General features: G+C 41.6%; 4 protein-coding genes and 1 long non-coding RNA gene across 6 annotated transcripts in view; 1 reads left to right on the top strand and 4 right to left on the bottom strand.

The window, feature by feature from the left end:
- Window positions 1-1,631: 1,631 nt before the first annotated feature.
- lypc (ly6 domain containing, pigment cell) lies at window positions 1,632-9,406 on the top strand. The gene is made up of 3 exons (XM_012870422.3): window positions 1,632-1,935; window positions 6,280-6,399; window positions 9,088-9,406. Exons 1-3 carry the CDS (start codon window positions 1,884-1,886, stop codon window positions 9,297-9,299), a joined length of 384 nt encoding a protein of 127 aa, XP_012725876.1. The 5' UTR covers window positions 1,632-1,883; the 3' UTR covers window positions 9,300-9,406.
- A 6,237-nt stretch (window positions 9,407-15,643) lies between these two features.
- On the bottom strand, window positions 15,644-21,525 carry clic1 (chloride intracellular channel 1). The gene is made up of 7 exons (XM_012870420.3): window positions 21,428-21,525; window positions 21,086-21,135; window positions 18,191-18,300; window positions 17,850-17,975; window positions 16,360-16,466; window positions 15,940-16,121; window positions 15,644-15,843 (listed from the first exon to the last, which is right to left on the bottom strand). The coding sequence occupies exons 2-7, from the start codon at window positions 21,125-21,127 to the stop codon at window positions 15,682-15,684; spliced, it is 729 nt and encodes a 242-aa protein (XP_012725874.1). The 5' UTR covers window positions 21,128-21,135; window positions 21,428-21,525; the 3' UTR covers window positions 15,644-15,681.
- A 4,114-nt stretch (window positions 21,526-25,639) lies between these two features.
- On the bottom strand, window positions 25,640-27,613 carry LOC105931640 (sperm acrosome membrane-associated protein 4). The gene is made up of 3 exons (XM_012870395.3): window positions 27,438-27,613; window positions 26,804-26,914; window positions 25,640-25,996 (listed from the first exon to the last, which is right to left on the bottom strand). The coding sequence occupies exons 1-3, from the start codon at window positions 27,487-27,489 to the stop codon at window positions 25,773-25,775; spliced, it is 387 nt and encodes a 128-aa protein (XP_012725849.2). The 5' UTR covers window positions 27,490-27,613; the 3' UTR covers window positions 25,640-25,772.
- A 34,577-nt stretch (window positions 27,614-62,190) lies between these two features.
- LOC118565150 lies at window positions 62,191-62,837 on the bottom strand. The gene is made up of 4 exons (XR_004932212.1): window positions 62,778-62,837; window positions 62,570-62,632; window positions 62,410-62,493; window positions 62,191-62,315 (listed from the first exon to the last, which is right to left on the bottom strand). It is a non-coding gene; the product is annotated as an uncharacterized LOC118565150 (long non-coding RNA).
- A 6,236-nt stretch (window positions 62,838-69,073) lies between these two features.
- LOC110366379 overlaps window positions 69,074-71,277 on the bottom strand; it is a 9,442-nt gene continuing 7,238 nt past the window's right edge. For both annotated transcript variants that reach the window (XM_036145350.1, XM_012870434.3), the window contains exons 2-3: window positions 69,710-69,820; window positions 69,074-69,611 (exon numbers count right to left, since the gene is read on the bottom strand). In XM_036145350.1, the coding sequence (XP_036001243.1) occupies window positions 69,376-69,611; window positions 69,710-69,820 (347 nt within the window). In that variant the 3' untranslated portion in view covers window positions 69,074-69,375. The remainder of the gene's footprint in view (window positions 69,612-69,709; window positions 69,821-71,277) is intronic.

Consider the following 71,277-nt stretch of genomic DNA (forward strand, 5'->3'; position numbering starts at 1 on the left):
ATTTTATCTTATAAATCAACATAAAGTAAGTACATAATGGTAAACACAAGGAATATATATATATATATATATATATATATATATATATATATATATATATATATATATATATATATATATATATATATATATATATATATATATATATATAAAAAGAAGAAATGGATGGATGGATATGTGTATATCTGCAGAGATCCACAGCTCAGGTAACCTGACTCTTACCAGGTGGATTTCGTCCTGCGGAGCTCCTCACATCCACATGTGTGGAGCCGTGTGGAGCTACATCCATCTGGTGAGAGTCAGGTTACAGCTCAGGTGGGAGAATCTGTAGACGTCGCTGCTAGTTGTGCAGGCATCAAATATTGCCTTTTATGAAGAGTGGTAGTAAGTAAACACTGAGCGCACCATATCCATGCTGAAACATGGGAGTGGCAGCATCATGCTGTGGGCATGCGCTTCTTCAGCAGGGAAATGGTCAGGCTTCACTGAGGGGTGGATGTGGCTCAATCCAGGACGATCCTGGAATATAACCTGAAGAGTGTGCCAGAGGTTTCCCCTCCAGCAGGACCACAAACCTAAACAAATGATGTAAATCAACATCAATGTGAAGATACGTCATTATTCTGAGATTTTTTTTTTGTATGAAATTAAAATAAAGTCTGAAGATTTTTCCTTTTTCTTAACACCTATACTTTGGTAGTAAGTAATAAAAAAATGTCTTTCATGCTTTTTAAAACCTGACAGAAACGACGGTTTAAGAAACAGGAAGAAATCCTGACAGCAGCATCAACCTTCAGCTGATCATCTGCTGTACACAAAGTTTTCAGCCAACTGCTGCATGCAAATAACTTTGTTGGTGCTAAAATACAATTTTATGTTGGTATCTCTCTGTTACCTTTTTGTATTTTTCAGGAGTAAACAAAATAAAAAAGAACAAATAGTGTCTTTACGACCATTTGCTTGTAACAAAGAGTCTAAAGATCCAGTTGAAGTTGATTCTTCATTAAGTTCTCAAAAGTGACTCATCCCTTGAGTGTAAAAGCCTTACATGCTTGGATGTTTTAAGGTACCTGGCTTAAAAAGAACAAATGAATAAATCTGAGCCCAATGACAACCCTTCAGAAAGGTCAAGTGATCCCATAGGGAGTCTGGCTCCTTGGAAGCAAATTATCAAGAAATGGAGACTGTGCAATGATTTCCTGTCATTTCTGAGACGTTTTTTTTTTTTTTTCATTTTGGCTTTAAATCTGGGGAGGACTAGTTTAGAAATAAATGTTCCTGACTTTGCTACAAAAACTTCTGACAGCAGCCCTTTCTACTTTTTTTTTTTTTATCACAAATTGCTTCCTTTTTCTACTTTAGTCACACTTGATGATCTTGTTGACATTGTTTTGGTTTTAGTTTACATGCCTTGCCACACCCTTCCATTCTTAGGACCTTATCTGTTAATTTAATCACTGTGATAAGGCTGTTGCTGTTACGGCCATCTGAGCTTCATTTGAGCATGAAGACGATTCTCCTATGTGACATAAATATAAGTTTTTAGATGTGTCTTTCAGCGTGTCAGCTGTTTACAATTACCGCTCCAAATTAAATTTGAATCGCCCAGGAGGAGACGCTCACTGCCAAAGTGTCCCAACTAGACAAAGAGGACGAGAGCGAGGAAAAGCTCAGGTGATCTGAAGACAGAAATGCCGAAGAAACAACCTTTTATCAGATTAATGAGAATATAAAAAGAAGTCAGCAAAAGTAGAGCAGAAATCTAATTAGAGAATGATCTAGAGGACGTATCAGATCACGTTAGAGGTGCAGCATCCTGGGAAGGGGTTCCTTTAGTGCCGCTCCTGCTGGAAAACTGAGCAGACGGATTTTAAGGAAGGACCATGACTCGTTTACAGCTTCTAATTGGACTCCTGAGTTGTCTTCATTTGGCAGGTATGACTTTTACCTTCAGCAGGGTAGCATCTTGCACTTTATAGCAGAGACAACAATTCATTTTCTCATTTAACTCAAGGGAGCCTCAAGTATGGTGGTGAAAATCAACCTCCTCTGTAGACATGTAAAAATACATAATTTTTGTGTCAGAAGGGGAGACAAAAAAGCACAGAACAACTCAGCTTTCAGACAAATAACATCTATTTTACAATAAACTGGTAGAGGTTTAACGCACAAGGACTGAATTTGTTTCTCTAAGTTTAGGGGTTAATCTTTGCTCACATGATAGATTGTGAAATTTCTGCCTCTCAGTTAGTTGGAAATTCATCTGAAAATTAAATAAATATAATCTGTTGTAGTGTAAATATCTGGAGACATTTGTGCATGTGTCCATATCCAGAACATTTACTATATGGGGTAATGAAGAGACAATATCTTCCACACTCCTCTGCTGATTGGTTTCATGTTAGCGTCCGAAGAAAGTTTTGAGGAAAAAGGTTTCCAATCGCACTCTAATACAGGCAACAGATTTTCTTTGTCTTATTAATTCATTTAGATTTGGCTGAAAATGAACTTAATTAAGGCTGAAATGTCTGCTGTTGTCTTTCTTGATGAATTTAATGCAACACTGTGTGAAAACTTTGGTAAAAGATGATCAAATGGCATTTTTTCCAATCCATATAAAAGTTAGAAGGATGAATTGAGCATGAGATTAAAGCATCAGGATGTGGTTAGACTGGATATGATTAGATTAAATAATTATACTATTAACTTTTAAATAATTATACATTCATCACTTGACTGCTTTATTCAGGCTTCACTCAGTGAGAAATAATTGTACACACATTCCTGTTAAAAGACCAACTTTCTATGAAGTTAAAAGGGGAGACCATGATAAAGCATTTAAAACCTTTCCTCCCTTTACTTGGAGCAATATCCTGCACAGATCAACTAAAATAAAATAAAAACAGTTACAAATATTGACAACCTTTGAAAAACTGTTGACACTTTTAAACTATATTTTTGTTGTAGCAACTTTTGATGTAATTCAGGACCCTAGCTCCTTTGCATCATGTTAATCCTTGTTGGGTGACAGTGGTGCAAGAGTCAGGGGGTTTGCTCTGTAACTGGGGGGTTGCCAGTTCGATTACCTGCTCCGACCGTCTCAGTTGTTGTGTCCTTGGGCAAGACACTTCACCCGCTTTGCCTGCAGCCTCGCTTCTGTCAGTCTGCTGCAGGTCAGGGTAGCTGTGGCTACTAACATAGCTCACCACCGTATGGGTGAATGACCGACTGTAGCGTCAAACGCTTTGGGGTCTTTGGACTTGATAAAGAGCTATACAAGTACAAGCCATTTTCCATTTGTGTTGTTACCACTTGCCATCGTGTCTTTGTCCAATTGTCCACAGCCCACCTTAGGGCCAATAATTGGAGAAAACAACCCCACAGCACGATGGTACCACCACAATGGGCATTGTGATCTTTTGGAGTGTTAAGAGCTACCGCACCCTGTTGGCGGTGAAACACCCTTGGTGGACTCAGCTCGTTTATACCCTCCAGGCGACCCACACTTAAATATTACCTTGGATGCAAGACGCATGAAACAGAAAGGTATACTTCAAGTTATATTTTATCTACTTAAGACAGAAAAACGGTTACAGACACATCAGCGCTGATGGGCTCTTGATTGGCAAGAAGCCCCGATTTGCTCATCACACAAACATTATAAGGGAGTTTAGGTTCACACCCATGCAGGGGCCGTACACATCCAAACTGTGTCATCAGTAGAGAAACTGTGTCACACACTTTGTGACGCTATGTGGTACATAGCGTCACAAATATTGTGACACAGTACATTGTACATACCTTTGTACAATGTGACCCTTCTGATTCTTTGTAATGTCTATGCCTTTAAATGAAAGAATGCAAATGAGCAAATGCTGGGAAAATCAAACTAGGACAGAGTATTAGTTTAAGAAAGTGAAACTGGGTTGGGTTTTTTGGTCTGAATTATTCTCCTACAATGCATATTTTATTCAGTTGATCCAGATTTTGTTACTAGGGCATTGTAAATATAAAAATCATAATTTCATATGAATGAAGTTGGCCACTGTCTTCTCAATTTTTATACTTCACTTTGAATAATAATAATAATACATGTATTTATAATGCAGTTTACATTTCAAAGAAATCTCAACAAGCAGAGGGCTAAAAACAACCCACAGGATAATACAAAAATTAAAATCACCATTAACCGAATACAAATAAAATCATATTTGGTCAGAACAAACACTGTCCCCATTAACAGTTTGAAAGGCTACACTTTGAAGACGAATATTAAACCCTATGCAATGATTTGTTGTGTTTCCATATAAAAATAGATCTATTAAAAAACGTTATACCCATTATTAGTTCATGATCAAATGGTATTCTGACCCTTCCCCATTCCCCCAACTTAGTGAAAATTAAAAATTGCTTAATTTAAATTTCCTCACTGTTTCAGGCCTTTTGGTAACTGCTGGTCCCATATAGCTTTAGCTGCTGCTGCATAAAAAGCTAGCAGCATCAGGTTTATGGTCAACTGCTTCACAGAAAATTTTCCACTGGTCCTTCAAGAAGTTGCTATTTTGGAGCTCATAATCAGCTTCAGCCACACCTCTTACTGTCAGTCTCTGACCTTTAGCTTTACATCACACTTCAGCTCAGTCTTGTTAACACCCATAGTAAATACTTGTAACATGCTTTTTTCTGAATTTCCTCAAATGTACCCTGAGTACCACCAGTTTTATAAAGTTTATGGAGGTCCAGTGCAAACTCACCTGAAAAAAATGCTTTTCAAATTCTGTAGTAATGTATTGTTTATGGTTGAAATCCCTTCCTTTGTTCAATTCTCTGCTTTCCTTACTTTATGCAGTAAAAAGTTTGCCGTTAACAACACGCAATGCAATTACATTTTACGTGATATTTCAGAATTTTATGGCCATTCATATCCAGAATATATATTTAAATACTTAATTTCAATAACAATCTTATTTTCTGTGTACATGGGTATGACATGTTTTTATTTTGCGGGTAGGAAATAAATGAAAGAAAGAAGGGACGTAACGGCATTGTTAATGTACGAAATGCATGTATGAATTGATGAAGGGGGGAATTAACTCAGTGAAGAAGAACTGTGAAAAAGGAATAAAAATGCTGTTTATCAAAACCACTTTGATCTTTAGAAACTTTTACAGAATACAGCTGATGTAATCATGAAGGCCCATTAGTCATAAATTTATGTGATTTCTTTTGTCTAATAATGTATTCAGTAATACCTCCCCCTAGAAGTCTAATAATGTAATTCCAACAAATCAAAAACATTTTTAAAATGATGTTGAAATTATTAACAACAAAACCTTTTTTGTGTGTAAGAACAAAGAAAAAGACATGAAACACATACTGAAGTCATAGCTACATGACAGATCTCTCTTTGTCACATTAATCATTTATATAATTTATATATCAATAAAATAGCAGCAACTGGGATTGGGTGCTTTTTAAAACTTTAATGTTATACACATTTTTAAAATTTTATTGTTTAATCATTTATATGATGGTGACATTTCTTCAGAAACCAACTCCTTTGGGTTCTGAAGAAATGTTATAAATATAAACTGTAAAAATATAAACTGTAAAAATATATATTGTGTTTATTGCATATCACTTTGGTCGGCCTGGTTGTTGTTTATAAAGTGCTATTAAATAAAAACAAGCAGGTAAACTTAAAAACTAAACTGACTTTTCAAGTACAACATTTTGTCCACTAGGGGGAACAGTGATTTCACTTATTACAACATGTCAATAGAAATTCAAAGAATCTACAATAACTCTTTGAAGAAACTTGTGTAATATAAGTCACAACATTTAATCTCTTAAAAATAATGAAAATATCTTAACTGAATTTGTTTCTTTTGAAATGTATTTCTCTACTGATCGAATATGGCCCAGATGGCTGAACTTTGATTAATATCTGCTCAATTCAATTTTATTTATATAGCACCAATTCATAAAACATGTCATCTCGAGGCACTTTACAAAGTCAAATTCAATCAGATTATACAGATTGGGTCAGATTATACAGATTGGTCAAAAAAATTCCTATATAAGGGAACCAGTTGATTGCATCAAAGTCCATTAAGCAGCATTCACTCCTGGAGAAGCGTAGAGCCACAGAGAGAGTCGTCTGCATTGTCCATGGCTTTGCAGCAATCCCTCATACTGACCAAACAAGAGTTACACCCACATGGTTCTGTTGCAAAAATGACAGATAGTTAATCTTAGTCTGTCTTTCTCCCCCTTCAGGGTCCTTGATGTGCTACACCTGTGTGTTTCCAGCCATTTCTCCCATGGACTGCTTGAAGTTTCCCCTGGAGTGTCCTGCAGGCCAGCGCTGCCTCTCCAGTGTGGCCACTGGAAGGCGAGGTCAGATCCAAATGTTTGTGTTTCTGCTTCTGCTAATTTTTAATCATCTAAACCCTGAGGTCCACAACCCGTCAAAATAAAAGTCCTATAGGTCCAGGAGTTGTGCCGCTCTTTGGTTTATTAGGACAGCATAAGAGCTTTGAAATCCTTTGTGGATCACAGTTGATGTTTGATGAAAATTCACGTCTTCTTCACTGCACAGCTGGAAAGTGAAGACTGTAACTGGTTTTCTCTGTTGCGGCTCTGAACAAAACAGTAATTCAACATATTAAAACTCAGCACCGTTTCCCATGAGGCCTACTGACAGCTCGCTGACAGATGTAATGCCCTTATTTTGTCTAAAAATAACCCTGAGTTGTCTGGGAGTGGCAAAGCTTTCACTCTGTCTCATTGAAGGTAAAAGGTCTCACAGTTTATATAACAGAGCCAGACCAAAAACTAATAACTCATCCACAAGCATGACTTCCAAGTTTAAAACATCAACAAAGGTTGTATGTTTTGCAATTTAATTCAGTTTTTCCCTTCCTTTTGGGACACAAGGGCCATGTGCCGTAAATAAACAACAAATAGACCAAAATTGGTAATTTAATGCGCTTACACAGGACATGACCCAGATAAATAAGAAGAAAAGTTCAAGAGAACGAATTAAACTTGAATGTAAGGTTGTGAAGTATTTATAAAGTTAAATATAATCCTACTAAATGCCTTAAAGTGTACTCTAACAGCTATTTAAGATCACAAATAAGACATTGAAATAATTCGGGTGTTAAAAAATGGTTTTCCCTCAGTGGGAAAAGGGTCAGAAAGATCACTTCTCTGCCTGCAGTGCAAATGTCTCAGTGCCATGCAAAAGTCTTCACACCCCTTGAACTTTTGCACATTTTGCCAAATTAGAAACACAAACTTCAATATAATTTATCAAGATTTTACGTCATGGACCAACGTAGTGTGGAATTATGCCATGGCAGGAAAACAATATGTTTTGCAAAAATATTTTACAATAAAAATCCAAATCCGGGACTTGCATTAAATTGAGTAGCCATTACTAATTCAGTGCAGCCAGATTCCTTCAGAAGTCCCTTAATTGTTTTACCTGAGAGTTACTTAGTCTCAGTATATGTCCAGGTGCTCTGTGAAGACCTCAGAGGTCTCTTGGAGCATATTAGTGAACAGACGGCATCATGAAGACCAAGGAACACAGCAGACAGCCCAGTGATTTTTTTTTTTGTTATTGTTAAAAAGATCCCCATTAGCTGTCACCAAAAGTGGGACGAGCTGGTCTTCCTGGGGTCCACAAGACAAAACAAAAATCACTTAATCAAACATCGTAGACCTTATTGTAGATATCATCAGAAATCCTTCAAAATAAGTTATCACATTCATAATTATTACATTAATTCTCACTTTTATACAGTAAATATCTTAATTCACCACTCACAAATTTAAATAGTGCTTTCTCAAGTAATAATTAAAAGATACTATACTATTCAGTTCACGTATATTCAGTGGACAATTATTCCAAAAGCTGATGGCACGATAAAAATCTGTTCTCTTTAAGGCATTTGATGTTGGACATGGTAACATCATCTGACCACCATTAGCTGACCTTGTCACATAAGAATAAACCTGATCACCTGTGATGAAGATGTGGAGGATATTAAAGCCGTAAAACGAGCTTTCAGCATCTCCTAGAGCTCTGATCAATCCATCACCTGAAAACAGACAAAGTAAGGCACAGCTACAAACCTACCAAGACATGGCCGTCCATGGAAAATGGCACGAGAGGCAAGGAGAGCGTAAAATCAGCGAAACAGGCAAGAGGTCCACGTTAAGTGGAGAAGCTGCAGAAATCCACAGCTCAGGGGGGAGAAGGAAATTAACCCTCGTTATGCGACTCTACAAATATGAAAAGCCATTGTTGAAATAAACCCATGAAGTTTTGTAAATAAATGTGTCGGCCAACATGTAAAACAACTATATCTGTGTTGGAACCCGCAAAATGGAACAAGCCATCCATAGGGATACAATTCAATTCAATTCAATTTTATTTATATTGCGCCAAATCATGAAACATGTCATCTCAAGGCACTTTACAAAGTCAAATTCAATCAGATTATACAGATTGGTCAAAAATGTCCTATATAAGGAAACCAGTTGATTGCATCAAAGTCCCGACAAGCAGCATTCACTCGTAGGGAAGCGTAGAGCCACAGGGAGAGTCGTCTGCATTGTCCATGGCTTTGCAGCAATCCCTCATACTGAGCAAGCATGAAGCGACAGTGGGAAGAAAAACTCCCTATTAACGGGAAGGAAAATCCTCCATGTATCCTTTAATGGATACATGGTGGTGGCAGCGTCATGCTCTGGGAATGCCTTTCTTTAACTGGGAGACACTTTTTCTTTTGCCCTCCATCTGTCCGCTTCATTTAAAGCACAAACCTAACATTAACAACAGTGATGAGGTATAAGGAAGACAGGACTGAGAATGAGGGAGAAAGCAGCAGAAAAACTTCATTAAGTCTGAAGTACTGTTGATCAAGAGCGTTGCAAACTGATACAGGAAATTCTGTCTGCTTGGAAGAAAACCTGGTTAGCAAGGAGTCTGTAGCTGGAAATTAACTATAACCCATCGGCAGCAGCGTTTTCTCTACTAAACGCACCATCTGGCCTGTTTTTTTGCTCCAACAGGCGCTGTACAGCTGACGATATATGAGAAGAGCTGTGCTGTACCCACGCAGTGTGGCCGGGCCGGACAGAAGTACACCTCTGGGGTTTACTTTAACTACTCCAACGACTGCTGCGACACGGACCTTTGCAACGGAGCCGGGTCTGTTGGTGCGCTCAGCTGGGGGGGAGCGGTGCTCTGCCTGCTGCCTGCAGTCGCCCTCCTGCTGGCCTGAGCAGCTGAGGTTAAGTCAGAACCATCAGAGCCACGGACCCTCTCTGTCTTTATGAATCCATTTCAGAAGAGAGCGGCTGAGGCTTGAAAGGAAGAGGGGGGTTTCTTCCATCATGGTGATATTAAGTCATTTCATGTGTTGCCACAGTTTGTTATTGTGCAGCTCCTTAGAGGACATTCACATTTGATGAAAGTGGAAAATATTTGCCCTGAATGAGATTAATTTGAAAATATATATAAAAAATTATGAAAATGTAATCGTTTTTAACCTTCCCACAGAAATTGTCTTCTTTCTGAACTCAGCATTTTCAGTTTTATGCTTGTAGTGATGCTGCTATGTAGTGTAGCATCAGTTGTTTTTGGCACTAAAGTATTTTTAAGAATTATGGAGAAAAATAACAATAAATCATCAAATGATACATAGTTTAACTTGAATGTATAAATAATTTTTACAATAAATGATTTTATAATGCATCATATTTACATGGATTATGGTTTCTGTTCTCTACTTGGACCATAGCACTACTATTAAATCTCAGATTATAACCCCTGATCGAACCAAAATAAGTTCAACTGACCTTTTCCTCAGTTATTAGTTATTGGAAACACATTACCACATTTCCCTTTGGTAGACTAAAACTATTGAAAATTACTTTCAGTAGACAAAGAATAATGAAAATTATGTTAAACCTTTTTTAAAAGTCTGTCTGAAATATGCACTAAATAGAAACAAATTAGGGCCCGGTAAGTAGAACCTTCCTCTGGCAGATAGCTTCTGGAAAGCGAAGAAAAAAAGGGGAAAAACAAATATTGGTTTCTTTGAGAAAACCTAGTCATTTGAGATCATTAAAGTTAGTAAAATTTAATAAAAACCTGCTTTGACGCTAATCAACTTTAGAGAAAATGAATAAATCGCTGTGGAACGACCAGCATAACTTATCTTTCAACTACAAAAAAATTAAAGACGCACTAAATTAATTGAGCGGAGATCAGAATATAAAAATATATAAAAACATCAATGTTTACACTGTAAAATACGTTTTTGAGTATAACAAAATCAGCAAAAGGTTAGAGACACATGCATTGATGCATAAATTATCATAGTCTTGTAGTTGTTTATTTTCTGTTTGATTCAAAAATATTACCTATATATTAAAAAAATAACATGCAGCAATGTTTTCCTTTTTAAATGTGTAATATTGCCTAGAAATAAAAAGAAAAAAATGGAATTGATCAAAACTGGCATCAGGATGTCAGACCTCAAAGAAAACTTGAAATTGATATTGACCCAGAAAAGCCAGATTGGTGCATCTCCACAGAAAAGTAGAGAGAAAACCCAACGACTACATGGCCTAATTTTTATTAAGAACTACCCCTACACCAATGTGGTGTTTAAAAAACTGTCAACTATGACAAAAAGTCTCCCCGAAATTTGCAATGTGCTTATTCCACATTTGATGTAACCTAAATGTATGATTCATTAATGGCCAATAGTCGATTATTTAGGACAACAGGTTGAAGAACTGCAGCAGCACCACAGCAGAGACCGTGTGACAATTTCTATGGCCAGGCAAGGCACGACAAATGTATTTATATAGCAGTAACAAGACGATTCAAAATGCTGTGAAGCATTCAGTGGGTTGCTCCTTAGAGCTTCTTGAATAAACAAATCTGTTTTATTTTCCATCTTCCTCGATGGTTTTATAGACAAAATGTTAGCAAGAGTGCTATAAAACTGACCGATCGTCAAATTAAACTGATTTCATTAAATGACAATTGTACTTAAATTGCACAAACCAATTAAAATCTCTTGATACTTTGTTTTTAACGGTTAAGTGTTTTAATAAAACTCTTGATTGTTGTAACCGTAAAAAAAACAGAACAATCGTGATATTTTTAACTGTATTGCAGACTGAGCGACGTGATTTTGCAATAACGTCCGTATTATTGTCCCGATGTTACCTTGAATACTCCTTTCACCTTGTGCTGTGTTCATGTCAATTTCTTGTCTTACCATTTTCTGCCAATACCAAGTGTCCATTGTACACGTTTATATCTTAAAGTGGTCAAAAAAAGAACTCTGTAGGTTAACATAGATATGATTAAAAAATAAAAGATTTGAATCTGATTTTAAAATGATTTTATTTCCTACCAAATTATGACACATTTTACAGCAAATTAGTATCAGCAACCTCCTGCAGGTCAGATATTTATTGTAGTCACATATCTTGTATAGTAGGTTACTTTAAATCACCAGCTGTCAAAGTTTGTACAAAACTCCTTAAGGAATGTAAAAAACCAACAACCTCATAGCAAATTAAAAAACAACCGCTGTGTGTAGACACCGAAGTTGCCTCAAATTAGCAAAGATTCGCTAAACTAAAACATTTTTTCCAAACAGCCTGTTTATATTTTTCTCTGGCCGTTTACCAGTCTCTGTGTTCTTCTTATGTGGACATTTCAATAAAACGATCCCCGAAACAAGCCAAAAAGGGTCACATGTTTATGAAGATATCTTTATTGTAACATTTATAGAAGTAAAAAATACATTTCAGCTGTGAGTTTAATTGCCTTCACTGGTTTAGTGCACAGGGTGTTGGTTTGATCCTGTGGACTTTTAAGTGCAGATGCTTTTTTACTTCATGATGCCAATAGCATTAAGACAAAGTGAAAATCCCAAAACTAATAACAAAACATGTGAAACGGAAAGCATTGAAATAATCTAACACATTTGTTTGTCCCTGAATTTGTTTAAAATATATATCAAAAAGTGAGTATTCCATACTTCCTACTTGGAGAAAAACACTTAAAAAGTGAACCTTATTCAGACTTAATCCCTTTAAACATTAGTCCATGTTAAAAAGTAGTTTAAATCCACATCAGTTCAGTCAAGTAAAATATATTCTGTAATCAAACACACATTTTTAATAAAAGAAGGGGCTATTGGTCTGAATATTAATCCAAAATAAATGTCCTACTTATTTCTATCACAATCCAACTATGTGTATATGATTTTCTAATTGCACTTCGGTTCTTTCTTTTTTTTTTTTTTGCAACACTTTAAAAAGGGGCTTCGCATCTATACAGCCCCTGGAAATGTGAATTTGTATGATGCGTTGAAATTAACTGGACCCTTTAGCACTCAACCAGATGTGATATTAGTTCTAGCTCCTTCTATTTCAATTTAACTCAAGATTGTTTAATAGGTTAAAAGACTTCCAGGAGTGAAATAAACCGACAGATAATAGTTAGTATTGCATCGCTTTGGATGAGAATAAGGTTAGCAATGGCATGTTGATGTGCTACCAAAAAAACTGTTGAGATGCAACAAGGGTAGATATTTGGTATAATTGTGTAAATAAAACCAATCACAAGTGTTTGCTGTAAACAGATATTTTTGGAGCCTAACTTCAAACAAACAATACAGAAAAATCTACCCCATTTCCAATTGTCATCCTTTTTATTAGATTTAGTGGCTCATTTCTGGTAAGTATATCTAGCAACTTGACGAAGTCCTATTGACCTGCAGAAATGTGGAGAGACAACTAATTTTTCAAATTCATTGAAATCAACAAGGTCAGGGCCAGCTCACGGTAAATGCAAACTATGCAGCCGTCTGCGGCTCCACACTAATAGGTGACTCCCCAGAGAACTTACATGGAAAAAGGTTTTTATTGCTTTCCAAATAGGAATATTATTAGGCTTGACTAATTACTTCTGAGCTTTAAAATGTGCAGCAAAGCTGGAAACAAAAACATTTGTAAATAGGCATGAACCAGTATAAGATTCTGACATAAAGATAACCTTGAGAATAAAAAAAACCGCACCAATATTTCACTGTATTTTTTTAAACGCAATATATTACATAACATCACTGGTTTTACTTTACTCATTTTACTGTTCAACAAATCATACTATTACTGCTAAAGCTATTTTGAATATTGCTCTAGCATTGATTTAGTTAGTTTGAAACAGCAAAAAACTATCTCTCTTTTTTGTTTCCCTGAAACCGAGCTAAAACTTCAGATACAATACATTTTAGAGATTTTCAAGCTGAAATTTCAAAATTTATAAATCTTGAATGCTTTTAAATGTGTTCTTTTATTCCAACAAGCAAACTGTGACTGTGCTACATAATAAGCAAATAATCAAGGTTTGATAATATGATAGAATTTATTGTCCGCATTAAAAAATAAAGAATATCTAGCATATGGAAAACTGTTACAGTTTTTCATGAAGTACAAACAAATTTGGCTGGACAAAATAAAAACTACAGCAGTTTTTGTGAGAGGGCAAATAGAGTGTTATATGTGGGAGTGGGGACAACATGTAACAGTCACAATGTCTAGTCTGCATGAAGTCATTTTAAAAATACTATATATTTTATTCTGATTCATACAGGTTAATGCCCTCAAAAAGTATTTTAAAAAACAGTGACGATGTTTTAAGTTTACAGGCTTTAACATGCTCACAGCCTCACTTCCATTGATGTAATGATTAATAAGAGGCCTTCAAAGAGGATCACAAACAAGCTCGCTAATCTAGAATAATCCGTCACGCTTTGCTGTGGGAGCGCAGAAAGGGGAAGCCCGCATCTATTGAAACAGTTTCCTGTGCAACTGTTTTCAGCGCTGCCTCAGTCTGTACTGCTTTCCTTTCTGGCGAGCACTGTGATGAATGCAAACTTTTTCTAAAAACACACTGTTACTGTGAAACTCTGCTTCCTCTGTGATAAATAAACATCTGTGATTAAACCACAAAATGACTGTTTGGCAGGTGAGCCTTGAATGGCATGGAAATATCACTTCCTTAACTGTGAAAAAAATAAAAGAGGTCATTCTGGATGCGAGACGCTAACAACGTTTAATCAGCAAAGCAGGTTTTTGTCTGTTGAAAGAATTGGCCTCGAGAATATAGGCTACAAAAACAAAAATAAAGACTGTGGAATGATGAAATGTTGGCATGTAGGCTACATGTTGAAGCTGTAATCAAACACTAGAAAAGCTGTGGTATTGTTTTTCTTCTTTAGTACTCAAATAAGACTATTTACCAAGGTAAGTATTGCCTTTATGTTGACGACTAGGGGTCTGGAAAACTGACGCTAGCTAGCTAGCTGATTAAATATGCATCAGTTGCTAGCCTGCAGTTTACTATAAATGTCACCAATGTCCGGTGACATTCATAATGGACACTGTCACTCATTGTAACTCATTACAATACAAATTGTTTCAAAATAGCAACCAAAACAGTCTTTTTTAAGTTGGAAGTCTTGCAGCTGATATTGGGTAGCTAATTAGGCATGCTAGCTGCTCGAGTAGCTAACCTCCAGTTGAGTATCACAGTGTGCCCCTAAAGTCGGTCTTACGAGTTGGAAAGTTGGTGCTCTCTTGTAGCAGCTCTCTATTATTTATGTAACATTTAGTCAGTCGTACAGGCGCTACCTTTCAGTGTTCATCAGACGGAACGAACAGAGTAACTGGAGTTTTCTACGATTGTATGGATTAGAACAGAACTTCCCAGCTCCCATTTAAGTCAGCTAGCTGAAAGGTTCCTAAAAAATAAACTCGGCTGTTTGGAAATATTTTTGGTCAGAAAAACACGGACAGTCATGTAGTGGAAACGAAAAGAGTACCCCTCTTAACTCTTACTTTGGTAAAAGCTCCTTCAAAACTAGAGTTAATCTATGAGCATGATGGTTGTTACGCATCTTATTTCAGCTCGTTGTACTTGCATTATTCCATTTTTGCTGCAGTAGAAATAATTGTTGCTATTCCATTTTGAATGAAAGTAATTACATCGTGTTAAACATTTTTTGTTTTGAATTCTTGCCTTAAAACCATAACACGTGTTTACTCAAGGTTATCATACAGTGAGAATCTCATACCAGCTTATGGTTTAAAGAAAATATTGTTCTGCTGAGACCAGCAATAGACTGTGGTTTTAGGTGAGAGGAGTGGGGCCCCATATTGTAATCAGCCCCATAATCCCATGAAAACTTGAACTAGTTCTGAATTGAGATTCAAGTCAGATGAAGTAGGTGAATAAAGGTAATCAACAAAGGCTTTAGAATATATATAAAAAAGAAGTTTGTAAAAATAAAAATTATTTAAAAAAAATTATTATCTAAAGTGGATTTCTTCCTGGACTGTCTAGAATCTCTCCACATTTCTCTGTAGATGTAAACCAATCCTGTTTGAAGTAAAGAAGAAGACGTAATCTGTGAATGCTGTGCCACTTCTAATGGTATTAAAAGGTGAACAAAGCTTAAAGGAAACACCCATCAGTAGGGAAACAGATCCAGGTTGTTTGCTGAGTGAATATTTGCTTTACTGATGTCTGTGTGGATTTTTTTTTTTTTTACTTTCACATGGTGTATTCGCTTCCTACTTGAGAGCTTTAGCTACAGATGAATAGGCCATGTGGATCTCGTCGTCAATCGGGCAGGTTGAGCTAAATTCCTCCCTTGCGTAGGCTGAGTTCAGGTACCTCCAGAGGTTTGTCAGAGACTCAGGGATGGTGAACTTTCTGTATTTTAAACACACAACCTGTGGCATAAGAGGGGTTAAAAAAAAGGAGTCATTTGAGTGGCATGGATCAGGAAAACCGCGGTGAGGATAAACCATGCACACTGAGAAGATTACCTTCACAATGTGCAGCTTTGGCAGCAAGTTGCAGTCCGCCAGAGTCAGCTCTTGGCCGTCCAGGAAGGGGCGTGATGAGGAAGTGACCTCTTCGGCGCTATTCTCGTCGATCTCGTCAGGAAGTGGGGAGCCGAGGTAGTCGTCCAGCTTCTTCAAAGCCTTCAGCAGGCCTTTCTCTAGATCTGAACGAAGACACAGAAAATCAAAGCTACCTAGATTGTTTTTTTTTAACAAAGAATAAACGAGATTAAGAGCGGGGAGCACCACGTGCCCTGTTCACACTGACGCAGAGCACTTAAGACTGTAATGTTATTAACAGACACTCCCTGCTGGGTTTTTTCTTGAGATTAACACAGTGACTTCAGCATGTTTTGCTGTTCTGTAACAACGTCGTCATCATTTTAAGCAGAAGATGCTTACTGTCATTAGTCTGAGGGTTTGAGTTCTTGACGTAAGCAGAGAACTTGGAGAAGACGTCCACTCCTGCTGTGTTAGACTCTGGATTACGAGCAGCCAGACGGGGATATCTGTGAGACAGACAGATGATTAATTACAAACAAAAAAGAAACAAAAGGCTAAAAAAAGGATTTATAGTAGATCAAAACTAAGCTCCACCTAACTATGCTATAACAAATCTTTTAATTATTGATGTATAGAGATAACAGCAACAGTCTTAAACAAGCCTTGATTTTTTTTTTTAGATTTTGTTTTCAAAAGTGTTAAACTTCCTTCTAACATTTTAAATGTGGATCAATAGTTTTCTGGGCTTCCTGATGATGTTTTAATGTTTTTACTTATTTTCAGTCCAGTTCCTGTGGCTGACAATGAAAGCATAAAAATTAACGGTTCCAAGGCTAAACCAGTGTGCTTGCTTGGTACCAGTTCTTTATGTTTCCATCACCAGAAGCTCCAACTCTAGCACTAACAAACGGATTCCCTACGAGCTACAAAAACAACATAGGAGCTCCTCTTCCACTGAGAATACCCGGGTAAAAGGAATAACGGATAATATGTCTATTTTCTGCAGCCATTGCTCTAAAACACTGTGGAAATTTTATATGGGGAAGTTGTGAAGAAAACCGCACTACACCTCCAGTCCAGTGGGTGACACTAATAAAAAGCCAAAGGCATCACCAGCTGTTCCCACCCTTTCCTCAGTGAAACCTTTGTCGTCTAGTACAAAGCTGTACAAATGGAGGCCAAACTTTTGTCCCAGACTGTTATTCTTTTGGTCTCCGGGACGAAATTAAAGTTAAATAAAATAATCCTGTGTTGAATCTTAACTTTAATCTCAGCCAACCCAATTTGTTCCGTGACAGATGAAACACTAAACTGTAATAAAATGTATATATTAAAATAAAAGGGAGATTTGAACATTTATCAACAATTTATTACCATAGTTAAAATAATGAACCCCAAGAGAAATAAATTAGCATGAACTGGTTTAGGGTGATAAAACTGAGGTAGATGGGGATAACATCTAAAGGTACAAATTTGAGAAAAAGTGACTTGACCTGAATTTCATCAATGATTCACTGACCAAATTTAAGAAAACCAACAAAAAACACACTCTACTTAAAAATTATCAGATACTGCACAGAGGATTGAAAAAGCAGCAAAAGTCTGAAGAAAACCGCTGAAAGACCTTCAAAAAAGCCTAAAAAACTGTTCATCATTTTTATAAGTCTATAGGAAGCATTACCTAAGGTACAAAGAGTTTACATCTACTGTCATGTGTCAGAAAGCAAACCACGTTGGTTAAAAAGCTTAAACGTTTCCAAAATTCAAATTCAAAGATTTAAAGCTCTTTGAAAATCTCTCTAATATTTAATAATGGCCATTTTGATCATTTCAGCTCAAACAACCAGAACAAAGACGGCTTAAAAAGAACACGTGAAGGGAGTGGTTACTTTGGAGGGCAGAGCGTTTCCTCAAGGAACTCCTCAATTTTGTTGGTGTCAGTTTTCACCTCGCTGCCGTACACCAGGAAAGGAGGCTGAGCTCCAGGAGCCAGGTCCTTCAGGATATCTGGTTTCCTGAGGAGTGGTGCAGAAAGATCAGAAACAAAAAGAGAAAGAGGGCAACAAAGGATACACAGTAATTCCCTAACTGGATGCTTTGCTTTGTTACTGCACGCTTCATTTAGGAACCTTTAACACAAAAGGGACACATTTCTCTGCGGTGCCAGCAGTGGCCTGCAGCGTTGCCTGAGATCAAACCTAAACAAACACAGATGAAGGAGAGTTTTTACCTCTTCATGTCCACTGTGGTGACGTCGAAGGTCACGCCTTTCAGCCACAGGACCATGAAGAGTCGCTGGGAGAAGGGACAGTTGCCGATACACTGACCATCACTTCCTGCCTGTTATACAAAGACGTAGGAAGAACCTTTATTTTGATGTATTAGTTTCTTTTTTACAAGGACAAGTGTTTGGCATTAACAAACATCAAATGGTAAAACATTTACAGGCTTAAGGTCATTTACAGTGTCCGTCCCTGGTGAAGCTTTTGCTTACACAAGATTTTACAAGGTAAAAAAATGCAAATGAAAAATCAAAGTTATAACAAAATAACGAATCCAACATTTTTCATTTTAACAACTTTGTCCTTAGAAATTATGTGGTTTTCTTTATTTTCTATTTTATGTTTGCATAACTTTGCCTGTTTATTCAACCCACATAAAAAATGTTAAGGCCTCGTATTATAGAGGAAATTTATATATATATCTGACTTTAGCAGACATGTCCTGTCGTCTGATTAAACAAAAATCTAAGTGTTTGACTGTAATGACTGTAAAATAAGGCAAACTTGAGTTGTGTTGGGGTATTGATACAGGAAGGAGTGGTGAACTTCCCCAACAACGAAAGCATCACAAACATGGGATATTATTTAGAAATATCAAAGTAACATCCAAAGACTTCAGCCAGGAAGTTCAAACTTGGGCCCAAATAGATATTCCAAAGGACCCCAAGCTTTCTGCCTATTTAGGTACAAAGGGAGCCGACAACAACAAAGTCAATGTTTTGTAGGTGTCACCCAGAAGCCCCAAACTCACAGAAAACCTGTGTGGTTTGTGTGAGAGAAGGGGGGTCTACAAACCTCACTCCTTTAAGCTGGTTCTGTCAGGAGGAAAGGGCCAAAATCCTAGCAGACTACTGAGCCGAGCTGGTGGGAGGATACCCAAAATGTTTGAACCATGGCAGTTTTATCAAATATTAAGGGCATGTAGGTAAACTGCATTAATTTGAAGAAAGTAAACAAGTTATCTCGCTTATGAGTAAACTTCTAAATCTAATGAAAATACAAAAAAAGGCTCATTAGTCAGGCATTTAAAAACAGTAAATTATTGTAGTCCTAAGTGAACTAAAAAAATTATATCTGATTTATTAGATACATACATATTTCCTTTTATAGTCCCACAGAGGGAAATTTGTCTCTGCATTTAACCCATCCCTAAGGGAGCAGAGTGCGGCCACACTGAGAGGCGCCCAGGGAGCAATCTGTGGTCAACAGTCTTGCTCAAGGACCCATGGTAGGAGTCTGTGGGTATCAAACCGGGTTCCCTTGCTGCTCTAAGTCCACCACTCCCCCTTAATATCAGGCAATGGAAAAATGGCTAGGTGCAAGTCTATTTAAATATCTGGTTTTAACTGTATTAGACAAGAATTTAACCTTTTCTCCTTTTAAGTTAATGCGCTAGGAGGGGAAATAAGGCAGAGCAGCAGGACTTGATCCAGCCCAACAAAAGTCTAACTCTGACAGCTAAACAACTGGGTCAGAGCAGTTCTAAAACCGGGGGTTTGGGGTCTTTATAGAGATCAGTATGAATTAAATGTGGTCCAAGAAAACAACAGAGGAGAACTGCCTAATGTCCGAGTTCAGATCCTCATCTTCCGAGAATTCAGTCCAGCAGAGGTCGGTTCTCTGTCTGATACAGGAGAGCTAAATTTGGAAGAAATTTTCCCACTCGGTAAAAGACAGTCACCAACCTTCTGTAAAAGGGGTGGAAATGCATCTAAAAGTTGCATTTAATTAAAAAGTTGTGGCTGTGTCTTGTTATTGTTGATGCATCCATTGTTAATTTAAAGCATCAACAATAAACATATTTTTGAAAAGTGGTGTTTTTATTGTTTTATATCAATGTATTCAACATATTTATGATAGAAACCAAACAAGGATTGTTCTCATTGTTATTGTTTGGATTTTTTTATTTATTTTTTGCCTCTTCCTGCATTGTTATTTTTTCCCCTTAGAAATTACTGATCTCTGCCCAGCCTTTTATGTCAACTCTGCAAATAAACTAATCAAAAAGCCTCTGTGATGTTGGGGACTGAAGGCTGGGCCATCCTCCCAATAAAACAGCACAGCTCCAGGTCAATTTGGTTGTTAAGAGCTGCTTTGGCAACAAAAGGGGAGGCCAAACACTCTCTCTCTGCAGAACGCTGCGCTATTTACAGAAATATTTCATGTTATGCACGAGTAGCTACTTATTCTACAAGAAGAAGAAAATAAAACAGAGAGAGTCTTTTTTTATATAATGCAAAACAATCAGTAAATGTGAAGATTAAACAGGCGCCATAAAACTTCAATAAACTTTTAAATAAACTACTTTAATAGCCACTTCTATAATTGAACTTCCCTTTGAGAGTCCGTGTGAAAGTACAGGTCAGGAGGAGACTTTTGAAAACAGGATTTAGAGAAGTTACAACAGCATCTTTCACGCCTGTAGTGTAAAAAAAAAAAAAAGTGGAGGGTGGCGCGTAAGTTCACACAGAGGAGGCATTATGCGAGAGGAAGAGGAACACACTTTTAATAGATCTCTATAAATCAAATACATGCATATGTGCAATTATCCTCCCTGATCAGCGTACCAAATATAAGTTAAAAAACGTGGCTTGTTGTCTTAATGTCAGTTTAATTAGATTACAGGAGTTTATAAGCCGCGGTGAGTCAGCGGTGCTCATGAGTGCCATGACAACAAACACGGGATCTCGTTTTAACTATCACAGTTAATCCGAGATAAACAGAGATATGTTATCAGGAAGCGTCAGACAGTGATCGTAAATCTTTCCATAAAGTCGTGTCCGTCAGCGTCGCCATCTGCGCGACACTTTCTGGGTGTGACGGCTGTCATTTCCGCCGCTTACCTTCACGAAAAGCTCCAGTCTGGGCTGATTTGCGTCACTCATCTTCACCCCTACACAAATAAAAAAATAAAATAAAAAACACTTTAGTGGAAGCAAGACAACACACAAAAAAAGAGAGGATAAAAGCGAGTCGGGACAATGAGAATGATTAAAGTTTCTGTTTTAAAAACGAGCGTCAGGCGCGGGCGGCTCAGCCCACATCTTCCGCTCCGACAAATCCCAGACTAACAACGCCGTGGCGGCCACACAAACAGCGGAAACGCCTCACAAAAAAAAGCGATCATCCTCCCGCAGAGAGCGCTAAAAGTTACAGCGAGAGTTTATTATTTAAACAAATCTTACGGTGCTGAAAGTTTTCTGTCTGCGCTGCGGCTGGTTTCCTCCTCCCAGTTCAGGGTCTGCGCTGCACAATCATCATCATCATCATCATCATCATCATCATCATCATCATCTCATTGTCGTCATCATCATGAAAGCAAAGACAGCGCCTCGATTTCCTGCACTGCACTTGCAGAAAGTTGCATGAAGAAAACTAATAATGCAACTAAGCAGCGTGGTGCATCGAGTTCAAAAACAAACAAATGAAAATGGCAGATTATTCACAAGGAAGTTTTTTTTCTCCCCAATTAGTTTTTTATAAGGTTAACATCTATGTTGATGTTGGCAAGGAATTAAAGGATTATGTCACACGGAAACAAAAAGGCACAACCTGTAGCCTCTTGTTTTAAACGCTGCCATTTCATTTTAGAGTTACACTCAGGATTTCAAAACATATAAAAGTACATTTGACTTTATTACACGGGCAAACTTTATTACTTTATTACTAGTTTGACATTTTAGTTTGAAAAGTTTTTGGTTTTTCCCTCCTAGTTTTCGAACGCATCTAAATAAATGAGTTCACGTTAAGCATTTCTCTCAGTTTTCTGTCATCAGTCAGGGAGGTAGTGGTTCCCCCTTGTGGTGGCCGAGATCACTGCACTTCCGGTGAGACGTTTTCATACGCGAATAGACAGGATTGGCTCATAACCTTTGGCATTTAAATAATTGACTTTAATTATTTTAATAAGCCAAGGCTGGGCTGAATAAGACAGCACAAAACGTTAAAGATTTTAAGCACAACAACTGGGTACTTAAAGTCAAATTTGGTGTAAATTTTCTCTTACCATATTTTATGGACTGATATGCTGTCAGTTCTCAGTAAAATTGTCAGTATTCTGCCTGGTTTTCAGGTTCTAATTTGGCTTCCCTCCTGCATTTCAGGCATACCATATATTGAGGCTTGTTGCCTACATGTCCTAGGGCAGATTTGCTCTAAAGGGAAATCTCAGGATTGGAATCTTATTTGAGTAACTGACTATTAAACTAAGACTGGCTCCAGCATCAGAGTAGGCAGGCCTTATTCATATTATTGTAATATATATTGGATCGTTTCTATGTCGGTGCCTGTGGAGGTTTGTGACCATTCCAGTGATATTAGCCTGCTGTACCTGTTCCAGAACCAGTTTGAACACTCTTTTAGGGTTATCGCCCTGCTGGGACACCCAATAGTGTCGACTGTTGATTTGCATCAACAGTATACTGCTGCCACCCCCATGCCTGACAGTCAGTACAGTGTTCTTAGGTTTAGAAGCATCACTTTGACTGCTTACAGCATGCCATTATAGCCAAACAGGTTGCCCCAGCTGACCAGAGTCAGTGTTTGGGAAAAAATGATTTTTTATTAAAAAATTTTTGTGTGGCTTCTAGTGGCTTGCTTTTATTGACAGTAGACTGACAGGAAGGGGAGAGACATGAGGCAAAGGACTGTGGGTCGGATTTGAACCCGGGTCGACTGTGCCGAGGACTAAAGGCCTCCAAACATGGGTTGCGCTACCCGCTACGCCACGAGCGCACCCAAATGATTTAAACAAACTCTAATTCTGCCACAAAGAGAGTTAAAATTACTTTGTGTGGATTAGAAAAAAAGTCCACCGTAAATTTTCACTGTTGGTAATAAAACTGCACTGATGGTAATTCACACATTTTCTAGATGTCCCCAAAACATATTTAGACGTTTCTTCTACTGTCCTTGTTGGTCCTTCTCAATTAATCAACATTGTTCTTGAAGTTTCTCTTCCACAGAAGTTGCTTCTTTCCTGGTTCCCTTGGCACAAGCCGCCAATCCAAGCTTCTTTACCTCACTCTACATGCAGATACAGTGACATTTATCTGCTGCCAATGTTTAGCTAGCTCTGCACGGTTGGCAACAGGATTCTGCAATGCACTGGGGGGATGAGACGGTCCTGGTACTTTCTGTTAAGAGCCTGTGCAGGCATGGAACCCAGAATTCGAGCCAGACAAGGAGTTACGTTTAAAAGGTTTTATTTATATTGAGACCTGGACAACAGTCAGAAATCCTCTGCCGGAACAAGCTGGAGACTACTCACCACAGAGGAGATAGGCGGGGTGACTGAGGTTTGGTCAGAATCCGGGGGACAGGCTTAGGTTTTGCAAGGAAGTCCAAACAGGGAAGACAAATCCAGGGGCAAGGCTCGTTGTCGTGGTAGGCCTACAATCCAGGTCGAGGCCCAAAAACAAGAAGCTTGGTGGATGTCCAACAAGGGCAAGGCAGGAAAATCCAGAACCATGATTGTGGTCAAGACAAGGAAATCAGGCACGAAGAACTGCTGGACATCCACTTGCATAAGCTTTCCATAATCTGCTGCTGTCAGGCTGTCTGCAGCAGGCTTAAGAAGGACAGGAAACAGGAGTGTGAGATGAGCTTTATTGCAGAAGCGCGTTGAGGCAGCCTTGCAGGTGCAGGCAGTGCACAAGACTGATTACACAGAGCAGGACAGGTAAAGCTGAATATAGACAGCATACAGGTCAGATCATGACACTTTCTGGACAGTCTTGAACACCCTGAAGCATTTTCTACTGCAACAGAACCTCTCACGTTCCTGATTGTCCGGAAAGCTGCCTGGTTCAATGTTCTTAGGCATCATTTCCCTGCATGCAGAATCTTTGTTTTGCATCTCAATGATAAGCAAAGGTACTGTCTTCAGGTCTGACCACTGCTAACACAACAAGGCTTTTAAACCTTTTTAATTGTGATTAAAAATGATTACCTCATTTGATGATTATACTATACCAAAATCAAGCTGATATTTATTTATTTTGGCTTGGCAATACTAGAGTAAAATTGTTATTTTCCTAGAATTACAATTTTTAAGTAAATATTCATTGATAAATCGGTACAATATTCTGCGGGAGCTGGTACCACAAACACTTGGTCCAAAAATTGCAAAGCAACTCTGTTAATGTAAGAAGAAGAAATATTGGCCACAACTTTTTGTTAAGGTGATAGAAAGCCACTAGAGGACGACACAGAAACTTGTTGTGCTCTCTGGTGGGGATTTGTCACTGTTTTAGTTTTTTTACATAATGAGAGGCTTGACAAAAGGAACCAAATCAATTGAGGTTCTTCATTTGGTGCTGTGTATTTTCCACTATAGTGGCCCAAACTGGGATTCAGTGACCTTCAGTCTAAGCAGAGGTTGGAGTTTGACATTTAATACATTTGAACATGAAGAGTAATCTGGCTTCAATAAAGCAAAGAGTTGAAAGTATGATCTTATTTTACAGAGTAGAAATAAACAAATGCTCAAAGAATATATGCGGATCTGTGGTGTTGCCGCAACCGGTCCGGCCCACTGTGTAAAGCACTAGAGGGCATCATTGGTTTCAGAATAATAAGTCCTAGACAGAGCGGTGCAGCCAGATTTATCAGATGGTCCAGAGGACAATAGACTGTTGCTGGCAGCTGCGAGGAGAACATACCACAAGCTTGGATCATGCTGAAAAGAACAAGCCTCACCCAGTCACAGCACAAAGATGTATTGTCTTTTTTTTTTTAAATTGCCTAATGTTCAGATGTTTTTAGACAAGTCGTTCATCCATATATATATAATCCAAGATTAATATGAGATTAAATAATAAATGTTTAGTCCTTTGCGAAAAGTTTCTGACATCAATTTGCTTTATTCCTATTTTAATTAATTATTTGATTATGGTACCTTAGGGGCTGGGGAGTAATTACAGGCATGGGTGGTTCTAGATGGGGCCAACAGGGGCCAATGCCCCACTAAACCAATTGCTTATGGGGATATGCGGTTATTATTATTATTATTATTATTATTATTATCATTATATCTGATAATTTTATTTCCAAAAAGTTTAATTTCTTTTTAAATTATATGATAGGATGTCTACATCTATATATATTTATAGCTATTTCTGTCCTAAAGTTTCTACGGAAGAGGATTAGGGCCATTCAAAAAACAGAAAAAAAGTCTATTTAATTCTGACTTTTTCTCAGAATTCTGAGATTAAAGTCAGAAGTGAATAGACTTTATTATTATTTTTTGAATGGCTCTAATCCTCTTCCGTAAGTTTCTCTTAATCATTTCCAGCCTAAAAAAGTATCAGATATTAAAAAGTGCAGTTGCTAGATTTCCACACAGACCGTTTAAATGAAGGTGTTTAAGTGTGTCAGAGAGAGAAAATCCAAGAAGGTTAATTTCAGAGCTTTTATTGGTTTTTACAGAAGTAAATGAACCTGTAAGCTTCACATAAAGGAATCATTTGTGTATTGCACGGTTAACATAATCAGAAAAATCAGGTTGGAGCAGTGATTATAACGGTCTGACTACAACTCCCAGAAGCTCCGCAGTGTGGACAGGGCGGCAGTAAAGAGAGCCACAGTCAGAGACAGCTGGGCAGACGTGCCGGCGTTGCACAGGTCTGTGGTGCAGCATTTGAAGGTGCTGGTGTAAGACGCGCCAATGAGGGATCCAGTCAGTGTCACGTTGCACAGGTCTGAGTCCAGGCAACCCCTGGTGTGCAGGGACACCACCTTTGTAGCATTGAACTCTGAAAAAAACATAAACAGAACATAAACATAACTTTGACAGCCACTTCTGGTAAAAATAGTTTTCAAACAAACATATCAGATTTCATTAGTCTGTTTTAAGGTCAGTTCTGGAAAACACAAACTTTCAACCAAATAATAGAAATAAGTATATTTTTGGCAGGTTATTTATGCATGCATAACTTTACAACTTTTTCTGCTTTATTTACATCTGTTTAATTTTAATGCCCACCATATAGATCTATACTTAGCAGTAATAACTTGTAGTAGTCATCTTTTGTATAATTTCCTCAGTCCAAGTTGTTGTTGCTTCAGTGCATTAGGTTTTACAGAAATTCATTTCTGCCCAGCTCTATCAGGAACCCCACAACAGCATCTCAAACTATAAAGTCATGAATCTTAGTGTTCAACGAGCTAACTGAGGCCTGTGAAATGTGGCGTCTATTTTTTTTTTTTTTTTATCTCATTGCGTTTAATAGGATCTTCCCTGATTGGGGAGACTTGCAGTTGCTGGAGATGGTTTTAACTGGAGAGAAATCTTTTTGACTGAAGGACATCAAATTGTGCTTCCCTCATCCTTCCCATGTTGATGGGCAGCAACAACTGCTGTGGCCCACCCAGTCCAACAGTCCAACAGTCCAAAAACATGACCGTTAGGTTAATTACTACTTAATTACTTCTTGACTGTTTCTCTAAATAACTGGTTTGTCCACATAGTTTTGCGGGTAATTTTATTCTTCTCCTCCCAGCTGAGTAATCTTATGATCAATAGATGGTAACATGTTTTTTTTGTTGTTGTTGTTCCTTACGTGCTTCCCCAGTGTAACAGCTCGCTGTTGCGTTATCACATTTGACGTCACTCCCAAAGAAGCAGCTTCCAAACACACCAATGGAGCACTGACGGCAGTCCAGGCAGTTTGCTGTTCAGTGGAAAAAAACAAGCAAGAAAAAAAAGCAAAGTTACTGCATATCTTATAAAGTATTCGTCCAAAATCCATTTCAGATATGATACATTAATTTTTAGTCAAAAAGGTTGCTTGAAACTTGGGAAATTGAATTATTTTTAACCACTTTGTAATATTTCTACCAAAGTAACAATGAATGTCTGCAGTATGGGCATACGAGCCTCTTCTTTCTCCACTAACTAATAACTCATTAACACACCCTGCAAAAGGTCCAAGTGTCTTTTTGATGGTCAAACTGTTTTCAAATTTTAGGCTTTTGCAGACATAAAAGCAGAGGGATCAGAAGTGGACATATTTTCATTGTTATCTGCCAAATAAATTTGTTTCAGTTTATTTTGGAAATAAGCCATTAAATACAAGCAACAAAAGTAGGACAGAGGGAAACTTAACTGGTCATAAAAACATGTACAATATATGATTATTGTGTTAAAAAAGTAGCAGAAAAACTTAAATATGAATGAAATTAGTTTGAACTCACCCGCCACAATCAAGGCACTGAGACCAATTACCGCTTTCCACATGGTATTCATTGTTGGTAGGATTTTTAACCTCTATAAACACAAAGGATCAACAGGTTCAGGTTGTTGTCTGTCTGAGCTCAAATGAAACCAGGAGTAACCGAGGACAAGACAAAACTAAAGTGTGACGGATTTGAAAGAGGCTCATCAGGTTTTGCTTCCTTAACAGGTAAGAGGAGGCTGTTTCTTGAAATTTCTCCGCCCCAAAACGACATGGCTCAAGGAAACATAAGTCTCCCATCCCTTTATTTGGTCAACAAACATTTGTGCAGCCTTAAGTCAATTCAAGCTGAAGTTCAGAATACATTTGTACCGCAACCATCTTGAATATATTTTGTTAAAATTGTAGCGAACACGAAAACTTAATCAAGTTTCACAAAGGAGATAAAAGAAAACCTTGTGTACGGCTTGTTTGATTGTTTTTAAAATCACCGTCCAAACAAGTTTACCCTTCGCTTAATATTAAAGTGGACACCTGTAACAAGAGAAAGAGATGCACAAGTGTTTTCTGAGAAAGTAACGAAGGCCAGACTGAAGCTTACGAGAGAAAACATAGACTAAGACCAGGTTTTCTTAGAAAAAAATGGCTATTTGGACGACTGAGTATAAAATCGAACCAAACATAATACCTGCTGTGATGCATAGAGGTGGAAGTGTCATGGTTTGGGGATGTTTTGCTGAAGCAGCACCCTGGTCAGCTACCCACCAGAAAATCCACCGTGTATCAGAGATGTTTGAGGAAAACGAGAGATCATCTTTAAAAATTAAAGCTGAAGCAGAACTGGATGCTGCAACATGACAATGGCCTGAAACATACCGGTAAATCCACAAAGGAGTGGTTGGGAATTAGGACATGGAGTCCTGGGCCTATTCAAAGCCTACAGGTGACTGGGAAAAGGCGGAACATGAAGGAAACCTGTCAAACATGTAACAGCTGAAAGGGAGGAGTGGGACAAACATTCCTCAGACCAATGTCACAAGCTGGTGGATGAACACAGGAAGCATTTAATTAAAATTATTTCAGCTAAAGGGGATAAGCCCAACTGTTACGGGATGGGTTATCCTAACTCGTACCTCAGCTAGAAAAACAATTAGATAACATTTAATTTAACAAAAAACATAGTCAGTTACAGTCAACATTTGTCAATAAAGGAGCAAATATTTAATAAGGTGTCTTAATTTTTTTACGACGATAAATAACCACACAATCTGGCTTCCCTGAGACTCTTTGATAGGATAAAATAAGAAATAGTAAGATTATAAAGTTGTGCCGTATAATGATTTAAATTTAAGTGGATTGTGTTAATGCCACAAAAAGCTGCAAATTAGACTCATTAGTGCGTTGGCCATTCTTTTATAAGGCTACGTTTGATTTTATTCTAACATGTCATTACAAGAGAGGATTATGTATGAAATCTAAGAAGTACAGATGTATAATGAGTTTAAAAGTTTATATCAGCAAATCTTTCTTCCTCCTGCATTTTGCGGGTTTCCCCCGGGTACTCTGGTTTCCTCTTAATCTTGAAACTAACATCCTTGTTCGATTTATTAAAAAAAAGCTCTTAAAATAGATGCTTATATGGTTGTTTGGCTATTGTTTGTTTGTGTTGTCAGTCCCAGCTCCCCGTGACTCTAAACGAGTCCATCGGCCTCAAATACAAAATTAATGACTAAATTCACTTTAACAATTACCTCTATATTTCAAGAAAGTATTACATTAGACTGCCATTTGTATAAAAATGCACAAGATGTGATTTTGAAATAACCTACAGGTGTGAAATAAATCTGTTAGTGGCATATATATATATATATATATATATATATATATATATATATATATATATATATATATATATATATATATATATATATATATATATATATACATATATATATATATAAAATTTATGGTGAAAGACGGATAACAAAATACATTCTCTACAGTACGGAAGATTCCATTCAAAAAAAGTGCCATGATCCCTGAAAGTTTCGGTTGACTCAACTGTGTTGCGGGTTTTTGTTCCTCTGTTGTTGTGTCGTCCTGTTTCTATGTCTGTGTCTGTTTCTGTGCTCCTGTTTTTGTGCTCTGGTTTGGGTCCCCTTTGTGTATTCAGTGAGTTACCTTTATTAAATAATTATCATTTTCAGCATGCGCTTACCGTTGTCTGGTTGCCGCTCTGGTCTTTCTCCACAAATCATGAGTAAAAGTCTATTCAATTCTGACTTATTCTAGGAATGCTGTTTTCTCAGAATTCTACTTTATTCTCACAATTCTAACTTTTTTCTCAGATTTCTTTTTTTTCTAAGAAAAAAAGTCCAAATTCTGAGAGTAAAGTCATAATTGCATAGCTTTTTTTTTTTTTGGAATGGCCTTATCTCTTCTGTTCTACAGAGTTGGTTAAAGGCGACAAAAATACTTTTGAGGCTAAGATTTTTTTCTATTCAGCATATTAGGTAACTTTAGAGAAAACAGTTTACAAGTTGTGACGACTCTGGATAGGCCAAAAGTTCATGACAGGACCAACACAGAGACAAACAGGACAAATTGCCAAGCATCATGCAATTTCAAGTAACCAGTTAATCTAACATGAATGTTTTTACTGTAGGTAAAACAGATTTTCTAAAGCAAAGCAACGTAAAAATAAAATGAACATGAAATTTAGAAAAAATAAGTTGCAGCCAATTGTTCGCATCTACTGTCTATGCCTGTATATCCGTGCAGGTTTGCACTGGCGGTCAATGGGCTGGTTGCCAGTTCATCACAGGGCAACATAGAGACACACAAGACAAACCACCACAACGTACACTCACACCTAAGGGTAATTTAGAGATACCAACTAATCTCCCATTGGTGCTTTAGGACTGTGAGGAAGCTGGAGTACCCAGAGAGAACCCACACATGCACAGGGAGAACATGCAAACTCCATGCAGCAAGACTTCAGACCTTTGACCAACTGTGCAACTGTGCAGCCCATGTTCACACCATAAATTATTATTATTATTGACAAAAAGTAGCCATGTTTGATCAGATGCAATGCCACCAGAAAAAACAAACATGGACCCCATGTTCTGCTTTGATGCGATTTAAAGCCATTCCACACAAACATTAACATAACAAAGAACTGTAATGCATGAAAAACAAAAAAAAACAAACAGATAAAATTAGATGCAAACAAGCTGACACATACTAGGCAGCAAGTTTTTATATCTGTATAAAAGTATCTGACAAGTGCAGAAAAAATGCACAAAGCCTGGAAACGCCAGAATAAGGATCTTATTCAGAAATGTAACGTCAAAGTTCTATAAAGATTGTTAAAATTATGAAAAACAAAACAAAAAAGTCCAAGTTTTAATGTGGTACAAAGACAAAAGTCTCCATCATTGTTCTGTATGTAGACTTAAACTGCTGGTGATAGTGACTGCTGATTGTGATGTTGGTTTAAAGTGTGAGCAAGGCCACCAGGAGAAAACAGATGGAAAGTGTTTGGGCCAATTAACATGCTGCAAAAACCTTTTCAAAAGTACATTACACAGGATCCAATCTAAGATTGCTGCTGTCAGATTTCAGAGGTGTTGAGTAATATTACTTTATAACATTACTTAAGCATAACTAAGCACATATTGAACACAATTTAGCCCATGACTTCTTTCAAACAATCTTTAATGACTAAGTGTTTACCTAATGACCTGAAGGTTTGCTTGGTTGACATAACTCTGTTTGCCGTTCCTCCCAACCAAGCAAACTACGTCTGCACTCATTTCATTAACTCTCTGCTCTTTTTTCATCAGCTCAGAAATACCTACGCAGATTATGCAGTATTAGGTTTTTGTGTGTCAATGGTTCAAACTGGCTTGTTTCTATATTTATTGTGAAATTATATTTCAGGTGTTCGTCTACATTTCTGTCTGTTTAACCGTGTTTGTTTCAGTGGTGCAGGAAGGCACAATGTCATGGTAAAATAACACAATACCTGTAAATGATGACGCCTTCATCAATAACAGGATGAAGGCGTCCTGTTAATGCCGGTTGATTTCCTATTTAGCTGGAAAAAATGTGTTTACTGCCGCAGTACAAATGGCAGGGATCCCTCCTGGGTCAGGCGGCTGGATGCCACTCAGGGCTATCGGTACCTGGACCCGGGAGTAAAGGATGTGTGTGGTGAGTGTGTTTACAGCGTCCATTTTTCCCCCCATGTGTGGTTATGAGCGTTATGAGCGTTTATGAGCGGCTCCCCTTCGGTGTTTGGCACCTTGGCCCGCTGGTGCGTTGGTGATCCTCGGTGTCGGGGGCTGGGTGCCGACTAGTGTGCTGCTGACTCACTCCTGGTGCCTGCTTCATGGGGCTGCTGGGGGATTTCCTGGGGCTAATCTCTGCTCTTCTCTGGGATGGGGGAGATAGCTTTCCTTGTGTTGGTCCTTCTTGGGCTCCTTTGCTCTGGGGGCCCTTTCGGGCATCTGGGGTTCCGGTCTCCCCCAGTGTCTGCCTTGCCGCACTGGAGCGTGGGTCATTGGCTCCTCACAACCACTACTGAGCAGTTTTCTTATGGATAAAACTTACATATACATGCTGGGTGCAATTTGCTGGGGGAAATGGGGGGGATTTACCCCCTCCCCCCCCACTCATTCATGTTTTATCCCTGGGGGGGTGGGGGGGGGGGGGATACATTCCTTCCCACTCTGATCTAAATAAGTAATGTGGATTTTTCAAAATTTATATTAATGCATGTCTTGCGTCCTTCACATTTGTAAATAAAATTTTTTGTTTGTTTTTAAAGAGTATTATTATGTTTTCTGCTCAAAGCGGTTAAAGTAAACTAATACCCACCACCGAGTCCCGACAGTAGATGGCGCAGGTTTAAAAACAATAGTCTAACCTACTGGATCTAGCTAGCTACCTGAAAGAGCACCTGCTAGCTAACTATTATTAATAAAACTTTTATTCATTAATACAGCTTTTTAAATGATTCCCCTCCTCTGTTTTATTTTTTGCAAATCGCACACTGTATACATGCACACTCTCACAAACACCCACAGGTGCTTGGATCCAGGTGTTTACATACACGCTTCTATACAAACAAACCCTGTAATTAGTTTTTGGTGTCACGTTATACATCTTGTGTTATACAGTACTGTATACTTTTCAGTGATGTTGTCAAAGGCGTTGGTTATCTGGAACTGAGATACTTTGTATTGGTCCGTTTAGCTGTTCTTTTTCTATCTTTCTGCAGGCGTAGAATCAGACTCTAAAAATCTTATTTTATTCTCTCCTTGTCATCTGCTCGGTTTTTATCACTTTTTCTGCCTTTTTAACATTTTGCCTCATTTTTTTCTCTTCCTATCTTTCTCTTTTATCTTTCTATTTCTATGTCTATCGAACCTGAAATAATCCCAAAATAATATCCAACAAGGTTTTTTTTTTGCATGTATATATAGCAGAGCACTATAGCGGAAGCAGTAATGCTCCATTTATGACAGTAAATCTGTTGGGCTTTCTTTGGCTTTAAGACAGAGATTCTTAGATCTACACAGCCAAACGGGACAACAAAACAATAATTTAAAAAAACAAAAATTCCCAGTCCGTCAACCTTTATTTGATTAACAAAGTACATGCAAACTATCTGTAATTCCTGTGCTACATTGAAATCTGACAATATGTTTATTTCATGAGTATTTAGACGTGCTCATAACTGATTATGTCTGTTTCCTACTAAAACTTTGCATATAAAGTACACTTTTTTTTTTCATTGTTGTTTCTAAAAGGTCAGCTGACTCCAAACAGCTGTGACGGCAGCAACCAGAGCTGCACTGACAGTGAGCTGGACAGATGGGGCTCCATTGCAGTTGTCGGTTTTGCAGCAAGCCCTTGTCACGGTGTACCCTGCCGTAAGGAGGCTTCCTGTCTCCGTTTTGTTGCAGTCCCTTGCAGGCAGGCAGCCGCGAGTGTGGAAATGCATCAGCTCAGTGATGTTAAAGACTGTGGACAAAAAACATTTAATATTACATAAATAATAATAAACCTTTATTAGCAGACTTTACGTCCATAGTCACATAAAAGAAAAAACAAAGATAGACCACAGAAATATAAAATATCTTTATACATACATTTATATATATATATATATATATATATATATATATATATATATATATATATATATATATATATATATATATATAATACATAGACAGAGCTCACTGCCGGATCTGTGAGTGCAGACCAGTCTAATCTTGTCCAAGCAACACAGTTAGTGATGTTATTATTTCCAGTTGTTGCGGGCAGTTGTTCCACTTTCCCAGTAAAACCAAAAGGCATATGGTCTGACACAGATACCCCATACTTAATAGTCATGATGTCTAACGCTGCATTTCCATCAGCTGTACAGATGCAATGGTTCAGTCATGTTGTAATATTCCAAGCTTCACCAATGTATGACAGGAAAACCTTACTTGACAGGATAAAATTATCATCTTCACAGAAATGAGTTAAATGTTTGGCAAACTTAGAATTGCTGTCAGCATTAAAATCACCCACAGCATTAATACTGTAGGTGCTGTTATCATGAATAATTGCATTAATAAAAAAAACAGCCTGCTAAGATATTCCTACTCACAACATTCAAAAGGAGTATACACTGACAATAACAAAACTATTGTTATTCTGTGTGTATTGTATGCCAACACACCAGTCTACATGGAGTCTAATGGGCTTTATGACGGGGTCCATGTTTTATCCTAAAGCACAGCAACCCCCCTGGCATTCTACCTCTCACTATAGCTGTGCTGGGATAAGTAGCTGATTCCTCCACTCCCAAAAATCATGCATTGAGACAATTAAGTCCTCCCAGGTCTATCCTGGACAATCAGGTCTACTGCAAAAATGTCTCATTTTTCAAGCAAACTGTCCATAATAATCCTTCGAGCTTTATCCCCAGCACTCTGTCCCAAACACAGGCCACAACAGCTGTAAGACACTAAAGCAAACCTGACTGAATACCAAAAACATATAAACAATCTGATTTATTAATGGGAAAACATATCTAAGACAAACTTGATCTATGTAAAAACAAAGTTTACCCCCTTGTTAAATCACAAATTAACTAACCGCACCTGACCTCTAGAATGACAAAAATGCCTTAAATAGGACGTGTCTGACAACATGAAGTAAGCTAAAAGATCCCAGAAAGCGACAGATCATGTTCCGTCTGTAGAACTTGAAGAGCAGATGAGAAACTAAAGTTACTGTAAAGAGTTTCAAAGCCATTTTTAAGGCTTTATGTTTCCAGCAAGGGAGCACGACCCATTCCAGGAGGTCAGAACCCAGAACGCAGAACAACTTGTGAACCATTAAAGGGCTGAACTCATGTTGATGATCCCTGAGACTTTCGGGAAATATTCTGTGAAAGGAATAGTGTGCAGCCCTTCTTATATACCTGCTTAAATCAAATGACAAATTCAAGAAGGTTTAATTACTTTTAGTTCCCTTTTTGCAGTGTAGACTAATGAGCGGCTAAAGTTTATTCTGAAGGCTTAAGAATGTGGGGTTGTACAGCAGTCTTTTCTTTAGTTTTTATACAGTATTAAATGTTTTCCGTGTCATTAAAGTTGACATTATATAACAATATCTCCAAATATGTTTGAATTTGGTCTGGAGATGCTTGTCACATTGCGGTGTGGATTATACTTGTCATTAAAATTGTGGGAAAAAATGGTGGATAGAAGAAAATTGATTGATTTTATATTGAGTTTTCTTGAATGTTTTTTCTTATTGTTTTTCAAAGCTCAGTTGACTAAACTGTTAGAAACAACATTTTCTACTCTCCTGTCCTTTCACCAGATCTATTTGCAGCACAAAATAATGTGAGGGAAACAAGAAGATGCTTTGGTTTGGGCCAAATACCAGGAGGTATAATTCATTATGGAGAATTTTTTTCTTTTTACTTTTCAATTAAACAATCAAGACAAATCTATTTGGTTTAGACCTCCTTTAATATTTGTTTGGAAAAATAGGCTATCAGACCATTATTTCCCTTTTACAGGACGGTTTGAAAAAACAACAACTTGTGAGGACATTAAAGATGTTGTGATGCGGAAGCAAGACTTGCTTTCAATAGCAACTCGTAAAAGTATCCTGTAGCAGGAAGTTTCTTGTAAAACAAAGGCCGGTTTTACATTTGAGCAAACAAAGTGTGTTTCAAACCGTGGGCAGAAACCAGTGTTGTTGTTTTTTATTCCACATTGTTATTGAAACTAGCTATTCCTGGTTGGTTTCACTGACAACAACAAGTGTAGGTATGAGCTTCTTCCATCTAATTTAAAGCGAAATGAGTAGCATCTTTTTAACTCCCGATTTGACGTTAAAGTAAGACAACATATTGATTATTACAGATACAATGTTATCTACGGTTAAGTCCAAAATTATTCACACCCCTGGAAGATTTTTTATGTAAAATAATTTCTAGTCATTGAGAAGTTTGTTTTTGGTAAAACAAAAAGAAAACTCATTTACTGGTAGAAGATAATAAACTGTAAAAAAAAAAAAGAATAAAAATTCTTGTTTTATTTACTTTACTTTATAAAAAAAATAGCATTTTAAAAATTGTTTATTCATATATATTTTTTTACTATTATTTAAACCCTGTTCAATAATCTCTTTCTTCTAATTACTGGAAAGCTTTTTGCATGTATTTGTATTTTGATGGAAGGCTTCCTTGTCATCACCCTAATTTTTTTGATTTGGGAATCTGACTTGAATCAAAATATAGAAGTAGTTTAAAACAAAAATGTTTTTTTAAATCTTAATCTGCCAGGGGTATGAATAATTTTGGGGCTTAACTGTGGTTTATATGAATATAAATTCTGTAGATCAAATGAAATATTAAAAGCAGTTTTTGTTTTGTTTTTTGTCTGTGTTTGAGAGAAATCCTTCTTCATTCTTTAACATCCTGAGGAAACTTTCAGAAACAGTTTTCCATTTTCAGCAACCTCAATATGTCTTTGGTTAGATCAATAACTACATTTATGGTGTAAACATATTAAAGACATGCTGTTTTTTTCCCCTTAATCCTTTGAAGTGTCTTTTTTTATTTGATCTGATACAGGTTTTTTTTAAGCAAGTTAAATACAACAAAATCCAAGGTATCAGTTGTAAAAAAAAAAACAAAAAAACAAAACAAGGTCTACACAAGGAAATGCATCAGTAATTGTTGAAGTTGTGCAAAAGGGAATCGGGACAGAGTCAAGAGGGAAAAACCCTCAAGACAAGGCAAGTTTATTTATAAAGCACTTTTCAGTGACAAGACGATTCAAACACTTGTGATCCAAGAGATTCAAGGAAGCTAAAAAAGTAAAGGAAGTAAAATTTCTGTCTCTATATGTGTGCAACTCTGGTCAAAATGAAGCCCAAAACATTTTTGTTCGGGAAAACAATGAATCGGTCAATAAAAAATAACTGTCTGCATGGATTTACAAAGTTGTGAATGTCATCCATAATTTTCTTTCCACTTCAAAACTGTGTATTCGTTTGTGTTGGTAAATCAAATACAATACAAATAAAATACTTGTGATAAATAATAAAGGAGTTAAATGAACGCTTTTTGCAGAGCAGTGCATTTTAGTTTGATTAAGGCTCTTAATATGACATGTTTCATGGGAGCTGTTTTGCCCAAACAAGGTTTAGAACTAGAATCAGTGGAAACTTGGTGGAATTTGAAAAACTTCAGGAACATATACAATTATATTAAACGGGAAATTTGAGCATTTTAATAAATATACCCTACTTCCTGGGGATAGTAGAAATACACTGCCTGAAAATGGTGTTGGCTAATTGGTGTGAAGTACTTTGCTTAATGACATAAACTAGAAGTAAGTTGGGATAAAATGGGTTTAAGAGCTGATGACATATCTACCCGTGTCTGTCTTTTTCTCGATGGGCTGTTCTGAAACAAAATTCCCCCCATGGGGGATAAATAAAGAATTTCAATTCAATTAAATTCAAAAGCCTGAGAGCATTTAGATTTTTTTGCAAAACAATGAGTAAACATATTAGAATGCATTCTTTGGTTTATCATATGTTATGTCTGTCTCTTTTTAATAATTTAATGAGGTTTTTAAAGCCCTGAAGAGCAATTACTGCTGACAGTCCAAGGACAAACACTGAAATACAGTAATTAACACAGTCTCACATTACACGGACAGCAAATAAAACGACATGCTGTTCAACTGAGCATTTATCGAAAAAGAAAAATATTCAAATGGTGAAGCAGCTTCCAGTTAAACTGTGGAGTAAAGAGTGATTTATATAAAATGTTTTTTTAACAATTTTTTTTTTGTATTCTTCTAGAATACAAGAATAACCGCAACACAACAACGTAAATGAGTTTTCTTTTAGTTTGTGCCGCTTTAAATGTATAGACCCATACAATAAATTAGAATGTCATTGTAGAAGTAATTTATTTCTGTACTTCGATTAATTAAGATCACATACACACAAACTGTTGTTTTCAAACCATTATTTCTGTCATTGAGAGGATATTCCACCTACAGCTAATGAAAACACAACATTTAAGGTCAGATTATTACATGAGACCATTAAAAAAATACATTTTTAACACAGAAATTTGGTTTTATGGAGAAGAACATTTAATAGCTGCATTTGAAAAAGGTATTTAATCTGACCAAAGAACCTCACTGAAACACATATTCTGTTTTATGATTTCAGTATAGAAATTAAATGATCAATCTATTGAACTCAGTAGTTTATTGAAAAAGTGGAAAATTTAATATTTTTTGTCAACTTAGTTTTGTCCTGAGGAAACCAGAATCCTTTTAGATGAGACTTTGAGATTGATGAGAGAAAGTTGTCCAAAAGCTGAAATAAAAGCACTATCCAAAAAATAGCTTTTAAATAATCTAATACATGTTTCATGCATGAACATAAGATTCAATCCACCCAGGATTTAAAAAGGGTTTACTTTGATTGAACTGCCATTAAAACAGCAGAGTTTTAATCTTTCTGATGTTGTTTATAAAACATATATTAGAGATTCTCTTTCAACAACCAGATAAATGCTGCTGAAACTCACCCAGATTTCCTTTGTAGCACTCAAACTGAGAGTTGTCGCAGGTTTCAGAGGTGGTGTAAAGGCATCTCCCTTTGAAGCCCACTCCACAGGAGCGGCAGCTCAGAGACTCGCCTGTAAATCAGAAGGAAACAGCAGTTCAGGGGAAAGCAGCTCTCATTTCTGCTGAAACGTCAAATACGCTCAGAAACTCAGCTTCATTTAGGGGTTCAGTGGAAACAGCTGATGTGATGCATGTTTTCTAACACAATAAAAACAGTCAACATTAGAGATAAATAATGAAGCTTGAGAGAAAAAGTCTGGTTTTTAATGTATATAAACATTTAGAAAAGGAATGTGGAAAATATATGGGCTTAGGCACTAATGTCACCAAAACCTCACTTTTTTGCCTCCTATTTTCCTATTTTACATTATGGAAGATTTCCGACCTGCTTTTCTGTCACAGGCATGACACTATTTCCACTGATGAGAACCTTGAATATTTTTTGTATGCTGGTGAAGATTCTCAGTCATCCAGGTCATGGTCTGGATTACAAGGCATTTGTTTGGACAGTAGTATAAAGCTTGGTACTCCACATTACTCCAGACTTTTTGAATTGAGAAAGCTTCCTGGAGAGGAAGCGAAACGTCTTCAACTACGAAAAGCAAGTCCAGTTGCTTTGTTTTTTACTTTTTTTTTTTTTTTAAATATTTTTTGTCTTAAGTTATGCATAAAGTGATGAACTTATTGTACTAAAAATAAACTAATTTGCTCTTTTTGATGAAAAAATTGTAAGCAGCTGGGTATGCATTGTTACGAACTCGGAAGACCTTTTTGAGCCCTCTCTGCATGAGCTTCTATCTTTGTGTTTGAGTTATTAGGATATAAAACAAAGAGTTGAATTAAATAAATCAGGAGATTAAAACACAGGTGAGTTATGCATTGGAAATATCAATTTGTGGCATATTTCAAATATCAATAATTGCTTAAATTTGTCATTGCAGTGAACTTGTTGCCAGAGTAATTGATTTATTGCTATTTTCATATTTCTATTTGTTCTAAATTTTGTCAGTCTTGATCCTCCATAAAATATTTAAGGTGTTTATTGGTTTCCAATGCATGGGTCAGAAACTATTTGCTGTAAAGTATAAATTATATTTGTTTGTAATTCATGCTGCCACATTCAACTGTTTGAGTAAAACACAAACAGTTCAGTAAAGGTATTTAATTGATAATTATAATAATAATAGTTAAAAGTTGCATCTTACTTGTAATAATCATCGCCAGAATCGCAGTGCAGATCAACAGAGTTTTCATCGTGGATTGAAGAAAAAGGTATTGTCTGGAACAGTAAAAACAATAAGTTTTTCAAAGTTTAGACAAGCAATTTTAGATGGCTTCAAATGAGATTTAAAGGCTCCACTCATGTGTTTTTATATCAAAGGTGTGCTGTAGGGAGGTCATTAACTTTTATTTGTCAGCTCCAGACGTTATAAACCTGAGGTTTGTTTGACAAGAAGACAAAAAAAAAAAAAGACGCTGCAACCCAGAGAAAAGGTTTCATGCATTGTTGCTTCATTGTGTTTGAACCTTTGGGAACATTCGTTTCATAAAAAAAACAAACACACCATTCTATAACAAAACAGCTAATGAGGAGGAGTCATTGTTAAGTCAATAAAGGGACTTTGATCATGCAGCTTCGAGATAGATAAAAGCTGAACAAAAGATTCAAAACGCCCAGTTTCACTCAAGGGAAAATATGTCTGCTTTCATGCCACTTTTCCCCATAAGTAAACATTACAGCATTACAAAGACCATAAGAGGCTGGCACGATCTTTAAACATATAAATTCATGCAGTGAAAGCGTACACTCAACTTAACCTGTACGGGTGATCCCAGAACCCCAAAAAACTAAATTCTGTCTGATTAGGATCAGCCTTTGGTTCCCTGTACCACTAAAGCAGTGGTGCTGCTTTAGTGGTACAGTTCATAACTGCATAGTTAACAGGAACTTTATTTGTCATCCTGCATGCACAGAGTGCGTACAGAACTAAATTTCGTTTGCATACAGCTTGGAAAATCACGATAAAATGCAATAAATTTAAGTAAATTACAGTGTCCAATTGGACCCGCTGTTTTCTGCAGTTCAGCTCAATTCTCAAAAATCGTAACAATAGACTCAGAAAACAACAGTTGAATAATTATAGTTGTGAAAATTCTTTCTGTTTTGGGTTTTACCATCTTTCTGTTGCATTTCTATTGTTTTTAATTATATTATGTAACTTTATCATGAGTTTTATGAATGAATCGGTTCTAACCTTTGTTTGCCCCTTTTGGGGTTTTCTTATCACACCTGCACACCTGTTTATTTCCTCTGTTGTGAATTGTTGTGTCTTACTTTGTGCACGTAAAGAACTTACTAACTAACTTCTGCCCCCTGTTTCAAGTTTTGTACGACCTCAAACAGGTTTTCTGAAAGGGTAGCTCTGAATTTAGTCCCAGCCACCCTCCCCATCAACTATGACCAGCTTATTTTTCTCTGCTTCAGAAAACCATTCCCATAGCATGATGCTGCCACCACCATGTTTCACCATGTGAAGAACACATTCAGAGTGATGTACATTGATAGCTAGAACTCGTCATGTCAACAGACTAGCCCACCTGAGCTATAGATCCCTACAGCTCCTGCAGAGTTACAATAGGCCATCTTTTTTACTGCTTCTCTGATTAATGCCTGCAGGTTAAGGTGGGCGGCCATGTCTTGGTAAGTTTGCAGTTGTGCCATATTGCTTTCATTTTCAGATGATGGATTGAACAGAGCTCTGTGAAATGTTCAAAGCTTGGAAAAATTCTTCACAACCTGACTCTGCTCCAAACTTCTCCATAACTTTCTCCCTCGTCTTGACGTTGCCGTTTGTTCACTATACTGAAGTTAAATTACAACCAGGTGAACTCTATTGACGTATAAAGTGACTTCTGATTTGTTGCACTGGACTTAACTTGGGGGATATCAAAGTAATTAGGGCTAATTACTTTGACATTTTCTACACCTTGCAAACCATTGCACAACGTTACATCTCAACAGATATAATTTTTGTCAGTGATCAGAGCGGTACGCTCACATTTTAACCTGCTGTAAATAACCAAACTGTAAAATTTGGCACTTAAACTTTACTGTCTAAAACAGATTTTTTTTTTAAAGGTCAGCGTTTTAAATGCACCCTAAAAACATATTTTAATAAACTCTATGTTGTCGCCACAAAAAACAATACATTTGATTGTTTGGCTTTTGGCTGCAGTGCAAAAATGGCTTATGAGTACCACTAGAGGGAGCACGAGTTTTAGAAATACAAAAGGCGCCACCATCAGAAATCCATGGTGTTAGTGATATTTCAGAGGAAGATCCAAGAGAAGATTCATGGCCACAAAGGCGGATGGAGATGGTGGGTTCAACCATAGACGTAATATAAGAGTAGACCCCGCATTGACTGTCGCTGCGCAGGAATTACGGCCGCCACCTTGAGGCTGATTCAAGCTGAACACACTGATGATGCCTCAGCACTGTGCGGCTTGTTTTTGTTTAAATCGAGGGACTATTTACGTCAGGGCTCGAGGGATAATTTTCACAAGTAAAATGAAAATATATTGTTTATATTTTTGATTAGAATGTGATTTTTCTAATGTTAGGTAGAAAGATCCAGGTCTACACGTGGATGCTATAAACAGAGTCCAAGTCTCACACTGGACCGTTTGTTATAATAGCTATAGTTTTAAAGTTTTAAGCAAAAACAAACAAACAAAAAAACGTGAAAATTAGTTCAATATTCGAGTTATAGTTGATTAAAATTGATTAAAATTGATAATGTGTTGACTGTGCGTGGTCAACACATTACACTGAGCTCAGCTCCCGACCGCCCCAAGATGGCGCCCCCAAATCCCGTCAGCGCACATATGAGAAAGCGGTCGATGCGGGGTTTGTCACTACTGACAGGGTCTACTCTTATATTATGTCTATGGGTTCAACAGTCGAAGACTTGTACAGGCAAAGAGGTAATCATAGGCACAACAGAAGTTTTTGCTAGTATTTTATTGATTTAAGTTATTGTAGCAATACCCAAAGGAGCAGCAAAGATAAATACAGTGTGATTTTTTTTAATAAAACAATAAAACAAAACACCACCAGAAAATATATATGAACTCAATGTTTCTCTGAAACATCTCATTGGTCAGCTTTCAGGAGTTAGAAATCAGTCTAACTGTTGCCTAAAGTGAGTCTGAGTTTAGACTTGGTATTTAATTTCTTCAAAGACTTATTTCCAAAAGTGCATATGTTTAATTAAACAACATTATTTTTTAGAGAAATGAAGTTAAAGAGAACCAGCAAGTAGTTTTTATAAGTTCATTAAAAACTGCCTCCCCACACAGAGGCCAGGATGGCTCCAACAATGGCAGCGGTGAAGGTCATCTTGGTTGATGGGGCACCATTGAGAATGATGGGGTTGCACAGGTCTCCCTCACAGCAAGTTGTAGTCAGTCTATACGAAGTGATCATTATATTGGTATTGTTGACTGCACCACATGTTGTGTTGTCAGTCACACAGCCCTGCCAGCTCAAACCACTGAAGTTGGAAACGGAAGGAAAAGCTGTGAAGAAATAGTTGAGTTAGATTAGACTCATTTTATTTTCAGCTGAAATGTTTCCCTTTCTCCTTTCAGACCTTTATTTATTTATTTATTTATTTATTTTGCCTGTGCTTTAATGCTTCACTGGACTTGAAACTTAAAAACTTTGCAAAAATTAAAATATACCCCTACTGCCAGAGAAGTGAACAGGTTACCTATACTTGCTACATTGTGTGAAGCTTTTAAACAACTACTTACTCAGTGTTTGAGTGAAACATTGGGTCACGTTCACTCCGCATGTCTCGTTTCTCATGCCCATGCAGACACCCACCAGACCAAAGGTGCAGTTGTTGCAGACCAGGGATTCCACTGGAAAAGACATCAAAAGACTTATCAGAAAGAACTGTGATAGGCACGCTTGTGGCGCAGCAGGTACCATGTGACCCATATACAGAGGCCTAAGTCCTTGACTCGGTCGACCCGGGTTCAAATCCGACCCGCGGCCCTTTGCTGCATGTCTCTCCCCCTCTTCCACCCCCTTTTCTGTCAGCCTACTTTCAGAAGCGAGCCACTAGAGCTGCAAAAAATCCCCCTCCCCCCAAAAAAAAGAACTGTGATAATTTATAGCTTTTTTTCCAGCTCAACTAAGTAAATGAATGTTTTGCACACATTGTCTTATAGACCTCAGTGGTGTCAGCAGTATGAAATTATTGATATAGATGATCATGGCTTAAATCAATTCACTGGTTGGAGTGTTTTCTCCCATTTATTTATTTATGTTTTCTGATCTTTGGCCTTGAGAAACACTGATCGCGTAAAATAAAAATGCCCAGTTAAAGGTGGCAGCTCAGGGATTTTAGCTGAATCCATATGTTGTTGAAACAGAAGATAGAAAACATCACAAGCCATCAATTGGTGTCACACACCTTGAATGGTTCTTGTTGAAGTCTGCAATGAAAGAAAAGGTCTATAGACTTCAGCCCTGGGTAGTTTTTTGTTTTGTTTTTTGAGGCATCAGTACTTCTCACTATAACAGGTTAGCAAATTACCTCTTTTGAGCTAGATACTGCTGGTGTGGGTAGTTTAATATAAGTAATAGAGGCATATTATTATTTTTTTTTTACCTTTTCAACATATATTGTCCTTTAGATTCTAAGGTATTTGTCATGATAAAAGTGAGAATTCATGATCTTATTATGTACTTTGAATTATTCTTCCGCAAACTACTTTTCAAAACATTGACATTTGAAAACATCGACACTGTAGGTCAACATATTGAATTGATTTTTACTAGTTTATGTCTAAAAAATAGATTACATTATTTAGGAGGGGATAAATTATTTTTTTATTTGTAAAGCAAAATCTTCATTAGAAACGTTTTGAGTAAATATGTTTATCAGGAAAACTTGATCATAATTATACTATGAAATAAAATCCCTGATTTTACAAAGATTTACATTTTCTGGACATTTATGGAAACTATGTCTAAAAACATTTTTCTCAAAAGACTGCATGACTTTCTTCTATGTGTGCCTTTCTTTTGTCCCACAATACATGTATATATGTGTGCTTTTACTCACCGCAAACCAAGGATGCAACAAGTGCAACAACAGTAAAAAGGACCTTCCCCATCTCAGTTGGTTGATTTGATTCCTGGTTTTAGCTCAAAGATTAAACAAATCCTTCCTCTCAAAATCTTAAGGTTCCTTCTCTTCAAGGTGAGTTGATGATGTGAAAAGTAAGTGCTGATGAGTCCGTTACTGAGGACAGAGATTTTATATGATATGAAAAATGGGTGGGGACAAGATGTGAAAGAATGTTGGAGGGAGAGGGAGTGGAATCTGACAACAGGAGTGACAAGGAGGATTTTGGTGATGATGACAAATTCGATTAAAACTGAAATATGTGCAAAGTACTGTGGGGTTGGTCATCACAGAATAATCTGAAAATAGCTGACTGCGGCTGTCTACACAGACAGGTGTAGGTTTGCTTGTTTGTATCTTCTGCTCCTGTTGCAAACAATTTATAAAGTCTTAGGTTATCACCTTTTAGTTTACCTTGCTTAACCACAAACTGTAGCTGAGTCAAAGTCGCAGAGCCAGTTGGTCTGTCTGTAAACTACACTGTGGTTTTTGTTCTTCCTCACTGACGTAATTGTCCGCTCTGTCAACCAGTTGAGCTGATTTATTTATCCAGTTTTGGGGGATAGGGCAAATGGAAATGCTAACAAGAACGGTTTTGGTGGAGGATGTTTTTTAAATCATTATACAGAAAGCAAGCTTGTACTGTATTCTGAAGGGTAATCTTACCAGACCAAAGAGGTTTGGGATATTTATATTTCATACTATCATAATTGGTCCCTGTAAGGGTTGTTATTTGAACAATTTCCCAATTGTTCAAATAAATTACACACATAGAAATTAAAACAAATAAACTAGGTAATTCCTTGAGAAAACCTGAAAGTTTTCAAATGAAAACCTGAAAGTTTTCAAATGAAAACTTAGTTTTAAATATTATTAATATATTATTAATTTTAAATATAATATGAAAGAGTGCACTTTTAATCAAAAATGTTCTTATCTTCTCTCGAGTTTAAAGAGAACCTTGCTGCTCAATGCACCTGGGGAACGACAGTTTTTCATACCAGAACACTACTTTACAAGAAGAATCAAAACACTTCACAGTGGTCCTATCTTGCGCCACCTGTCATTAAATCGGTGTGGGTTTCTTGACTTCCAGCTCTTGTTGACCCATATGGGGAATCAACGTTCCATGGCTGTTCTCAGGCCTGAAAGTCGTCTTTTGGCAGGGGCTGCCTGATTTGGCACAGGTTAATCTGATCCAGTTCCTGATTGGTTGTTGCAATGCAACAAGACACAAAAGTTAGGGATATCATGGAAATCTGTCACACAGGCCGCTACATTCGTGTTCAGTTTGCCAAAGATCCACCCCGCAGGACACCGTGGCAAATGCTGGGGAGACCAGAACCCCAGACTTCTGAACAGCCCCACAGAGCACAGTAGCCCAAGAAGGGCCAACACAGGGATACCTGCCTCCCCCATCCCAGAGAAGCAGAGGAAAGCCCCAGGAAACCCCCCAGGAAACCCCCCAGCAGCTACAGTGCAGAAGCCCCTGGGGGTTACAGCTATAAGCCTGCGTGCTCCACCGACAGCCAGCTACACCAGAGCAGATAAAATATCCGAAGATTATTTTTAAAGGTACCTGTGGGAGGAAGCTAAATATATGTGAAAGGTCAACTCTTAGGTGTTTGTGTTCACCATACTGTATGTATATAAAAAAAGGACAGAAAATATTTAATAAATATGCTTTTATGTACAGTGTGTTGCTCAAGGATTTTCCTAAATGCAAAATTGAAATGTGAGACTGACTGTTTATCTATATTCACATAATTTAAAATGGCTGTAAATTCCTATCTAACAAATATTCCTGATGGCAGAACACTCATAAGCCAACTTGCACAGTGACATTTCACTTTTTGGAAATAAGTGATATGACTTACAGTCATCTAGGAGTTCCCTGAACTGTAGTTACATAAGCAACCTCTGTTCTGTATCAATCCCTCCACCCTAACAGTGTCAGTAAATGAAGTAGATTATTTAGAGCATGGAAAGGTATAAGGAAAGTGGGCCTGGAATCTTGTTAGTGCAATAAAATGATGCCCAGACTGACTGGAAGTCCTTTAACACTGTAGGGTTCTGAAAATATTCAAGATGGGTTTCACAGGTGGCTGATATACCATGATGACACCCCCTTCTCACCCGAGCTGTCCCTCGCCTCCAATTCATGCCATAATCTGTAGGAATTTAAGTTCAGTTTTGTCTGAGTTCTGTATTCTGGTTCTTTTGTTTTGATCTGTTTACTGTATTTGGTTACTTTGCTTTCTGTGTTTATTTTTGTGTGCTAAACTTGTGTTTAGTCATACATCAGTTGGTCCCGGTGTTTCCTTGTTTCCATTTTGTTCAGATATTTCCTTATTTTCCTTGAGCTCTTGATAATTCTCTTAGCTGTTCTAGATCAATGTAGTTGGACTCACCTGTTCCTTACTTTTCGTGTTTACTTGTGTCCATTTTGCTTAAGTACAGTCCTCTCTCAGTTGTTCTGCATGGGTGTAATCAGACTTACCGTTATCTGATTCAAGTAATTACCCAGTTCTATACAGGAGCGTGTAAAAAAAAAAAAAAAAGGAAAATATTGAAGCGCTCAATATTTTTGTCACTCAAATAAAAATGTGAAACTCATGTATTGTATAGAATTAAAAGACAGACTGAAACATTTCAAGGTTTTATTTCTTGTAATTCTGATGATTTTGGCTTACAAATAACAAATCCTGAAATTCAGTATCACAGAAAATTCGATTTAGGGATGGGTAGCTTTCACAATGGAACCGGTACTTAACGGTATCTATTTTTGTTACTTTTGTGTGTGTTTATGTGGTAAAAAATAAAATCTCAAAAAATTTTCTATTTGACATTTTTTTCTTGCAAGGGACCAGACTTAAATAAGGACAAAAGGTGTTCCAAAAAATTTGAAAAACTTCAATTTAATAATGTAGAAAATGGCTAGAAAAAGGGTCAAACTTCAATACAAAATAACTCAAATAATAAATAGCATGAATTTGGGCCAAACTCAACTGAGGTCAACTAAACACTCACAAAATGCAAACAAAACTGACCTCCAGACAACATATATGGTCCTTGGGGGCTACCTGGAGCCCGCAGACACTATGTACACGGATTTGTTCAGCTAAAGATTTGCTACATCCTTTCCCATCTCCCTGACTGTCTTTTAGCTGTGGTTCCTGCTCCCCTCTGCTCTGTCGGCGCCACCAAGCTCGACTTTTTCTCGTAAAAAGGATGTATCTTTTACACTAGCTAATGGATGCCAAGATTAGAAGCTGTAATGGTGAGCATGTGTGTGTGGCCGTATCTATTGAAGGCCCATCTTACCCCGGTTCCAGATTTGGCCGCAAGTGAGAAAACATTGATCAAGAGGTAGAACAGTGTAATATGCATATTTAATTTATTAAAAATTAAATATGGAGACAAAAATTTACATTACCAGTCATCTATGTCCATTCCCTGGCCCATGCAGCTTTTTGTCTGATCTAAGTTTTTCCAAGACATCCTTTTAATACAGTGTCTGCCCTCGAAGTTTGGGAGGGAGGGGTAATCTGTAAGCTATCTGTTTTTCAAACCAAGGGGCTGCTCTTCCCAGTACGGGGTCAGGCCGCAATGACCTAAAAACCATAAAACTAAAGTTGCATGTTGTCTTACCCGGCAACAGAGAGGGGAGACACTCTGCATCCCTCAGCAACCCCCACTAAGATATTTTATTTTTCTTAACACCGTTCAGGCATGAATCTGAAAGGACCTTTGTTTTGAATGAGCTGTTATTTTGTAGTGCCATTTTTACTCCAACATTCCGAATCTCAGGTTTATTTTCAGTTACCACGGCAGTTATAGGCAGTTGGAAGTTACCTGTTCACATTTTGCTACATTTCTGTATTCAACTACCTGATTTATCGCTGTAAACGTCACAGAGGCAACGTCTTTTCACGCTTACCTTGTATTACGAAGAAAAGAGCCACAATAAAGAGAGACTAGAGCTTGCTACGACTCCCGTCTTCATTTATAAGGAAGAGTTTAGCTAGTTGTATAGCGGCAGTTGCTACACTGCGGTGAGGACAACACAGTGAAAAGACGTTAAAAAGCTGGCGTTGTACATCGTGGTAAGATGGAAGCTAAACAAAGCGACATGATTTCTGTGGCAAGTAAAAGAAGTTCATACTCATCTACAGCATCAACTAGCTCATTAATACAAGCACGAGCTAAAGCAGAGACAGCTAGAACACGTCTTGCATTCGCCGAACAACAAGCCAAAGCTAAAATAGAGAAGGCTGAAAGAGAAGCTACATATGAGCTGGAAAAGGCGAAGAAAGATGCTGTTCAAGAAGAGCTCACTATTCGCAGAGAAGCAGCAATGGCTGAGGCCGAAGCAGCTGTGTGGGAAGGAGCAGACAGTATGGAAAATGATATGCTGCTAGATGAAGTAGGCACATCAGAAGAGGATAAAATGGGAAGGTCAGAAGAATACATTGCATCACACTACGACCCTCGCTCACATAGAAGCTATCCTTCTACTGACTCTCCAGCTCAGGCAGCCATTAACGCTCCCCCAACAACATGTCAGCCTCCTGATCTATGTGTCCCACCAGTGCTCAATATAGAAAATCTCCCCAAGGAGAACCTGACCAACAGAGAGGTTCAAAGGTGAGCCACACTGACTTGAACAGGTCAGCACAGCCCTTCTACTCCCAGAGAGCATCAACAACTTCTTACTCTGGACCCACAAACGAATACCTGGCACAGTATTTGGCTCAGCAGGACCTGGTGAGTTCAAGTTTATATCACTTTGATGATCAGCCTGAACATTATCGTGCTTGGCAGTTGTCATATATCGGCGCCACTCAAGGGCTAGGCCTTACAGCTACCGAGGAATTGGACTTAATGACAAAATGGCTTGGTAAAGAATCTGACAATCATGTCAGATGTCTACGGTTTGGAGTGCTATGGCTGGGTTTGTACATAAACCCAGCTATAGCACTCAAAGGCCTGGGAACGCCTACAGGAATGTTATGTGGCACCTGAAATAATTGAAAAGGCTCTTTTTGACCGGCTCGATAATTTCCCAAGAGTCTCAGCAAAAGAATAGATGAAGCTCCAGGAACTAGCAGATTTATTAATGGAAGTGCAGTGCGCCAAGGAGGATGGCTACCTCCAAGCTCTTTCCTACCTGGACACCACATGTGGCATCAAACCCATAGTTACAAAATTGCCCTATGGGCTTCAAGAAAAATGGATTTCTGCTGGTTCAAAACACAAAGAAGAATATGGAAGAAGATTTCCACCATTTGAGTTCTTCAGCAAGTTTGTGCACAAATAAGCTCTTAAAAGGAATGATCCTAGCTTTGCTATCCTAGGTACTAGCAGCTCACCTGCAAAGTCTGAAAACCCTTCTTTAAAAGCACAAAAAAAACAAAACACAATTTCAGTCCACAAGACAGATGTAGCCCCAACAAGTATATATGAAGGAGTCAGTTACCCAAACAAAAGTTGTCCAATACATGGCAAGCCTCATCCTCTCAAACGCTGCAAAGCCTTCAGCTAGAAGCTGGAGGAAAGAAAGGCCTTTCTCAAAGAAAAGGGAATCTGCTTTAAGTGTTGCGGCTCAACTACTCACCTTGCTAAGGACTGTACGAATGTGGTTAAATATTTGGAGTATGATACTACCTATCACGATTCCGCCATGCACCCTGGACCTCAAGTCAAGGCTCTCAACTCCACACAATGGCAGGGAGGACGAAAAGAGCGGCACCATTGAAGCTATTGTAAACTCAAACTGCACCAAGGTCTGTGGCACAGGAAATGTTGGCTGGTCATATTCCAAGATATGTCTTGTGAAGCTATATCCTAAAGGTCACCCAGACGAAGCTATCAAAGCCTATGTCATCCTAGATTACCAAAGTAGTCAGTATGGTTTGCACTTGATGTGCAAACTATTCTTACTTTCTGAAGACATGCTCTGGTGTAGTGGAAACATCTGGGCGTAGGTCTGAAGGCATTGTGGTCGAGTCACATGACAGACCAAAAGAAAAATATATATAAAAGGCAATGTCTATGACAGCTCTTTTATCCACTGAACCCAGTAAGCTCACAGACTGTTTTTGCTCCACTACCAAAGACCAGATTGTCCAGTAATTGTGTGGTTGATCTATGACAGGTCATCCAGTTGAGCAGTAAAGTACCCTTTGGTGAACTAAGGATATTAAATGGCATCTACTTGTATAGTGCTTTACACTATAGTCTTAGTCATTCACACCCTGATGGTGGTGAGCTATGTTAGTAGCTACAGCTGCCCTGGGGCAGGCTGACAGAGGCGAGGAGCCATACAACGGCACCCTCTGACCAACACCAGTAGGCAATGCGGGTGATGTGTTGCTAAGCCAGGAGTAGGGAAATGAAAGTGTCACAAAATGAGATGAATTAAAGGAACCTTTATTTAAGAGTACAAGCCTAGGATGACACGTTGTGGGAGGCGTCGCTTGACACGTTGTGGGAGGCGTCGCTTGACACGTTGTGGGAGGCGTCGCTTGACACGTTGTGGGAGGCGTCGCTTGACACGTTGTGGGAGGCGTCGCTTGACACGTTGTGGGAGGCGTCGCTTGACACGTTGTGGGAGGCGTCGCTTGACACGTTGTGGGAGGCGTCGCTTGACACGTTGTGGGAGGCGTCGCTGGACACGTTGTGGGAGGCGTCGCTTGACACGTTGTGGGAGGCGTCGCTTGACACGTTGTGGGAGGCGTCGCTTGACACGTTGTGGGAGGCGTCGCTTGACACGTTGTGGGAGGCGTCGCTTGACACGTTGTGGGAGGCGTCGCTTGACACGTTGTGGGAGGCGTCGCTTGACACGTTGTGGGAGGCGTCGCTTGACACGTTGTGGGAGGCGTCGCTTGACACGTTGTGGGAGGCGTCGCTTGACACGTTGTGGGAGGCGTCGCTTGACACGTTGTGGGAGGCGTCGCTTGACACGTTGTGGGAGGCGTCGCTTGACACGTTGTGGGAGGCGTCGCTTGACACGTTGTGGGAGGCGTCGCTTGACACGTTGTGGGAGGCGTCGCTTGACACGTTGTGGGAGGCGTCGCTTGACACGTTGTGGAGGCGTCGCTGACACGTTGTGGGAGGCGTCGCTTGACACGTTGTGGGAGGCGTCGCTTGACACGTTGTGGGAGGCGTCGCTTGACACGTTGTGGGAGGCGTCGCTTGACACGTTGTGGGAGGCGTCGCTTGACACTTGTGGGAGGCGTCGCTTGACACGTTGTGGGAGGCGTCGCTTGACACTTGTGGGAGGCGTCGCTTGACACGTTGTGGGAGGCGTCGCTTGACACGTTGTGGGAGGCGTCGCTTGACACGTTGTGGGAGGCGTCGCTTGACACGTTGTGGGAGGCGTCGCTTGACACGTTGTGGGAGGCGTCGCTTGACACGTTGTGGGAGGCGTCGCTTGACACGTTGTGGGAGGCGTCGCTTGACACGTTGTGGGAGGCGTCGCTTGACACGTTGTGGGAGGCGTCGCTTGACACGTTGTGGGAGGCGTCGCTTGACACGTTGTGGGAGGCGTCGCTTGACACGTTGTGGGAGGCGTCGCTTGACACGTTGTGGGAGGCGTCGCTTGACACGTTGTGGGAGGCGTCGCTTGACACGTTGTGGGAGGCGTCGCTTGACACGTTGTGGGAGGCGTCGCTTGACACGTTGTGGGAGGCGTCGCTTGACACGTTGTGGGAGGCGTCGCTTGACACGTTGTGGGAGGCGTCGCTTGACACGTTGTGGGAGGCGTCGCTTGACACGTTGTGGGAGGCGTCGCTTGACACGTTGTGGGAGGCGTCGCTTGACACGTTGTGGGAGGCGTCGCTTGACACGTTGTGGGAGGCGTCGCTTGACACGTTGTGGGAGGCGTCGCTTGACACGTTGTGGGAGGCGTCGCTTGACACGTTGTGGGAGGCGGCGCTTGACACTTGTGGGAGGCGTCGCTTGACCTTTGTGAGGCGTCGCTTGACACGTTGTGGGAGGCGTCCGCTTGACACTTGTGGGAGGCGTCGCGTTGACACGTTGTGGGAGGCGTCGCTTGACACGTTGTGGGAGGCGTCGCTTGACACGTTGTGGGAGGCGTCGCTTGACACTTTGTGGGAGGCGTCGCTTGACACGTTGTGGGAGGCGTCGCTTGACACGTTGTGGGAGGCGTCGCTTGACACGTTGTGGGAGGCGTCGCTTGACACGTTGTGGGAGGCGTCGCTTGACACGTTGTGGGAGGCGTCGCTTGACACGTTGTGGGAGGCGTCGCTTGACACGTTGTGGGAGGCGTCGCTTGACACGTTGTGGGAGGCGTCGCTTGACACGTTGTGGGAGGCGTCGCTTGACACGTTGTGGGAGGCGTCGCTTGACACGTTGTGGGAGGCGTCGCTTGACACGTTGTGGGAGGCGTCGCTTGACACGTTGTGGGAGGCGTCGCTTGACACGTTGTGGGAGGCGTCGCTTGACACGTTGTGGGGAGGCGTCGCTTGACACGTTGTGGGAGGCGTCGCTTGACACGTTGTGGGAGGCGTCGCTTGACACGTTGTGGGAGGCGTCGCTTGACACGTTGTGGGAGGCGTCGCTTGACACGTTGTGGGAGGCGTCGCTTGACACGTTGTGGGAGGCGTCGCTTGACACGTTGTGGGAGGCGTCGCTTGACACGTTGTGGGAGGCGTCGCTTGACACGTTGTGGGAGGCGTCGCTTGACACGTTGTGGGAGGCGTCGCTTGACACGTTGTGGGAGGCGTCGCTTGACACGTTGTGGGAGGCGTCGCTTGACACGTTGTGGGAGGCGTCGCTTGACACGTTGTGGGAGGCGTCGCTTGACACGTTGTGGGAGGCGTCGCTTGACACGTTGTGGGAGGCGTCGCTTGACACGTTGTGGGAGGCGTCGCTTGACACGTTGTGGGAGGCGTCGCTTGACACGTTGTGGGAGGCGTCGCTTGACACGTTGTGGGAGGCGTCGCTTGACACGTTGTGGGAGGCGTCGCTTGACACGTTGTGGGAGGCGTCGCTTGACACGTTGTGGGAGGCGTCGCTTGACACGTTGTGGGAGGCGTCGCTTGACACGTTGTGGGAGGCGTCGCTTGACACGTTGTGGGAGGCGTCGCTTGACACGTTGTGGGAGGCGTCGCTTGACACGTTGTGGGAGGCGTCGCTTGACACGTTGTGGGAGGCGTCGCTTGACACGTTGTGGGAGGCGTCGCTTGACACGTTGTGGGAGGCGTCGCTTGACACGTTGTGGGAGGCGTCGCTTGACACGTTGTGGGAGGCGTCGCTTGACACGTTGTGGGAGGCGTCGCTTGACACGTTGTGGGAGGCGTCGCTTGACACGTTGTGGGAGGCGTCGCTTGACACGTTGTGGGAGGCGTCGCTTGACACGTTGTGGGAGGCGTCGCTTGACACGTTGTGGGAGGCGTCGCTTGACACGTTGTGGGAGGCGTCGCTTGACACGTTGTGGGAGGCGTCGCTTGACACGTTGTGGGAGGCGTCGCTTGACACGTTGTGGGAGGCGTCGCTTGACACGTTGTGGGAGGCGTCGCTTGACACGTTGTGGGAGGCGTCGCTTGACACGTTGTGGGAGGCGTCGCTTGACACGTTGTGGGAGGCGTCGCTTGACACGTTGTGGGAGGCGTCGCTTGACACGTTGTGGGAGGCGTCGCTTGACACGTTGTGGGAGGCGTCGCTTGACACGTTGTGGGAGGCGTCGCTTGACACGTTGTGGGAGGCGTCGCTTGACACGTTGTGGGAGGCGTCGCTTGACACGTTGTGGGAGGCGTCGCTTGACACGTTGTGGGAGGCGTCGCTTGACACGTTGTGGGAGGCGTCGCTTGACACGTTGTGGGAGGCGTCGCTTGACACGTTGTGGGAGGCGTCGCTTGACACGTTGTGGGAGGCGTCGCTTGACACGTTGTGGGAGGCGTCGCTTGACACGTTGTGGGAGGCGTCGCTTGACACGTTGTGGGAGGCGTCGCTTGACACGTTGTGGGAGGCGTCGCTTGACACGTTGTGGGAGGCGTCGCTTGACACGTTGTGGGAGGCGTCGCTTGACACGTTGTGGGAGGCGTCGCTTGACACGTTGTGGGAGGCGTCGCTTGACACGTTGTGGGAGGCGTCGCTTGACACGTTGTGGGAGGCGTCGCTTGACACGTTGTGGGAGGCGTCGCTTGACACGTTGTGGGAGGCGTCGCTTGACACGTTGTGGGAGGCGTCGCTTGACACGTTGTGGGAGGCGTCGCTTGACACGTTGTGGGAGGCGTCGCTTGACACGTTGTGGGAGGCGGTCGCTTGACACGTTGTGGGAGGCGTCGCTTGACACGTTGTGGGAAGGCGTCGCTTGACACGTTGTGGGAGGCGTCGCTTGACACGTTGTGGGAGGCGTCGCTTGACACGTTGTGGGAGGCGTCGCTTGACACGTTGTGGGAGGCGTCGCTTGACACGTTGTGGGAGGCGTCGCTTGACACGTTGTGGGAGGCGTCGCTTGACACGTTGTGGGAGGCGTCGCTTGACACGTTGTGGGAGGCGTCGCTTGACACGTTGTGGGAGGCGTCGCTTGACACGTTGTGGGAGGCGTCGCTTGACACGTTGTGGGAGGCGTCGCTTGACACGTTGTGGGAGGCGTCGCTTGACACGTTGTGGGAGGCGTCGCTTGACACGTTGTGGGAGGCGTCGCTTGACACGTTGTGGGAGGCGTCGCTTGACACGTTGTGGGAGGCGTCGCTTGACACGTTGTGGGAGGCGTCGCTTGACACGTTGTGGGAGGCGTCGCTTGACACGTTGTGGGAGGCGTCGCTTGACACGTTGTGGGAGGCGTCGCTTGACACGTTGTGGGAGGCGTCGCTTGACACGTTGTGGGAGGCGTCGCTTGACACGTTGTGGGAGGCGTCGCTTGACACGTTGTGGGAGGCGTCGCTTGACACGTTGTGGGAGGCGTCGCTTGACACGTTGTGGGAGGCGTCGCTTGACACGTTGTGGGAGGCGTCGCTTGACACGTTGTGGGAGGCGTCGCTTGACACGTTGTGGGAGGCGTCGCTTGACACGTTGTGGGAGGCGTCGCTTGACACGTTGTGGGAGGCGTCGCTTGACACGTTGTGGGAGGCGTCGCTTGACACGTTGTGGGAGGCGTCGCTTGACACGTTGTGGGAGGCGTCGCTTGACACGTTGTGGGAGGCGTCGCTTGACACGTTGTGGGAGGCGTCGCTTGACACGTTGTGGGAGGCGTCGCTTGACACGTTGTGGGAGGCGTCGCTTGACACGTTGTGGGAGGCGTCGCTTGACACGTTGTGGGAGGCGTCGCTTGACACGTTGTGGGAGGCGTCGCTTGACACGTTGTGGGAGGCGTCGCTTGACACGTTGTGGGAGGCGTCGCTTGACACGTTGTGGGAGGCGTCGCTTGACACGTTGTGGGAGGCGTCGCTTGACAACGTTGTGGGAGGCGTCGCTTGACACGTTGTGGGAGGCGTCGCTTGACACGTTGGTGGGAGGCGTCGCTTGACACGTTGTGGGAGGCGTCGCTTGACACGTTGTGGGAGGCGTCGCTTGACACGTGTGGGAGGCGTCGCTTGACACTTTGTGGAGGCGTCGCTTGACACGTTGTGGGAGGCGTCGCTTGACACGTTGTGGGAGGCGTCGCTTGACACGTTGTGGGAGGCGTCGCTTGACACGTTTGGGGAGGCGTCGCTGACACGTTGTGGGAGGCGTCGCTTGACACGTTGTGGGAGGCGTCGCTTGACACGTTGTGGGAGGCGTCGCTTGACACGTTGTGGGAGGCGTCGCTTGACACGTTGTGGGAGGCGTCGCTTGACACGTTGTGGGAGGCGTCGCTTGACACGTTGTGGGAGGCGTCGCTTGACACGTTGTGGGAGGCGTCGCTTGACACGTTGTGGGAGGCGTCGCTTGACACGTTTGGACGGCGTCGCTTGACACGTTGTGGGAGGCGTCGCTTGACACGTTGTGGGAGGCGTCGCTTGACACGTTGTGGGAGGCGTCGCTTGACACGTTGTGGGAGGCGTCGCTTGACACGTTGTGGGAGGCTTCGCTTGACACGTTGTGGGAGGCGGTCGCTTGACACGTTGTGGAGGCGTCGCTTGACACGTTGTGGGAGGCGTCGCTTGACACGTTGTGGGAGGCGTCGCTTGACCACGTTGTGGGAGGCGTCGCTTGACACGTTGTGGGAAGGCGTCGCTTGACACGTTGTGGGAGGCGGTCGCTTGACACGTTGTGGGAGGCCGTCGCTTGACACGTTGTGGGAGGCGTCGCTTGACACGTTGTGGGAGGCGTCGCTTGACAAGTTGTGGAGGCGTCGCCTTGGACCAGCTTGTGTGGATGGGTCGCTTGACACGTTGTGGGAGGCGTCGCTTGACACGTTGTGGGAGGCGTCGCTGACACGTTGTGGGAGGCGTCGCTTGACACGTTGTGGGAGGCGTCGCTTGACACGTTGTGGGAGGCGTCGCTTGACACGTTGTGGGAGGCGTCGCTTGACACGTTGTGGGAGGCGTCGCTTGACACGTTGTGGGAGGCGTCGCTTGACACGTTGTGGGAGGCGTCGCTTGACACGTTGTGGGAGCGTCGCTTGACACGTGTGGGAGGGCGTCGCTTGACACGTGTGGGAGGCGTCGCTTGACACGTTGTGGGAGGCGTCGCTTGACACGTTGTGGGAGGCGTCGCTTGACACGTTGTGGGAGGCGTCGCTTGACACGTTGTGGGAGGCGTCGCTTGACACGTTGTGGGAGGCCGTCGCTTGACACGTTGTGGGAGGCGTCGCTTGACACGTTGTGGGGAGGCGTCGCTTGACACGTTGTGGGAGGCGTCGCTTGACAAGTGGTGGGAGGAGTCGCTTGACACGTTGTGGGAGGCGTCGCTTGACACGTTGTGGGAGGGTCGCTTGACACGTTGTGGGAGGCGTCGCTTGACACGTTGTGGGGAGGCGTCGCTTGACACGTTGTGGGAGGCGTCGCTTGACACGTTGTGGGAGGCGTCGCTTGACACGTTGTGGAGGCGTCGCTTGACACGTTGTGGGAGGCGTCGCTTGACACGTTGTGGGAGGCGTCGCTTGACACGTTGTGGGAGGCGTCGCTTGACACGTTGTGGGAGGCGTCGCTTGACACGTTGTGGGAGGCGTCGCTTGACACGTTGTGGGAGGCGGCGCGTGACACGTTGTGGGAGGCGTCGCGTGACACGTTGTGGGAGGCGTCGCTTGACACGTTGTGGGAGGCGTCGCTTGACACGTTGTGGGAGGCGTCGCTTGACACGTTGTGGGAGGCGTCGCTTGACACGTTGTGGGAGGCGTCGCTTGACACGTTGTGGGAGGCGTCGCTTGACACGTTGTGGGAGGGCGTCGCTTGACACGTTGTGGGAGGCGTCGCTTGACACGTTGTGGAGGCGGTCTTGCCGTTGTGGAGGCGTCGCTTGACACCGTTGTGGGAGGCGTCGCTGACACGTTGTGGGAGGCGTCGCTTGACACGTTGTGGGAGGCGTCGCTTGACACGTTGTGGGAGCGCGTACTTGAACGTTTTGACACGTTGTGGGAGGCGTCGCTTGACACGTTGTGGGAGGCGGTCGCTTGACACGTTGTGGGAGGCGTCGCTTGACACGTTGTGGGAGGCGTCGCTTGACACGTTTGTGGGAGGCGTCGCTTGACACGTTGTGGGAGGCGTCGCTTGACACGTTGTGGGAGGCGTCGCTTGACACGTTGTGGGAGGCGTCGCTTGACACGTTGTGGGAGGCCGTCGCTTGACACGTTGTGGGAGGCGTCGCTTGACACGTTGTGGAGGCGTCGCTTGACACGTTGTGGGAGGCGTCGCTTGACACGTTGTGGGAGGCGTCGCTTGACACGTTGTGGGAGGCGTCGCTTGACACGTTGTGGGAGGCGTCGCTTGACACGTTGTGGGAGGCGTCGCTTGACACGTTGTGGGAGGCGTCGCTTGACACGTTGTGGGAGGCGTCGCTTGACACGTTGTGGGAGGCGTCGCTTGACACGTTGTGGGAGGCGTCGCTTGACACGTTGTGGGAGGCGTCGCTTGATAGGCGCGTGTGGTTTGGGAGGCGTCGCTTGACACGTTGTGGGAGGGCGTCGCTTGACACGTTGTGGGAGGCGTCGCTTGACACGTTGTGGGAGGCGTCGCTTGACACGTTGTGGGAGGCGTCGCTTGACACGTTGTGGGAGGCGTCGCTTGACACGTTGTGGGAGGCGTCGCTTGACACGTTGTGGGAGGCGTCGCTTGACACGTTGTGGGAGGCGTCGCTGACACGTTGTGGGAGGCGTCGCTTGACACGTTGTGGGAGGCGTCGCTTGACACGTTGTGGGAGGCGTCGCTTGACACGTTGGGGAGGCGTCGCTTGACACGTGTGGGAGGCGTCGCTTGAACACGTTGTGGGAGGCGTCGCTTGACACGTTGTGGGAGGCGTCGCTTGACACGTTGTGTGGAGGCGTCGCTTGACACGTTGTGGGAGGCGTCGCTTGACACGTTGTGGGAGGCGTCGCTTGACACGTTGTGGGAGGCGTCGCTTGAACGTTGTGGGAGGCGTCGCTTGACACGTTGTGGGAGGCGTCGCTTGACACGTTGTGGGAGGCGTCGCTTGACACGTTGTGGGACCACAGGCGTCGCTTGACACGTTGTGGGAGGCGTCGCTTGACACGTTGTGGGAGGCGTCGCTTGACACGTGTGGGAGGCGTCGCTTGACACGTTGGGGGAGGCGTCGCTTGACACGTTGTGGGAGGCGGCGCTTGACACGCGTCCTTTTGGATGCCCTGACACGTTGTGGGAGGCGTCGCCTGACACGTTGTGGGAGGCGTCGCTTGACACGTTGTGGGGAGGCGTCGCTTGACACGTTGTGGGAGGCGTCGCTTGACACGTGTGGGAGGCGTCGCTTGACACGTTGTGGGAGGCGTCGCTTGGACACGTTGTGGGAGGCGTCGCTTGACACGTTGTGGGAGGCGTCGCTGACACGTTGTGGGGAGGCGTCGCTTGACACGTTGTGGGAGGCGTCGCTTGACACGTTGTGGGAGGCGTCGCTTGACACGTTGTGGGAGGCGTCGCTTGACACGTTGTGGGGAGGCGTCGCTTGACACGTTGTGGGAGGCGTCGCTTGACACGTTGTGGGAGGCGTCGCTTGACACGTTGTGGGAGGCGTCGCTTGACACGTTGTGGGAGGCGTCGCTTGACACGTTGTGGGAGGCGTCGCTTGACACGTTGTGGGAGGCGTCGCTTGACACGTTGTGGGAGGCGTCGCTTGACACGTTGTGGGAGGCGTCGCTTGACACGTTGTGGGAGGCGTCGCTTGACACGTTGTGGGAGGCGTCGCTTGACACGTTGTGGGAGGCGTCGCTTGACACGTTGTGGGAGGCGTCGCTTGACACGTTGTGGGAGGCGTCGCTTGACACGTTGTGGGAGGCGTCGCTTGACACGTTGTGGGGAGGCGTCGCTTGACACGTTGTGGGAGGCGTCGCTTGACACGTTGTGGGAGGGCGTCGCTTGACACGTTGTGGGAGGCGTCGCTTGACACGTTGGGGAGGCGTCGCTTTGACACGTTGTGGGAGGCGTCGCTTGACACGTTGTGGGAGGCGTCGCTTGACACGTGTGGGAGGCGTCGCTTGACACGTTGTGGGAGGCGTCGCTTGACACGTTGTGGGAGGCGGTCGCTTGACACGTTGTGGGAGGAGTCGCTTGACACGTTGTGGGAGGCGTCGCTTGACACGTGTGGGAGGCGTCGCTTGACACGTTGTGGGAGGCGTCGCTTGACACGTTGTGGGAGGCGTCGCTTGACACGTTGTGGGAGGCGTCGCTTGACACGTTGTGGGAGGCGTCGCTTGACACGTTGTGGGAGGCGTCGCTTGACACGTTGTGGGAGGCGTCGCTTGACACGTTGTGGGAGGCGTCGCTTGACACGTTGTGGGAGGCGTCGCTTGACACGTTGTGGGAGGCGTCGCTTGACACGTTGTGGGAGGGTCGCTTGACACGTTGTGGGGAGGCGTCGTCTGACACGTTGTGGAGGCGTCGCTTGACAGTTGTGGGAGGCGTCGCTTGACACGTTGTGGGAGGCGTCGCTTGACACGTTGTGGGAGGCGTCGCTTGACACGTTGTGGGAGGCGTCGCTTGACACGTTGTGGGAGGCGTCGCTTGACACGTTGTGGGAGGCGTCGCTTGACACGTTGTGGGAGGCGTCGCTTGACACGTTGTGGGAGGCGTCGCTTGACAAGTTGTGGGAGGCGTCGCTTGACACGTTGTGGGAGGCGTCGCTTGACACGTTGTGGGAGGCGTCGCTTGACACGTTGTGGGAGGCGTCGCTTGACACGTTGTGGGAGGCGTCGCTTGACACGTTGTGGGAGGGCGTCGCTTGACACGTTGTGGGGAGGCGTCGCTTGACACGTTGTGGGAGGCGTCGCTTGACACGTTGTGGGAGGCGTCGCTTGACACGTTGTGGGAGGCGTCGCTTGACACGTTGTGGGAGGCGTCGCTTGACACGTTGTGGGAGGCGTCGCTTGACACGTTGTGGGAGGAGTCGCTTGACACGTTGTGGGAGGCGTCGCTTGACACGTTGTGGGAGGCGTCGCTTGACACGTTGTGGGAGGCGTCGCTTGACACGTTGTGGGAGGCGTCGCTTGACACGTTGTGGGAGGCGTCGCTTGACACGTTGTGGGAGGCGTCGCCTGACACGTTGTGGGAGGCGTCGCCTGACACGTTGTGGAGGCGTCGCTTGACACGTTGTGGGAGGCGTCGCTGACACGTTGTGGGAGGCGTCGCTTGACACGTTGTGGGAGGCGTCGCTTGACACGTTGTGGGAGGCGTCGCTTGGACACGTTGTGGGAGGCGTCGCTTGACACGTTGTGGGAGGCGTCGCTTGACACGTGTGGGAGGCGTCGCTTGACACGTTTGTGGAGGCGTCGCTTGACACGTTGTGGGGAGGCGTCGCTTGACACGTTGTGGGACGGCGTCGCTTGACACGTTGTGGGAGGCGTCGCTTGACACGTTGTGGGAGGCGTCGCTTGACACGTTGTGGGAGGCGTCGCTTGACACGTTGTGGGAGGCGTCGCTTGACACGTTGTGGGAGGCGTCGCTTGACACGTTGTGGGAGGCGTCGCTTGACACGTTGTGGGAGGCGTCGCTTGACACGTTGTGGGAGGCGTCGCTTGACACGTTGTGGGATGCGTCGCTTGACACGTGTGGGAGGCGTCGCTTGACACGTTGTGGGAGGCGTCGCTTGACACGTTTGTGGGAGGCGTCGCTTGACACGTTGTGGGAGGCGTCGCTTGACACGTTGTGGGAGGCGTCGCTTGACACGTTGTGGGAGGCGTCGCTTGACACGTTGTGGGAGGCGTCGCTTGACACGTTGTGGGAGGCGTCGCTTGACACGTTGTGGGAGCGTCGCTTGACACGTTGTGGGAGGCGTCGCTTGACACGTTGTGGGAGGCGTCGCTTGACACGTTGTGGGAGGCGTCGCTTGACACGTTGTGGGAGGCGTCGCTTGACACGTTGTGGAAGTCCAATTCCACTTCATTGGTTTCCAGTTGCACTTAACAAGTCATTGTTAGATATTCACATACCTTTTAGTCTTCATTATAATAAATGTACATGTAATTAAAAGCTTAATAGAATTAAACAATTACCTTCTTTTGAAGTTCCCAGCAACCTGTAATCCATTGACTGGAGTAAAGCAACTTTCTTTAGAGGACTCTCACTTTGGGACAAGGCTGAAACAAATCAACGTCAGTTTAGCCTGAAGTAAGCTAGTTTAACAATTTGCATATCCAAACACTTTTAGCTTACAGTTTCCAGTCCCTTTTGTTTCATAGTGTTGTCCTCCATTATGATCAATCGGTAAACAAGACCCTGTGAATTGAATAGCATATTTGTTTCTCATAGCATCTTTTCACAACTATAGCGGCAAACTTCCAGGATCACAAACTGACTACTGAATCACCCATAGTTTTTAAGTATACACAAGAAAATTTAAAAACAAAGAAACTACACAAACCTTTAAGCCACAATGCAACTGCACAAAAACCCAGAAGCCAAATTCCTCCCATTGTTCCTGCCACAACTGAATGGTCAACCAGCACCTGAGGCTTAAATAGAGCTCTCTGCAGGTGCTACAGCTGTGGCTCATCAGCTCCAAATTGTTTTGTTTATCTCAGACAACCAAAGTCTTACTGAGTATTTACTGAGATCAAGGCAATTTTTCCATGAATATAGTGTAGCTTTTTATTGATTTTTTTTAAGTTTTCCTTACCATGTTTTTCTCAGCAATTCTAATTAAAGAACATTGTGGCTTTATAGACAACTCTCATCCAATAACAAGCCAAATAAATGGAAATACAATGAAAACAATTTTCATTTGACCAGTGGGAGCTTCTATCTTATTTCATCTAAATGGTTAATTTCTTTTTCTTGGGGAAAACTCTTCTCCTGCGATTTTGTTCATTCTCTCCATAATGGCATTTTCACAGTATTAACATTTCAACTAAGGAAAGTTATGTTGAGTCTTAATCTTCTGAACCTTATTTTCCATATTAAGAACCATACTGATTAGATAATATTGCAACCTCGTCAGCAAGAGGTTATGAGGCATCATTTTAATTTTATTTTTCTCTCAGTATTATCTTTTCTTTAATATTAAATGCATCTAGTAAAGTACTGCAAATTTTAGAATTGGGCATATAAGCTTTTGCTTCTGAACTTTTTAGTTCACTTTTTTATTGCTTTTGTGTATCTGTTTTGGAAATATGTATTTTGTGACTGAAAAAAATTCAAACAAACAACGATGAATGTAATATTCCAATGTCTTTGTCTTTTGATCGTGGCCCCATCCTGCTAGTTAATGCTGTTCAAATTAATTTGACATGGAATCACAAAAAAAGTCAGTTATCCATCCAACATCTATCTTCCCATCCATTTTCTCTTATTTCCCAAGGTTAGTTTGACAGATTAGAAAACCCCTACGATGGACATATAGACATCCCTCTCTCTAGGAACTATACCAAGCTCTTTCTGTGGTTTTATGTTAACAGGGATATTTTGAATCCTGCAGCTTCCCTGAGGTTACTTCCCAGAGGGATGTACCTGAAGCTTAGGATCAGAGACTACAGTCATTGAAATAATTTCTGTGGAGAGGACCAGTTGCTCTGCTCTCATCTTCTTCCTATGAACAGCCTGCCTTTAAAACTGATCCTGACCACCCTCCCCTGCAGAGCAATGCAATTCATGGCAGTCATGTTTAGTGAATTTATATTTGGAGCAGTCAACATTAGAGAGGAAGAGTCAGTTAACTCCATGTGAGCTATAGACCTCTGCCCGTATTCAAAAAGATTCCTAAATATATTTCTTAGAACTTTACCTTGGTAAGTCAAAAGTTATTCACAAAGCACCCTAAGCCTTAAGAGAGCTCCTAAAATGAAAAAAATGTTTAGAGTAGTGAGGAGTGCCTGTATTCATAAAGATTCCCAAGACTAAAAGTAGCTTTTAGCAAAATCTTAGAATTTCCCGAATTCTTAGAGTGTTACTTTGGTAAAATAAAAGTTATTCACAAAGCATCTTAGTCCTTATAAGAGCTCCTAAATTGAAAAAAATGTTAGGAGTAGTGAGGAGGACTTTTAACGAGTCTGACAAAGTGGGTGAGAACACCTTTTGCTTCAGTTCATATAATTTTAGGTAACATTCTTGTTTTGATTTAGCCATATTTTATTTAGTTTACAAACGTATACTATACCAGATTTGTGTATGTTTTGCATTTCTAAAGATTATTTACTACAACATCTTGGTTTAAATCAATTCACAGTTCCAGTTTGTATTTATTGTTTGATCATTTAACTTGTGCATTTTATTTTGGTGAACTCACCTTAGTTGTCTGTTTCAGGAGAAAGTGTTACCTCACTTCCTGTAATTATAGCTTCCTGTTAGAGCTAAGGTCACAGGAAGGGACCAGATGAAGAGGGAGAAAAAAACAACTATTTAAATTTGATGCAGTCAAATTTAGGCATTGGGTAAAATCATTCTGTGTGGATTTAATTTTACATTGTTATAGCCATACTCATAAAGGGGGAGGTTGCGCCTCAGGGGTCGTGGGGTGGTATCTGGTTGGCTGGCCCATTCAGTTCATGTTGGCCCCATCTCCGAGTGGATGGGGTCGTGGGTCGTCTTGGCTGGGATCAGGGTGGAGTGTTAGGACCAGAGTATGGACCGGGTAAGTCGGGTTGTGATACTCCCCCCTTGTGCCCCATGTTGATGTTGGGGTTAACCTCACAGATCTGGGGGGAGTCAGCTTTGTTGGTCCCTCTTGGGCACCTTGATCTGGGGGTCCCTTCGGGCATCAGGGGTTGTGGTTCCCCTGGTGACTGCTTCAGTGCTCTGAGGGGCAGGGAATCTTTGGCCCCTCACAACCACTATTGACGATTTTTCTTATGGATAAACCTTACATACATTATCAGTTGATTTTGGTGTACTTTTTATTTCTCTCTTTGCAGATAGAAGCAAACTCAGAGGATGTTATATTGCTCTCTCCCTGTCCTCTTTTTACTTCACCTGTTCTCCCTTTTAGCATTGTGTCATTTTAGCATTTAATTTGTTCCTCTTCCACATTCACATTTCTGTGTCCATTGCACATAAAATAGTCCAAGCATAAAATTTAACAAAGCTTTCTTTATATATAAATCAATCAGAGCACTATGGAGAAAGTAAGGCTCTACTTGTGAAATTAAAATCTATTTGGCTCTCTTTGGCTTTAAGACAACAATTTGTAATGCTACATTACCAGATAGGTTACGCATGCACACACACACGCACGCACACGCACACACACACACACACACACACACACACACACACACACACACACACACACACACACACACACACACACACACACACACCAAAAAAAAGTTAACGTTTATACTTTATGCCCTGGAAATCTCTGTATTTTACATTGGATATTTTCAACCCATCTATTGAATTTAGTACACTGGTTGATCTTTTCTTCATAAGAGAACAGCAAGCACTGCAGCCAAAAAATTGTCATTTTTGACCTGCTGTATATTAGCCAGTCCCTAAGCTTGATGTATCATGAAACTGTCGACCTTTCGGGGTTTGTGATTTTTATTTTAATATTACAATTAAATAATAATAATGTTATGTTCATATTGTTTTTTCCTAATACACCTCTTATATATTTCAATCCTTATGTAATTTTGTCTGTGTTGTGTGCACCTGCCTGTTGCTTTAATCCTATAAATTTCCTCCTTTTGGGATAAATAATGGATTAGCTAATGTAATCTTAAATAACCCTTATTTACTGGGTTCTTTCAAGGTCTTAATTTTCTGTGTGGGCTCCAGTAACATATGATAGATAATATCTACTTTGAAAGTTAACATGAACTGCTGCTGAAGATGACCACTCTTATCTACCTGGATGTTCTCTGGAGGACTGAAACGCCTCAGTCAGAGACGTCAGTCTGTGGGTCTGTCAGTGCAATGAGAGAAGTTTGTCTCCTTTCTCTGTTTCTGTCGCTCAACGTTTTCTTGCTCATGGCTTTTCATGTGCTTAGATAAAGTTGTTGTGTTTCCACTGAATTTAACTGGCTTTTTACAAAACATATAGTTTGATTTCATTTATGGTATTAAAATTTAGCCAAACGGCACTACATTCCCTCTTCATGTTTTTCTGCTCGTGTGGTCTCTCTCTCTCTCCGAGTCTGAACAGCAGCACCGCGGTTGTTTGTGAGAGAGAGCTGAGTGGGCGGGCCAGGCTGAGCCTGCGTGCTGATTGGCTGGCGCTGCTGAGCCATGTACGAGAGGGGAGGGGGAGCAGCAATGTGCTGTGAGGGAGATTTTGGTTCAGCTGCTGCAGTCAGCGCGTGTGCTGGTCAGAGTGTCAGTTTTGGGACCCCCCTCTGTCCTGGGCCGGGACAACTGACCCGTTTGTCCCCCCCTGTCGGCGGACGTGAATGTAGCAAGAAATACTGCTTTTCTGTTTAGACAGACGAAACACCCCCTGACGAGTCAAGTCAAGTCAAGTCAAGCATAAAAAAATAGGAGCATGCATGTTGCGTAAGACCAATGACTTAACCCTAGTTTTGTGTCTTTAGGGAAATTATTCCTCACTTTTATCAATATAGCTAGTCTAACTATTGCCATCATGCAGGTTTTACAAATGCACAAGGTTTTATCGAGTGAAAACATTTTAATCTGTTTGTCGCTGCTTTTGGATGGGCCTATATTGTAGCTTGTTTGACGAGCTTTAGCTCAGAAATGTGTCAACTCTAAGAATCTTACATCTGGACTAAAAATGGAAAGCCTGTTGTTAATGCCAGGAATCCCAGTCAACACTGGGGGCTGAGCACCCCTAAAGGTCAGATCCTAGAATCGCCCCTGGTCACTGTGACAAAGAAAAAGTTTGAGCAGGGGGTGTAGGTGGGTCAGCTTCAACCTCATAAAAATCCTCACTATAATAGGTGTCAGCTGTGCCAATGTTTGTTTGTTTTTTCACTCTTTCTATCTTTAAAGAAATTCTCTGCCTGTTTGGCATAATCCTGGAAGCTATCCATAGTGCTGAAGGGATAACTAATAATGTGCTTTTTAATATAGGCTGGAATTTGTACCAGGCACCCTTTCATAAAAGCTTTATTTAATTGTTGTTCAAAAGTGGTGTTTGCATCTGCTGGATTATGTCTCTTTGAGCACTGTTTTGATCAAAAACTGATCTTAATCTGTCCACATACTCTACAACTGATTCAGATGAGCCTTGGACACATTTATTAATTTGACTCCACTCTGCTCTTCACTGCAAAAAGGGAACTAAAAATAAGTGAAAATTTCTTGAAATGTGTGTATTTGTCCTTTGATTTGAGCAGGGAAATAAGATGATCTGCCATTGGAATGAGTATTTTGACCCCTAGAATAAGATAATTAGATAAACTGCACTTGAAATAATATGACGGAGAGGAGTTGTTCCTATTTTAAGTGCAAAAATCTTATTCCATTGGCAGATAGTCTTATTTACCTGGTCAAATCAAGGACACACACTGATTTTAAGAAAATCTTGCTTATTTTTTGCAGTGTTTTTGCAAATTTTATTTGGATCCCGATTGAAATTTTATTCTCAATTGAGTGCTGTCATCCTCGTTGAGAAATCTTGGTTTCCACACACAAGTACCTGTCCCCATGCACACAGCACATTCCAAACTCCACTACATCCATGCCGTTTTGTGCCTAGGACACATCTCACACGTCTTTCCCATTCAGCAGCATTTTGCTGAAATGTCTCGAAAAGATCTGCAAGATCTGTTCGAAAGCCCAGTTGTCTCCGATTTAATCCTGTTCGCTGTTGCGATGACCCGGATTACTGACAATTTGCACAGGCATCTGTCAGATCTTTTAAGCATGCCTCAAACTCACCCCAAGGCATTGGAATATTACATGTGGCTGTGTCAACATCAGTATTAGTCCATGCTCTGTACACATACATGCGGAGATCCTGTTCATTTTGTGGGTCAGCATTCAGATTTGCCACCTGTATCGTCGGAAAGGTTTCACTCTCCTGTCCCTCGTCATGTACTTTAAAGGACCAGTTGCTAGTGCCTGTTCCTGACCTTAGTTTCATATCTGGCATCTTATGCAGCACAGTCTTAATTGATGTACCATCAGTGGGCTAAGATACATTAGTATTAGCACTCAAACAACTGATCTGTTTCTGTAAATCAGAGTATGGGCAGTGCAAGCACCATTTCATAAAGCTTATATATCCAGAAATTATTTATGTTATGTATTAATCTTTTGTGTTCATTCTTTGTATAAATCAGTTAAAAACAAATAAATTTTATTTGCTATATTGTAGATTCAAAAACATTTATGAAGAAATGTTATTCTATGCACTTTGGCCATAGAGGGTTCTGTTGTATTGCCCACAAAGACGAAATTGTATTTGTCTTGAGAAGGACAAAATAAAGTGATGGCTGACGGTGCTACACGGTAGTTTTACCGTGCTGTGACGGGAAAAAGTTGTCACACGCGTAAAACAGAATCTGTGTCGTTCAACAATGAGGTTAAATGGGGAATAAAGAAGAAACCACGAAACTAAAGATTAGCCTCTACAGGCAGGATGAAGAGACACATGAACAAATTTACTGGTATATTCATACAGACATAAACTGTGGTTCCCCGAACCCTCTCTTTTAGCCTGGAACAATAAACCAAACCAAACATAAACATAAATATCTCCACATAATCCCTGCCATGGAATCCAAGTAATGTGGTGTCAGTACTCATGAAAGCTAGACATTGAGATTTAGCAAGAGATTTTCTTTATTTTGTCATTCTGAGGCCCAAAAAGAAACAAAGCAGTTAGAAGGATAAATACATTTTGATTAAAAAAGTTAAACCAACATCATGAATTATTTATGAGGTCAATGTTTCAACATACCGTTGATCAACATCCATGATCTGGGCAGCCGTCATAAATTTGACCATAATGGAAACATTACTAAGCATTTAAATGAGCAGTTGTTTCTCAAAGATTTTTAACATATAGGGCTTTTAATTATGAGGGTAAACGCTAAATGTAGATGATAGCAGTTGTGATTTGATTACAACTTGCTTCCCAGGATAGTGGCCAGGACGGCTCCAGCGATGGCAGCGGTGAAGGTCATCTTGGTAGACGGGGCACCACTGAACGTGAGGGGGTTGCAGTTGTCTGTGGCGCAGCAGGAAAAGTTGACGTTGTAGTTGAAGCCCAGCAGAGATCCAGTTGCGTTATTGCAGGTTGTGTTAAGCCTGCAGCCCTGATTGCTGAAGCCACCAAAACTTGAGACACTTGGGAAAGCTGCAGAGAAACAATTAAAGTTTAATTTCGTATCATCAGTTATCTGGGTTACTTGTAATTGTGAGTTTAACATTATTTTGTATAAGATGGTTACTTACTTGCTTTTCCAGTGTAACAAGTCTGGTTATCGCCTGAGCATGTCACATTACTACTGCTCAAGCAGAAGCCAAACACACTGGCCGAGCAGCTGTTGCAGGTCAACGACTCCACTGAAATACACAGAATGGTATAGCAGTTTTATTAAAAGCATAGCCAGCAGTTATTGAAGAGAAAAATTTAAGATGATCATATCATATTTAGCTTTTGCGCTCAAGAAATGTTTTATTTATTAGATGATGGGTAATGATCCTGATTTTAAATAGGGAACCTTGTGCAATTGATATTGGTCAAAATATTTGAGCTCTTTCTACCTCACAAAGAACTTGGTATGTTGCCAGGAAAAAACAGATTAATGTTATTCTGAAAATTTTTGTTGTTGACCTCACCCTGATTTCGGGTGTGGTATACATTAGTTAGGCTCTGACCAAAACATGAAAAATAATTCGTTTTTTTTTTTTTTTTGTGATGATTTTTCACATCGATTAAGATTTTAATCAACTTAAAGCTCTACTAAGTCAAAAGTAGGTTTTCATTAATTGATTATCTGGCGCAACATCTAGAGGTGCGCTAAAAAAAAAAAACGACCTCGCCATTAAGTGTATAATAACTACTACAGAAGCCACAGAATGTTATAAATTTGACAATGTCAACATGTCCTCCAGTCGGTACCAAGCTATGTGAAGCTAAACAAGTGACAGCTTGCAATGACATAAAAAAAAGAGATTTGGCATTATAAAATCAAACATTAAAAAATTAAACATGGAAAAATAAAAAAAATAAAAACGTTGAAAAATTACATACTGGAAAATCTAACACCGAAAAGTCAAAAATTTAGAAATCAAACACTGAAAAATCAAACATTGATAAGTCAAAAATTGTTAGAAGGTACAAACTTATGATGATATTCTCATTTTATGCTGCAGGTTTTTTTCTTTTCTTCAATGAGAAATGTTTTCAGTGTCACTGCAGAGTTCTTCCAGCTAAGATGTCAATCTAAGCTGCCATTGGGGGTGGGGCTAAAAATAAAGGCTTTTTCATGGGCCTTCTGTTTTTCCAGTTCTCCTTGTCATCTAATACAGCTGCTGTAGAAAGGGTATTATTTTCATTACCGTCTTCTTCATCATCTCGTACAACTAATGATTAAAGTGACATCATAGCTGAAGGAACCCTGCAGTGACACTGAAAACATCTCTCACTGAAACACAACTGCAGTTTTTACTTTCTCACAATGTTTAACTTATCAATGTTTGATTTTTTTTTAACGTTTTTCAATGTTTGATTTTACAGTGCCAAATCTCTTTTTCAATATCAATACAAGATATCACTGGTTTAGCTCCATAAAGCTACTGCTAATAGCTACGGTCATCGGGAGAAATGTTTTTTGACCCTGATGCCAAGTCCGCTTGTTACAAAGCGGCTTTGAGCATGTTTTTTTCTAAAGTCGCTTTTAAATCCCCTGAGTCACAGGAAGCATTTTTTGGGTGGCTTGTTTCTGAATGCTGCTGCACGACATACACGTGAACCGGCTGAAATATCACTCCGCCCCTCCTTGCACGCACATGCTCCC

The sequence above is a fragment of the Fundulus heteroclitus genome, chromosome 13, assembly GCF_011125445.2.
Source record: "Fundulus heteroclitus isolate FHET01 chromosome 13, MU-UCD_Fhet_4.1, whole genome shotgun sequence".
NCBI lineage: Eukaryota > Metazoa > Chordata > Actinopteri > Cyprinodontiformes > Fundulidae > Fundulus > Fundulus heteroclitus.

Coding starts and splice junctions, on each gene's coding strand:
- lypc (XM_012870422.3), top strand. CDS start 1,884: ATGACTCGTTTACAGCTTCTAATTGGACTCCTGAGTTGTCTTCATTTG. Junction 1,936..6,279: donor GAGTTGTCTTCATTTGGCAG/GTATGACTTTTA, acceptor CTCCCCCTTCAG/GGTCCTTGATGTGCTACACC. Junction 6,400..9,087: donor TGTGGCCACTGGAAGGCGAG/GTCAGATCCAAA, acceptor TTGCTCCAACAG/GCGCTGTACAGCTGACGATA.
- clic1 (XM_012870420.3), bottom strand. CDS start 21,127: ATGAGTGACGCAAATCAGCCCAGACTGGAGCTTTTCGTGAAG. Junction 18,301..21,085: donor GACTGGAGCTTTTCGTGAAG/GTAAGCGGCGGA, acceptor TTTGTATAACAG/GCAGGAAGTGATGGTCAGTG. Junction 16,122..16,359: donor AAACCCTCAGACTAATGACA/GTAAGCATCTTC, acceptor GTCTTCGTTCAG/ATCTAGAGAAAGGCCTGCTG.
- LOC105931640 (XM_012870395.3), bottom strand. CDS start 27,489: ATGAATACCATGTGGAAAGCGGTAATTGGTCTCAGTGCCTTGATTGTG. Junction 26,915..27,437: donor CAGTGCCTTGATTGTGGCGG/GTGAGTTCAAAC, acceptor TCCACTGAACAG/CAAACTGCCTGGACTGCCGT. Junction 25,997..26,803: donor CTGTTACACTGGGGAAGCAC/GTAAGGAACAAC, acceptor TGTTTTTTTCAG/AGTTCAATGCTACAAAGGTG.